The sequence below is a fragment of the Heloderma suspectum genome, chromosome 6, assembly GCF_057233095.1.
Source record: "Heloderma suspectum isolate Gila_16-S chromosome 6, 16-S_ref, whole genome shotgun sequence".
NCBI classification, from domain to species: Eukaryota; Metazoa; Chordata; class Lepidosauria; order Squamata; family Helodermatidae; genus Heloderma; species Heloderma suspectum.
Genome location: NC_139463.1, coordinates 122325439 through 122396212, shown reverse-complemented (window position 1 = coordinate 122396212; position 70774 = coordinate 122325439). Strand labels below are relative to the sequence as shown.

At 46.2% G+C, this 70774-nt stretch overlaps 4 protein-coding genes across 4 annotated transcripts; all 4 read left to right on the top strand.

Moving 5' to 3' along the window:
- Nucleotides 1-4753: 4753 nt before the first annotated feature.
- On the top strand, nucleotides 4754-15088 carry LOC146342962 (vomeronasal type-2 receptor 26-like). Its single transcript, XM_084808673.1, has 4 exons — nucleotides 4754-5044; nucleotides 9141-9362; nucleotides 9905-10031; nucleotides 11933-15088. The coding sequence occupies exons 1-4, from the start codon at nucleotides 4754-4756 to the stop codon at nucleotides 12832-12834; spliced, it is 1542 nt and encodes a 513-aa protein (XP_084664799.1). The 3' UTR covers nucleotides 12835-15088.
- Nucleotides 15089-37701: 22613 nt separating this feature from the next.
- LOC146342960 (vomeronasal type-2 receptor 26-like) lies at nucleotides 37702-43438 on the top strand. Its single transcript, XM_084808099.1, has 4 exons — nucleotides 37702-37992; nucleotides 40604-40825; nucleotides 41123-41249; nucleotides 42528-43438. Exons 1-4 carry the CDS (start codon nucleotides 37702-37704, stop codon nucleotides 43436-43438), a joined length of 1551 nt encoding a protein of 516 aa, XP_084664225.1.
- LOC146342961 (vomeronasal type-2 receptor 116-like) lies at nucleotides 38440-39584 on the top strand. Its single transcript, XM_084807084.1, has 2 exons — nucleotides 38440-39202; nucleotides 39454-39584. Exons 1-2 carry the CDS (start codon nucleotides 38440-38442, stop codon nucleotides 39582-39584), a joined length of 894 nt encoding a protein of 297 aa, XP_084663210.1.
- Nucleotides 43439-52303: 8865 nt separating the features above from the next.
- LOC146342959 (vomeronasal type-2 receptor 26-like) lies at nucleotides 52304-70412 on the top strand. The gene is made up of 4 exons (XM_084808098.1): nucleotides 52304-52594; nucleotides 66772-66993; nucleotides 68073-68199; nucleotides 69508-70412. Exons 1-4 carry the CDS (start codon nucleotides 52304-52306, stop codon nucleotides 70410-70412), a joined length of 1545 nt encoding a protein of 514 aa, XP_084664224.1.
- Nucleotides 70413-70774: the final 362 nt, after the last annotated feature.

Genomic DNA, 70774 nt, shown 5'->3' with positions numbered 1-70774 from the left:
GGTCATACCCAGGGGGTGCTCTAACCTGCTGATCTCACTTGGGGTGAGGATGCTTCAGGATTAGTCCATGTTTCCCACCAAGGCACTGGACAGACCAACTGAAGTTATCCCCATGGATTGTCTGGCTGGGGTCTTGACTCCATTTGCATGTATCCAGACTTCCCATCGGGGCAACTCCTTTAATTTAATCAGTAGAGGACACACGGAAATTAGAGAATACACCTCCTTCCACTGTCCAGGGCTCACTTGTTCAAACATCTTGCAGGGTTTCACAGAAGAAAAATGGATCCTTTAGCCAAGGTGCCAGGATGATGCCAACGAACATATAAAACATAAACTACATGTGCACATAAAGCCATCATGGCTGAACTTCTCCATAACACATGGGGAAGCACTTCTCCTTCATTTTTGTGTTTAGGTCTCTGCCTGACTCTGCCCACCATACTCCTCTAGTACAATAATAAGCAGCCATGTCTGCAGCTATTAGAGGGCTTGGCTGAAGATAATAAAACTTAATTTTGGGGTGGCGGTGGAAGAATTGACTGCAATAATTCCCTAGCTTTGGAGAATTTCAGCATATGCTGTGTTCCCAACGCTCTGGAGCCATGAGGTTATCTCTCCTATCCATTCCAGGGTTTCTGGGAGGGCTTTAGACCCAACTCCAAGTGAAAGCTTTAAAGCTATCCAAAAATTAGACTGCATAGGTCAAGCTTGGGATTTCTCAAGGTTTCACAATTTCAGATCCAGCCCAGAGCAACTGCACTTGAGAGAGGACACCTTTGCAAAGGAGGAAGGAAAATCAGTAAATCAATCAATCAATTGATCAATCACACCAATATCATGTATTTTGGAACAAAATGCTGTTATATATCACAGCCTACTTCACATGATATATGAAGTGTACAGGGACATGGATAGAAACAAGGCATAACTAGGGTTGGAGGAGAATTTCTCCCCGAAACTTCGGGGGGCCGAGCGCCAACGTGTTCGGCCCCCTGAACAAGTTTCGAGGAGAAATTCTCCGCACCCCCCCGCACCCCGCACCCCCCCCGGGACGGGACTTACCTTTGGCGAATGTCCCTCCCGGCGGCGGGTCCGGCCGGTGGTTTGGCGGGTCTTCGTCCGGGGCGGAAGCGGCAGCCGGTCTTTCGACTGGCTGCCGCCGCCGCCATTCCAATAAAAGAAAAAAAAAACGCCCCCGTGATAGGCTACGTGACGATTAACATAGCCTATCACGGCTAGATTTGCAAAGTCAGCTGTGATAGGCTACGTGACGATTTACGTAGCCTATCACGGCTGACTTTGCAGATCTAGCCATGATAGGCTACGTTAATCGTCACGTAGCCTATCACGGGGGCGTTTTTTTTTTTTTACTTTTTAGTTCGCGGCCGGGCGAGGCGAGGCGCCTCCTCCCTGGCCTGAATTTCGGCCGGGCGAGGCGGGAAGCCTCCCCCCCAGCCTGAATTTCGCGGGGGGAGCAGCGAAGCACCTCCCCCCCACCGCGAAAAGCTTGGAGGACTTTCGTGCACCCCTAGGCATAACATTAGAAGTCAATCAAGTTGGTTTCTAGTCACATTGGATTGGGAATCTGTGAATCCTAAGTGCATAGTTAATAGCACAATGTAAGTATCATTGATGGTGGTGAACTCCAAATGCATTTTGGGGCAGAGGGATGGGGAGAGCATTCAGATCAGGACTGTGGCAGTTGGGAAAGAGAGGTTTAATGACACATACACACCCCATGCATAATTCCTGGTTGAAATTCCCACCCCCATGGGGGGAAAACATGGCAGTACAGGAGTACATAAAGTAATTACCAGTTGAAAGAAAGAAAAAAAGAAAGAAAGAAAGAAAGAAAGAAAGAGATTACTGTTATAATTTTAATAACTGAAGAAAAGGAAAAGCAGCTCAAATGGATAATTGAAGTTTTAGGACAAATATGTCTTCCATCTGTCTAGTTTCTATCTAGGGCTTAGTTCTCCTTTGTATGTTTGCCCATAGTTATCCTCTTGAACCCATATTTCACTTGTATCCTCACAAAAGAGCAGAGGAGGGGAAATGTTTACTGTGGTGCCACTTGGAGCTCAAACTCTGCAGAGGTAATTATCTCCCCTGCTGCAATTATTCGAAGGAACTGATCCTTCATAACAATCTATGAGCAAGTATGAAAGGGGTTATAAGCCTTTCATTTAAATAAATGAGAACTGGAATGAGGAGAAAGAGATGGGCAAGACTCAGGTCAGTTTGAATTCTTACAGTGCCCCCCTCCCCTTCATTGTATGCCCCAGGCATCAACTTCTGTATCATTCAAGCCATGTTTTTTTCTCAACTAATCTTATTGATGGATATCAACAATTCATAAAGATAAGGCTTTTCTTTACGGAGTGTATTGGCAGAGCTGGCTGCCATCTATTGCTTCTTGCTTAGATGAGGTCGATGCCAGCAATAAGGCTGCAGCAGGAGGGTACAGCAGTGTCTGCACCCAGAGAGAAGTCCTTGTCTTGGATGGAGATGATGTTGGTGAGGCTCTGGATTCTGCTGCCTCACATGGCGTGCAAAGCAGACACTATGAACTGCCCTAAAAATGATCCCCTCCCTGTGCCACATGGATGGTTTCAGCCAGGGGACCTCCTCGTTGGTGGGATCTCCTCACAGATCCTCTTTGTTTTCTATGATGTTTCCTTCAAGGAACACCCTTCTCAGGAACCAGGCTTTGATCTTCCAATGTAAGGGGATCTTTTTTTTCTCCTGCCCTTCTCATGTCATGAGAGCTTTGATACCTGTCAATTTAAGGCTGTATCCAATGTTAGTTGAGAAGATCAACTGAAATAAATGGGATCTGAGTTAGACTAACTTTGGATACAACCCTATAGCAGGAAATAGAATCCTCAAAGACCATAGGTGTGAACCATATCTCTATTATTGTTGTTGTTGTTGTTGTTGTTGTTATTATTATTATTGCTACTATATTAGTACTACACAAGAGCACTTCTATAGTAAGGTAAAGCTAGTAAAGATGTTAAATTTCACTCCCACAACACTATAATCTCTGAATGTTTAAAATATTAATAAAATGAAGAATGATTAAATAACAGCCCCTGTGCAATGGTCTTAATACAGATTATTCAAGTTGATGTCTGCTGTTCATTAATGGAAGAGAAAGAATTACAGGTGCCTCTGATTAGCATCACATTCAGTTTGACAATAGTGATCTGTTTTGCATGAGTTTTTAGTTCTTTGCAATTGGTTCACTGATGGACCCATAGCAGACCCAGTGTTTAAGAGTTATGCTGGATAATAACAAAGCCCCATCTACTCCTGCATTCTGTTTACACAGTGACCAATCAGCTGCCTGTGGAAACCCACAAGGAGGAGATGAGCACGACAGCCCCCTCCCACCCATGTTCCACAGCAACTGGTGCAACCGGTTTCCCATCTGTAATATGGCTAAATTGTTTTCCAGAGCGATGTCTTCTCAATGGAGTTATTACTATATTATTATCTCCACACTGCAAATTTGTACATGCATGTGCACAACCTGAGTGTGAGAGATAGGTGGTTGAATCATGCCATTAAAAGGAGTGCAGGGCAGAGGCATTTGAAGGCTCACTGTAACAGCTTTCATCCCCCCCCCTCCATTCTTTTCTTAAATGAGTTGTATGGCCACCAGAGTTACAATCTCTGGTGGCCATACATGGACACCATGTTGGGCTCTCAGTATAAAATCATGATGTAAGTTACTGAGAGCAACTGATCTACCTGTCTTCTCTCATTCTGGTTTAGATCACCTTTGTACTTTAATGAGGGAAATGTCGTGTTCTTCTTTTCTTCCTTTTTCCTTTAAAAGGAGAGCCAGTGTGGTGTAGTGGCAAGAGTGTTGGACTAGGAGCTGGGAGATCTGGGTTCTAGTCCTCACTCAGCCATGAAAGTTGACTGGGTGACTTTGGGCCAGTCACAGACTCTCAGCCCAACCCACCTCACAGGGTTGTTGTTGTGAGGATAAAATGGAGAGGAGGAGGATAATATAAGCCGCCTTGGGTTCCTTGCGAGAGGAAGAAAGGCGGGGTATAAATTCAATAAATAAATACATAAATAAAATAAATAAAAAATACACTCCTTGCAGAATTGGGGCAATATATGTTAAAAGCATTAAGAACTTTAAACCACAAAGCAAATGCTAATTACTATAGAATGGGGGTGAAATGAAACAAACCTTCTCATTGCCTCACATCTTGATGGTTCTTATAATAATGAAATTCCTTCTGAAAAAGGAAGGAAGTTCTATGATCAAAATGCGTAGAAGAGTTAGGCCATTTATAAATGTACACATGCACCAAAAAGTACAGAAACGATGTCAAAACTGCTCACCTTCACTTCCAGACCACGTAAGCAGTAAACATGTGTCCTTCTTTCTTTCCTTCCTTCCTTCCTTCCTTCCTTCCTTCCTTCCTGAAATACCTTTAAAAACCAGGAGCCCAAACAGAGATGTACCATGCTGTAATGCTTCAGGTGTGTATAGGACACCAGTTTCTCATTCAGTCCTTAACAAAGATATTCTTTAAATTGTTCACTATCAGGATCTTTTTTTTTCTCCTATAATGAGTGTCCCCCTCTCCCAATTTCAGAAGGTGACACTTCAACATTGTTTTTAGATAGCCTTGAATTTTCCAGATGAAACTTCTAAGCAGTATAATGATTACAGTCATGGTAAAAACTCAGTAATGAAAGCAGTGTATATAACTCTCTTTGCAGCATGGTGACAAAGTTCTACCAGCATACCCTGGCCTTGGCATTTGCAATAAATAAAATCAATGAGAATCCCAAGATTTTGGCCAATGTATCACTTGGTTTCCATATCTATGACAGCTACTATGAGGAGAGAATGACATATCGTACCACACTTGATCTACTTTTCAAATCACACAGATTTGTCCCCAACTATGCATGTGGCACCCAGAAAAATATAATGTCCATTATTGGGGGACTTGCCTCTGATATTTCCTTCCATATGGCAGACATCTTAAGTCTCTACAAGATTCCACAGGTAAGATCTTTGCATGGTGGAGTGGGAATTCACAAATCATACATGTAACTCACTAGTACCTTGATATTCTGGGACTGACTATATGGGTTACTAAGAAGGAGAGAGATGACTGAGTAGAAAACAAGCCAAATGGAAAATGGGCTCAGAGAGCTGGAAGAACAGAAAAATGTAGAATTTTATTGTTTTAAACTGTTCTGTTATTGTACATCGCCCAGAGTGGCTGGGTGACCAGCCAGATGGGCTATTAATAAATGTAATAAATAAATAAATATAATAAATAATTACAGGGTAGATGCAGGGATTTCTAGGAAATAATTGCCCATGAATGTTTCCCAGAAACTGTATCCACATTTCAATCAGAAGAGGTCTTGACATGTAATACCCTAGTTTTTAGGGATGTCAGAGAATTCCGTGATGGATCTCGGTGAGGCCGAATGCAAGTGCATTCGGCCCCCCGAAATCCATCGCGGAACGAAGCCCCCACCTCCCCCAACCCATGAAAGTCGGGTGGCACAAAGCCCCCACCCCACGAAAATAGCGCGTAACGGAGCACTTACCTGCTCCTGTCAGCGCCGCCATTCACTTCCTCTTTCATGCTGTGATAGGCTACGTAAATACATACGTAGCCTATCATGGCTAATGCAGGGATGCCTTTTGCATCCCTGCGGAGGCCGTGATAGGCTACGTAAGTATTTCCGTAGCCTATCACGGCAGGCTAAAAAAACGCATACGCAAATGGCGGCGGCTATGGCCGCCACCATTTGCGTTCCTAATTTTTGGCCATCTTAGTCTATGTAAATATTTATGTAGACTATTACAGCCAAAATAAATTGGAATGCAAATAGCGTAGCGGGCGCTATTTGCGTTCCCCTTTATTTTTGCCATAATGGTCTACGTAAATATTTACATAGACTAAGATGGCCAAAAATAAGGAACGCAAATGGCGGCGGCCATAGCCGCCGCCATTTGCGTATGTGTTTATTTGTTGTTTTTTTACCCAGAGCCCTCCACGGCCAGAAATCCGGCTGCGGACAGCTCTGGCCTGGGCCTGGCCGGCAGCTCCACAGACCCGCCACAGAGCACAGCTGGCCGGTCGAGGATTCCGGGGGGGAGGAACGGAGCACCTCCCTCCCATCGAGGATTCCGGGGGGAGGGACAGAGCACCTCCCCCCCCACTGCGAAGCAGATCCACGAAACTGTAAGTGACTTTCGTACATCCCTACTAGTTTTAACTGAAACTGTAAATTCAAATGGGGAATTGATCTCACACAATATTGAAAAGAAATTCACATAAATATACAGTTTTTTCCTTAATGTATTTCTAAAATATCTATACATTCCCTTTTTAGCTCACATATGGCTCATTTGCCCCAGAAGAGATTGAGGTAACAAAGTTCCCTCCTGTTTATCGCATGGTCACAAATGAAAACCTACAGTATATGGGGATTCTCTCGTTATTTCATTATTTTGAATGGACCTGGGTTGGACTCTTTGTTGTGGATGATGACAGTGGAGATCATTTCTTGCAGGTCATGGAGCCATTGCTTTCCAAGAATGGTATTTGTTCAGCTTTCAGAGAAAGAATCCCAAACCAAGGTCATCTTCATGCCTTTCATGAACTTGGTATCAGGGCCCAACGTATTTATGTACCTTTCATGGATACGAAAGCTAGAACATTTGTTGTCTATGGTGAAACTATGACTCTGATGTGGCTCATCGCTTTAATTGTTGTAGCAGAACCTGAGTATAAGGAAAACACATCTGTTGGAAAGGTGTGGGTTATGACAGCCCAGGTTGATTTTTCAGTAACCGGCATGATACGGGGTTGGGATTTTGAAGTATTTGAAGGCACCATTTTCTTTGCAGTTCACTCCAATGAACCTCCAGACTTCCAGACACATCTTCAGAACTTGAGATTTTACAGTACACAAGGAGATGGTTTTCTCAAGGACTTCTGGGAGCAAGCATTCAACTGTTCAATTCCAAATCCCAATGTGCCAGTGAAAACTGATAAAACATGTACTGGAGAGGAGAGGATAGATACCCTTCCTGCAGCCGTTTTTGAAATGCATATGTCTGGACATAGTTACAGTATCTATAATGCTGTCTATGCTGTGGCACATGCTTTACACAACATGTATTCATCTAGATCCAATCTCCGAACAATTATAGGGCGTGAAAAGCCTGAGCTTCAAGATGTCCAGCCCTGGCAGGTAATGGCTTCATAATGAAATGTTTTTACCTTCATGAACACATTGGTACAAGATGACCCAGTATCCGACTTCCTCTGCTAGGAATAAAAGAATCAAAGCTCAGTCTCAACTAGATGGAAGTACTGTTGATGTGTGTAGGGGAGTTGGGTGGTCTGTCCAGGGATGTGGTGTTCTCGGTATTTTGCCTGGGGCTACACTCCCCCTGAAGGATCAGCTTCACAGTTTGGGAGTGCTCAGTGATGAAGCTCTGTTAATAGAGGTGTAAGCAACATCAGTGATATTATTTATTTATTTATTTATTTATTTATTTATTTATTTATTTCTATACTGCCCAATAGCTGAAGCTCTCTATTGATATGGAGCACTTTTCTCCCTCAAGAATTGGTGCACCAGCTACAACTACAACACTCCTGTGGTTTTGCAAAGTTTTGCACAGAGACCAAAATGATGCTTCCAGGAAGCCCATAAACCTGCTCAGGTTCCCCAGCAACTGGTGTACATAGGCAGAGTACGTCTGATACGAGACATAGCATATAGCCATCGTAACTATTAGCCATTGATAGATGTATCCTCCTTGAGTTAGTCTAATCTCTTTCCAAAACCATCTAAGGGTGCAATCCTAGGTATGTTTAGTCAGGGAAAAAATTCCTAGAACTCCCAGCATTCACTTTTTTTTCTCTGTCTAGATGTGCATAGGATTCTGTGCAGTCACCGCAGTCCTAGGTGCTTCCTCACCCCCCACCTCCCCTCAGCAGGTTCACCTGGATAATGTTTATCCTGCAGGTGAAGAACTTTTTACTCCCACAGGTTTTTAATTCCGTTCATGTGTGTATCTTTGTCTATGTGTGTGTGTGTGTGTGCGCATCTGTGTGTATTTCCGCTGCTGTCATCATTTATAGTACTTTCTTTTCCTGTTCTCTGCTATTGATTGATTATTCTAACTTTAAGAACTGTTGCCTGAGTGTGAAGTTTTCCTTTTTCTGCCTTGGCCCCTTGTCCATTTAGTATCATAGAATCATAGAATAGTAGGGTTGGAAGGGGCCTACAAGGCTATCGAGTCCAACCCCCTGCTCAATGCAGGAATACAACTCAGAGCATCCCTGACAGATGGCTGTCCAGCCTCATCTTGAACACCTCCAGTGTGGGAGAGCCCACCACCTCCCTAGGTAATGGGTTCCATTGTCGTATTGCTCTAACAGTCAGGAAGTTTTTCCTGATGTTCAGTTGGAATCTGGCTTCCTGGCACTTGAACCCATTATTCCATGTCCTGCACTCTGGGATGATCAAGAAGAGATCCTGGCCTTCTTCTCTGTGGCAACCATTCAAGTACTTGAAGAGCGCTATCCTATCTCCCCTATCCTATCTTATCTCTTCTCAAGGCTAAACATGCCCAGTTCTTTCAGTCTCTGTTCATAGGGCTTTGTTTCCAGTCCCTTGATCATCTTTGTTGCCCTCCTCTAAACCCTCTGTCATGTCCAGAGGATATGTTCTGTTTCATTTGTTATGGTTCTTATGTGAGACAGTTGAGTGTGGGATAAAAATGCTTTAAAATTAAATATATGACAGGATGTAAACTGCCTTGGAAATTTTTAATTGAAGGGCATTATGAAAATGGTATAAACATATTAATTGCATAGCAAATATTAAATTAGACAGTGAGCTTTTTATTTTTATTTTGGGGGGAGACTGAGAAAGATGACCATGTATAAATTTTGTATAATCTACTGCTGTGAATCACATGAATTTTCATTCTTGATATTTGCCAGCTGACCCTAGAAAAACATGATAATCCAGGAACACATGTTGTTGTTCATTTGTTTTTAAATTTGGGCATGGAGTGTCAAAAACGTTTTGCTACCACCTTCCTTTTCTCTTGCAATTAGCTCCATCCATTTCTTCAAGGAATTTATTTCAACAATTCAGCTGGAGAAACAGTATCCTTTAATGAAAATAGAGAAGTGGGAGCTGGATTTGATATAACTAACATGGTTATGTTCCCAAACAAATCCTTCCTTAAAGTGAAAATTGGAAGGCTGGATCCTAGTGAACAACAACAATTCATCATTAATGATGATATGATTGTGTGGAACAGGCGTTTTAACCAGGTGTGGATTATAGGCTATACTAATAGAGAATGACTGCATCAACTGCCATTGTCATGGGGGGTTAGGTTCTGCAGTGATTCCAGCACCAGGCTGGTGTCGTGTGCAAGACAAAGGAAGATGAAATCGAATTGCCGAATATCTCTATTATTCACATCATGCAAAAACAATTATATATTTTCTGTACAATGGGAAAATGGTTAATATTTCCTAGGTCTTGTTAAAATTTCCTAAGGCCATGAGGGATCTAGATAAATTGTATCCATGGACCAAAACTGGACTATGGATCTCTGTTGGCCATTCTTTTTTCTATGGAATGAAGCACTAAGCCAAGTAGATCATCAAATGTATCGATCGGATCATCAAATTCTCCTCAGACAAGCAAATGACTACAAAAATGATATCTGGCATGCTCAGGACAATTCTAGCAGAATTCTGAATGCACCATGTCCTCTATCCAGAACGGTCAAAGTACTGCCTTTTCTAAAACTACTGACTCACAAAAAGAAAACATCCTGTCTGAAATCCTTTCCCTGTTTCAATAGGTGTGTCCCCTCTCTCTCTGTAGCGACTCCTGCCAGGCTGGAAAATGGAAAAAAATTAAGGAGGGGGAAAAATTTTGCTGCTATGATTGTGTTACATGCCCAGAAGGGAAGATTTCATACCAAAAAGGTAGGTGATACGATGCATGATATATTCCAGCATACAGCATTAATTCAAATGATCATTTATGAAGTGTACATTTACTCTGATTTGCATGTGACCATTTAGTGAGGCAGTGGTCTGTATCACCCTAATGAGGATCTCAAAGATTTCAAGGAAGGAGATAACTAGAAATATAATAATCTCACATATGGGTTAACCTGATGACTAGGGATGGACGAAAGTCCCTTACCTGATCCCGATGCTTGCTTTGTGGTGGTGGGGAGGCACTCCGTCCCTCCCCCAGAAATTCTGGCCGGGGGGGGAGGCGCCCCGTCCCTCTGGCCGCGAAACCTCTTCTCCTGCCAGGACGCAAATGGCGGCGGCCGTAGCCACCGCCGTTTGCGTCCCTGCAGTCAGCCGTGATAGGCTACGTAAATGTTTACGTAGCCTATCACAGCTGACTTTGGAGGGGGGGAAGCACGCAAATAGCGCTGCCCTTATTTTTGCCGTAGTCTACGTAAATGTTTATGTAGACTACACATGCCCAAATAAGGAACGCAAATGGCGGCGCCCATGGGCACTGCCATTTGCATACATGCTTTTTTTCCCCCCCCCAAAGTCAGCCGTGATAGGCTTTGTAAACATTTACGTAGCCTATCACGGTGTTTTTTTAAAAATCTAGCCGTGATAGGCTACGTAAATCTTTACATAGCCTATCACGTTTGTTGTTGTTTGTTTGTTTTTTACTTAGAAATGGCGGCGGCGGCCGCCACCGCCACGGACATTCACACAAGGTAAGTCCCATCCCGGGGTGGGTGGGGGGGAACGTTTCTCCACCAATTTTGGGGGGCCGAATGCGTTGGCATTCGGCCTCCCAGAGATTCATGGAGAAATTCTCCGACATCCCTACTGATGACAGAATAGGAAATCCAAAATTCCAACAGGTGTCATAATTCCCTCAGCATGGTTCATATGTAATGTTAAGCCATGGTGTGGTTTGTTGAAATTTGACTTGTTGTTTCAGACCCCGTCCCCACAAACAAAGCATGGTTTGTTAAAAAGTAGGGATGTCAGAGAAAACGGCTGCGGACCCCAGTGAGGCTGGATTCAAAGGAATCTGGCCTCCAGAGTCCAAGGCAGAATGGGGCACTCCCTCTGCCTCCCCCCAGAATCCGCTTTGAAGCTGGCTCCTCTCCACGGCTGGGTCTGTATAGCCATTGATGGCTGCATTTAGATTAACCTAAGAGCTTCATAGCCGGTCGGAAATGATGTACTGGACGCCATTTGCATCTGGATTCCTTCCTCCTCAGAGGCCATATCACTGGCTATATGGAGCCAGCCAGTAGCTCCGCAGAATCGCCGTGGAGTGGAGCCAGCCCACAAGAATTCCAAGGGGAGGAATGGATCGCCTCCCCCGCTGCGAACCCCCCCCCAGATGGAAGGTAGGGGTTTTGTACATCACTATAAAAAGGTAGAAACAACCATTAGAACCCATGGCTCTTTTTGCCTTACGGAGACTGGATGGTTTCAACAGTGGATGGTTGTGATGGCTGAACCCAGAATTGTGGCTTATCCCTGGCTTGTTTGAACTTCTGTCTGCCCTGAAACAGAGGCACCTAGCAAGAGCAGGTTGAAAATGCAACTGCTTTGAAGGCTGGCAAACTTGGCAGGGGAGAAACAAAACAAAAGTAGGGAAAACAAGCTACAGTTTGTTTTCTCCTCTGCAAGACAATTCATGCCTAAATCAATCACCCATGTTTAACATAAACCATGATTTATTGTTATGCGCAAACACAGGATCAGTCTGCCAATGAGTAAGAAACATGCCCCCCTTTTTGCCAGCTCAAACCTCAAGGGCAATAACAACAGTGCTCCTAATGAACATGTACATTTCAAGTCAAACGGAACCACTTCCCTTTCCCACCCAGATATGGATGACTGTTTCCAATGTGAAGATCATCAATATCCCAACAAGAACCACGATCAGTGTATTCCAAAGATTATCATTTTTCTGTCCTATCAAGAATCCTTGGGGATCTCTTTAGCCTCTGTTGCCATTTTTTTTAGCCTCATCACAGCCTTGGTGCTGGGAATGTTTATCAAGCACAAAGATACTCCCATAGTCAAAGCCAACAACCGGGACCTCACCTACATTCTCCTCATCGCCCTCCTGCTCTGCTTCCTCTCTGCTTTGCTGTTCCTTGGACAACCTGGGAAAGTGACCTGCCTGCTCCGACAACCAGCTTTCGGCATCATCTTCTCAGTGGCTGTTTCTTCTGTGTTGGCTAAGACCATCACTGTGGTTGTAGCTTTCATGGCCACCAAACCTGGGTCCCGCATGAGGAAGTGGGTGGGGAAAAGAGTGTCTGACTCCATCGTTCTTTCATGCTCCCTTATTCAAACTGGTATTTGTGGTGTGTGGCTGGCAACCTCTTCCCCATTCCCAGATTTGGACATGCACTCAGTGACTGAAGAGACCATAGCACAATGCAATGAAGGATCTGTCGTCATGTTTTATCTTGTTCTGGGTTACATGGGACTTTTGTCCCTAATCAGCATCACTGTGGCTTTTCTAGCCAGGAAGTTGCCAGACAGTTTTAATGAAGCCAAGTTTATCACCTTCAGTATGCTGGTGTTTTGCAGCGTATGGTTGTCTTTTGTTCCAACCTACCTGAGCACCAAAGGAAAATACATGGTAGCTGTCGAGATCTTCTCTATCTTAGCCTCCAGTGCTGGGTTACTGGGTTGTATCTTTCCCCCCAAATGTTACATTATTCTGATGAGGCCTGACTTGAACAACAAGGACCAACTAATGAGGAGAAACAAATAGAGGAGTCTAAAAATCCTATTACATATATTTGTCTTCTGGAATGGGGATGGTAGGCCCATCCTAGGATACAACCTAGGAAATCATACATGCCAATCTCAAAGAAATTTGCATATCTCGAACAAAAACAACTAGCATGCCACAGTTCCATATATCACTGAAGAATAGAGAATAAAGGTGTTTCTAGACAAGCCTTGCTTTGGGCATTCTGGCAGAGGTCAACAAGGAATTGATCTCTAAACTATTGCTATATAATTCCTTAAATACTCAAAATTGGGCTCATTTATGCAATGGCAAAAAGGCAGGAGTTACTGATATAACACAAGGATTACAGTACCCAAAACATACTGAAGTAGGAAAGGAAAAAAGTTGCTACAATTCCTTTCTACACTTTCTACACTTTCTGGGGTCATTTAATGGGTTACTCAATTATATAGGTGTAGGAGAGGGACAGGCTTAGACTGAATCCACCATTGCCTTTCTCTCTCAGGCCAACTGCCTTTTCCCAACTGATAGGCCCCAAACTGACAATTCCCAACTGTCAATCAGGCTGTGCTCTCTCCCCCTCTATGATTCAATCATGGAGAAAGGGCCTCCCTTTTAATCTACAGCTCCTCAGGCCCAGCTGACAAACCTGGCACATCACTTTGGTATGCCTAGTTGTCACTGAATTGCAACACACTTGAGTCCAATGTAATGGGACTGCTGAGTCTTTCAATAATCACTGTTTGCTTGTCCTGTATCTCTGAGCTGGAAAAGGGAGTGGCTTTTCTTCTTCTTTTTTGTCCTGAGAGAGGGCCCAGCAGGAGGGGGAAGACAAAGACAGAGAAACGATTCTACTGTCTGGGTGCAGATCTGAGAGCTACTAAAGCACCAATGGAGACTGGAAAGTAGAAGATCCTTCCTAGATGTTTCAAGGCACAGGTTTGTTTGGACTGTTGCTATGCAAACTGACTTTGTGGGTAAAGTGCTGGAAAAGAAAGGCCTAACATATTGGTTGTGGTTAACTGCAAACTAGGGATGTCATGAGAGTCTGGGAAGGGGGTGGTGTCTGACTGACAATGTTGGGGTTGCCTCTGAGCAGAGAGAGTGGCAGAGCAGTTCAGATTCTGAGGAAGAGCTGCAAAACCTGGGGGAGGAAGTTTCCTAGGCTTCAGAGGCACAGCTGGATGGAGAGGGCCCCTCCTCACACAGCCCTGTGAGAGATAGCGAACAGGGGGAGGTTGGGGGTTGGAGAACCTGAATTCTTAGATGCCAGCACAGACGGAGAACCTAGAGAGAGATGGCAGGGGCAGAGCTTAGGCCGTCTGCCTGATTGGCTTGGCATCAACAGCTGTGCTTAGAGGTGTCATGAGAGAGAGGGAGATCTTCCCCCCACCCCTTAAATTAGGATAGTTCAGCGACCTTTTCTTCAAATGGTGGGCAACTTTTGTAGCTTTCCTTTGAACTCCCTGAATGTGTTTCTTTTGTAGACTGTGAGTCACTGACGGTTTTGCATCTGTGTGACCCACTGAAGTAGTGGAGCAAAAGCCGAGAATTGAAGCCTTTTGTCTGTGTTTTGATTTGGGTTCTGAAGCTTACAGCGGGGGCCAAAGGGAAACCTGACAGACTCCCCCCCCCCACTCACACACCCCAGTCCAGCTCACCAAGCCTCCACACTTACATGAACCTGCTCGCCGAGCAGCACTGCGCCCGACGAGCATTTCCAGCAGCAGCCTGGTCACTTAGTGAGCTGCCATTTTGCATAAAATTGCAGCTGCAGGAGTCTGTGCTTCAGCCTGAGAAGTCCATGTTTCGGGGGGGACAAGTACATTACAAGTACATGTACAGGGGGAATGTGTGCTTGGCAGGCCACTCCTTCCTCCGCCGCCTGTCAAGACTTAACAGGAAGCAGAGCCATCCATCGCCCCCCAGCCCCTGGTTCTCTGCTCATTGCAAGGAGGAGAGAACTAGTGGTTGGTGGGGTGATGACACTTCAGAAATTCAGTATTTTTAATGTTGCACAAAGATCCCCATTATGGCCTCCAATTATGCCACGTTAAACTTATGAACGTTCCAGAGCTGTCTTTCATGTGCACAGTGGTGGCTCACCAGGCCATCTAGAAGCCACGCATGACCATGAACAGGGGTGAGTGGCAGAGGCATCTTGGCAAGCTCCCGACAAAGCCGGGGACATGAGTCCAACCATCCCTGTGGTAAAGCATTTTGGGTACACTGTATATGGAAAAACAATATTAAAATAAAGTGACTGATTGGCTGACATGTGTCATGTCCAGTCCTTCTCCCTTACACAAGGTCATGAAGGGCACGATCCTACCTTGATAGCTGCCAGCTTCTGAAGGCTGAGCCTGCCGAGTATCCAGTGAAAGGCCTCTGTGGTCCACAGAGTGGGGGAATGAGGCCACTCACGTAGGATAGCTAACCAGTGGGATCCGGAGAGTGATGTGAGATGGTAGACTGGGCTAAGTCCGTCCATCTGTACTGTGCAGTAGAGCTGCGCATGGACCCCTCGATCTGCTCTGGATGCTGCAGCACATCCTCTGAAGCAAGCAACCCCTATCCACTTTGGACAGATTTGGACCCCTTCCGCTCTGACTCAGATCCAAATCCAAAGCAAGGTTCGGATAGCTGGATTGCCTGTTTTTGGCATTCTCCCATTGACTCGCATGGGAAAACACAAATGTTCATAACTTTTTTTGGTTGTCATGATACAGACATGAAATTTGGGGACCTCTCTGGCCCCATGGAGGGGAGGCCACCTGCCAAATCTTAGACAGTTTGGCCAAGTGATTGTTGTGCTAGGTGGAGTTAAAGTCTGATGTTTTCCACAGAAACACTCAAGGCAAAGTGCTGAAACTTCTCCCTGTTTCAACACATGTGCATGACACCTTGGCCCCTCCCAGCCCCCTTTGAGAGCATTGAAGCCCCCAACTTCCAGGCAGTTTGGCCCACTGGCTTGTGTGCTAGGTGCAGGTGAAATTTGACTTTTACCCAAAAGTCAAAGCAAACTCAGGGTCACTATACTTAATCTTTGCTGCAGGTTTCTTTGAAGTGCAAAAGAAGTTTATTTAGAAGAATCACCACCTCAGCCTCTCTATGGCTGAATATGCACATTACCTGGCAGTAGGGATGTACGAAAGTCACTTACCTTTTTGACGGGGTGATTCATGGTGGGGGGGAGGCGCTCCGCACCTCCTCCCGAAATCCTGATCCGTCCGGCTCTGCTCCATGGGGATTCCGAAGAGCTGCCGGCTGGGGCCTCCCGCAGCTGGACATCCGGCCGCTGGGCAGCCTTCCAAAAAAAAACCACACACGTATGCCAGTGGCAGCGGCTATGGCGGCTGCCATTTGCGTTCCCTTTTTTTCACAGTTTTAGCCTACATAAATGTTTACGTAAGCTATTATGGCAAAAAAAGGGGAACGCAAATAGCGTAGTGGGCTCCATTTGCGTTCCTTTTTTTCGCCGTTTTAGCCTATGTAAATCTTTACGTAGGCTTTTACGGCGAAAAAAAAAGAAATGCAAATAGCGCCCGCTACGCTATTTGAGGTTTCCTTTTTTTCGCTGTAATAGCTTACGTAAATATTTATGTAGACTGAAACGGCGAAAAAAAGGGAATGCAAATGGCGGCCGCCATAGCAGCTGCCATTTGCGTATGCTGTGTGTGTTTTTTTGCTTGCCATGATAGGCTACGTAAGTATTTACATAGCCTATCACGGCAAAGGCAGCTAAGCAAATGGTGTGGTGGCCGCCATTTGAGTCCGCAGCAGCCAGACAAGAGACCAGCAGCTGCTGCTGCCACCACGGCCACCGGAGCCGCCGCCGGAGCTGCCGCTGCCGGAACATCCACCCCAGGTAAGCTTCGTCCCGGGGGGGATTCTGTGGGGGGGCAGGGGGTGGAAGGCTGTTCCTCCATGGGTTTCGGGGGGTGAAATGCCAGTGCATTTGGCCTCACTGAAATCCATGGCGGAATTCTCCGCCATCCCTACCTGGCAGGCAGGCTGGAAGAGGTTGTTTTCTTCTATCTGCTTTTGTTTAATTCTAACACACACTAAATAAGTATTTTATGATATTTCAGTGTTTGGGGTTTTCTTGGCCAGACCACTCCTGCCAAGACTTGAACAGGTTTTAATGAAAACCTGATTCTAGGGACCTGAAGGAACAGGGAGTGCTGCAAGGGCACATCAATTATCCAGTTTATGCAGTTGGTCATCTCTGCTGACCTCAGGCTCTCAGTGGCCTTCTGACAGAGGCAGGAAGACACAGCAACTGTGCCAGTTAGGACCTGTGGTCTACCGCTCCTACATGCCAATGAGCGCATCTATAGGGAAGAGCTGCCTGGAGAGCAGACAGGGACCATGGGAATAGTTACATTGCTTTTTGAAATCAAGGATCTACGAAATAAATAAGTAAGTAAGTAAGTAAGTAAGTAAATAAATAAATAAATAAATGGAAATGAATGGGCCAAAGAGGAACGTCTTGCCCACTGGGGCATACTGTGTAGGGAAGAGCGGCCTGGGGCCACAAACCAGACAGCACCAGAGCATATTATCTAGGGAAGAGTGGTCTGTGGACAGAAAGGCAGATACAAACCAAGTCACGCCCGCCAAGAGGACATATTCCTTTCTCGGGGATGACCAAGGGGGGGGGTACTGCAGCTTTCCTGACCTGGGGCTAACAGCAAGGGCAAATGAAAGACAGATATAGAAATAAAATTCACAACAGGAGAGGGGGTGGAGTAACAGTGCATCACTCATCAGACCTTGAAACTGGAGATTGTGCCGCAGTCTCATGCTGAGGACATGAGAAGCCTCTGACTTTTCTTCCCCCTCCCTGGAAAGAGAGCTCCAGCCATGCCCAGAGGGTACAGTGATTGCACAAAGTGACAGCTGCCTTGAGGGACTGAGGCAAGGGTGGTAGAACATGGCTGCCATGTAGAGAGACACACCTATGAGGGCAGCGGGGTGTACATACGCAAGAGGCCGGTGGTGTCACAACCACCATGCCCAGCTACTCCATACAGGCATGGGCCAACCTAGTTGATCCTGCAAGCCTTGTCAGACTGTCAGAGACATAAGTCATGCATATTCACCTGGGTGTAACAGTGAAACTGGGAAAGGCTCATTAAAGCCATCACTGTTCAAACACCCATAAACAGACACAGACACGCAAGAGCAAAAGAAAAGCAGAACTACGTAAGCAAATAAAGGTGTTTTTTATGTTTTATATTTAATTTTCATTTAGGGAAGAGAGGTAAAGTTCAAGAAATACTGGAAGATGGTGGAGGTGATAAGATGAGCCAAGAGCAAGCAAAGAAAAAAACTGTTCTTTGATTTCTGTTTTGGGAAGATCAAGACAGAAAAGAAACAGAAGGATCACTTCAGAATTTGGGGGGGGGGCTTCCAAACACTAAACGCGTAGGCTGCTCTAATGTGCCTTTATTTAAGAATTTAGAAAGCAAGGGAAAAAAAACTAAGTGGTTGAATATTACTTCGGGGGTTGGGGGGAGGAGTATGCCCAGATGTCAATGTTTACAGTCAGGGCCAGAAATATTGGAACAAGGATAATTGTTTTGGCAGTTGGCCTCTGTACACAACCACATTGAAGTTGAAAGGAAACAGACCCAGATGGGAGCAAAGTCAGGACTTTCAGCTGTAATTCAAGGGGTGTGACAAAAGTGGGGCACTAACCATTCAGGAAGGACAGCCAGTGGCATACGCACACCCCCATCGTTGGTGGCTCATAAGTAATGGAACAAATGGCTGACAAGAAGCTGCATGGCCAGGTGTGGCCTGTTTCCAGGGTGCCCCATGACCAATCAAGCAGATAAAAGGCCTGGAGGTGGTTCTGAGTGTTACATTTGCATTTGGTAGCTGTTCACCGGAACTCCCAACATGAGGTCCAAAGAGGTGTCCATGTGAGTGAAGGAGGCCATCGTTAAGCTGAGGAAACAAAATAAACCCATCAGAGAGACAGCAAAAACTGTGGGAGTGGCCAGTACACATCCTGAAAAACATCCTGAACATTGGAACATTGGAACATCCTGAAAAAGAAGGAATTAACTGGCAAGCTCAGCAACAGCAAAAGGCCTGGAAGAGCATGGAAGACAACTAAAGTGAATGACCACAGAATTCTGCTCATGGTGAAGAGGAACCATTTCACAACATCTAGCCAGGACAAGAACTAGGGATGTACAAAAGTCACTTTTCTTTTCGAAGGGTGGCATTCGTGGGGGGAGAGGCGCTCCGTCCCTCCCCCCGAAATTTTCTCCGGCCAGCTCTGCTCCATGGAGATTCCGCAGAGCCGTCAGCTGGGGCCGCCCGCAGCTGGACATCTGGCCGCTGGGCAGCCTGCAGGGACGCAAATGGTGGCGGCCGTAGCCACCGCCATTTGCATCCCTGTATTTTGCTGTGATAGGCTTTGTAAATATTTACAAATATTATATTTAGCCTATGACGGCAAAAAAACAACAACAAAATAGCGGACGCAAATGGTGGTGGCTATGGCAGCCGCCATTTGCGTTCCCTTTTTTTTGCCGTTTTAGCCTACGTAAATATTTACGTAGGCTATTACGGCAAAAAAACGGGGGGGAAGCAAATGGCAGCTGCTGTAGCTGCCGCCATTTGCGTTCCCTTAGTTAAGCCGTGATAGGCTATGTAAATAGTTATGTAGCCTATCACGGCTTCCTCAGGGACGCAAATGGCATCCCTGCATTAGCCGTGATAGGCTACATAAGTATTTATGTAGCCTATCACGGCTACTTGGAAGAAGCGAATGGCGGCCGCAGATGCGGCCTCCATTCACAAGTCAGCACGGACAGCAGCAGGTAGGTGTTCCATTCTGGGCCCATTTCGTGGGGTTAGGGGGCAGGGGGGCTTCATTCTGCCATGGATTTTGGGGGGCTGAATGCACTGGCATTTGGCCTCACCGAGATCCATGGCGGAATTCTCTGACATCCCTATCAAGAACGCTCTTGCGGAGGTAGGCATGTCATTGTCAACATCTACAGACAAGAGACAGCTGTATGAATGTAAATACAGTGGCTTCTTAACAAGGTGCAAACCACTGGTAATGCTCAAGAACAGACAGGCCAGAATAGCCTTTGCCAGCAAACACCTAAAAAAGCCTGCCCAGTTCTGGAATCTTTGGACTGATGAAACCAAGATTAACTTGTACCAGAATGATAGGAAGAGAAACATATGGAGAAGGAAAGGAACAGCTCATGATCCAAAGCATCTGTCAAACATGGTGGAGGAGGCAGTATTATGACATGGGCATGTATAGCTGCCAATGGAACCAGGTCACTGGTGTTTATGGATGACCTGACTGCTGATAAAAGCAGCAGGATGAATTCTGAAGTGTATAGGGCTATTCTTTCTGCTCAGATTCAGCCAAATGCTCCCAAACTGATAGGACGCCACTTCATATTGCAGACGGATAATGACCCAAAACATACAGCAAAAGCTACCTAAGAGTAGGGATGCACGAAAGTCACTTACCTGGTCTCACAGCTTGCTTCACGGTGGGGGGGAGGCGCTTCGCTGCTCCCCCCGAAGTTCAGGCCGGGGGGGGAGGCTTCCCTCCTCGCCCGGCCGAAATTCAGGCCGGGGGGGAGGCTTCCTGCCTCGCCCGGCCGAAATTCAGGCCGGGGAGAAGCGCCCCGTCTAAGACATGCCTTAGACTAAGACATGCCAAAATAAGGAACACAAATGGCGGCGGCCATGGCTGCCGCCATTTGTGTACGCGCGTTTTTGTTTTTGTTTTAAGTCAGCCGTGATAGGCTACCTAAACATTTACATAGCCTATCACGGCTGACTGCAGGGATGCAAACGACGGCGTCTCCGGCCGCTGCCATTTGCCTCCCTGCTAGCCAGCGGACGGATGTCTGGCTGCTGGCGGAGCCGGCCGGCGACTCCGCAGAATCGCTGCAGAGCACAGCTGGCCGGCCAGGATTCTGCGAGGGGGGAGGAACGGAGTGCATCCCCCCCTGTCCAGGATTCCGGGGGGAGGGACAGAGTGCCTCCCTCCCCCACCATCAGCATAATCCGCGAGAGGTAAGTGATTTTCGTACATCTCTACGGCCAACTGCCTTCTCCCAACTGATATGCCCCAAACTGACAATTCCCAACTGTCAGCCAGGCTGTGCTCTCTCCCCTTCCCCTCTATGATTCAATCATGGAGGAAGGGCCTCCCTTTTAATCCACGGCTCCTCAGGCCCAGCTGACAAACCTGCCACATCCCTTCATTACACCTAGTCTTTGCTGAATGGCAACACACTGGAGTCCGCTGTAATGGGACTGCTGAGCCTTTCAGCAATCCCTGCTTGACCTGCGTCTCTGAGCTGGAAAAGAGAGGGCTTCTTTTTCCCTGGGAGAGGGGCCAGCAAGAGGGGGAAGACAAAGACAGAGAAAAGGCTCTACAGCCTGGGTGCAGGTCTGAGAGCTATAAAGCACCAACAGAGACTGGAAAGTGTAACATCTGGGTAAAGAAATGCCTAACATATTACTCATGCTGTGCTTGACTTAAACGCTTTGGCAATACTGTATATGGAAAAGCAGTATACAAATAAAGTGACTGATTGACATGTGTCATGTCCAGTCCTTCTAGCTTACATAAGATCTTGCAGGGCACAATCCTATCTTGATAGTCAGCAGTCTCTGAAGTCCGAGGCTGCCAAATATCCAATTCAGGGCAGCCGGAACATGGAGCTGTATGCCCTGGCCATGGGTTGCCCAGATTTAGAGGTGCCGAGAAAGTGATAAGCCAGATCCAGGCTTACTTACAAGGAGACTTTATTGAGTACTTACAGTGCACAGGCGTACTCAACAGTTGGATCAGACTGCTTCTCTGAACAAAATACTGCAGTGCAAGATGGGTTTTATACCATACACATTAGCAGTGAGACGGCATGACAGGAGCAAGAGTTAATTCGCGTTCATCTGCAACTTTCCCAGCATAGCCTGGCAGTGCTTGGTAACTCATTTGGCAGAAGCAAGACTATCAGGATTTCCCCAGCACAGAAACCTGTAGCTTTCAGACAAACAGAGCTTCACTTCTCAGGCACATCCAAGACTCTGGTAAGATAAATGGTACCAGAGCTCGTTAGTATGGAATGTGCTGAGGTGGCCATATCGACCTTGGACTCATCTTACAAGCCGAGGGACCCACCCTGCAAGAGAATTGTGGCTAATAATGAACCAAAGCCGAGAGTATTATGGATCTCTAAGCCTCCCTAAAGTAATATTAGCTTGCTTACAGGCCTGGGGCCTTACAGGATCCAGTCAACACCTCTGTGCTCCAGCCATGTTGTGTTTTCCCTAACCAGGCGATTTCGCCCCTCTAGGTGTGGCTTTGGGGAGGGGGAGGGAAGGAGGCCAGAAAATGCAAAAAGTGTTCTCCCCTCCCCACTAGATATGGCAGAGAATTCTGCCATGGACCCCAATGAGGCTGGATTCTAAAGAATCCCCCCCCCCCGGAGTCCGTGGCAGAACGGAACAATTGCCTCTGCCTCCCTGCAAAATCCTCTTCAGCCAGATCCTCTGGCTCTAGAACACCAGCGATATGGCCACCATGCCGTATCGCTGGCTGAAGGGCATTGACTGTTAGGGATGTACGAAAGTGACTTACCGTTCGCCGATTATGTTGATGGTGGGGGGGAGGCTCTACGTTCCTCCCCCCGGAATCATCGAACGGCCGGCTGTGCTCCGCGGCAGCTCTGCGGAGCAGCCGGCCAGGACCGGCCTGGCCAGACCAGAGCCGTCTGCAGCCGGATTTCCTGCCGTGGAGGGCCCTGGGTAAAAAACAAACAAACAAACAAAAACCAACCGCATACGCAAATGGCGGGGGCTACGGCCGCCGCCATTTGCGTTCCTTCTTTTTGGCGGTCTTAATCTATGTAAATATTTACGTAGACAATGATGGCAAAAACCAAGGGGAACGCAAATAGCGTAGCATGCGCTATTTGCGTCCCTTTTTCATTCACCGTTTTAGCCTACATAAATCTTTACGTAGGCTGAAACGGTGAATCAAAAGGGGACACAAATAGCGCCCACTACACTATTTGCGTTCCCCTTGATTTTCGCCATCATAGTCTACGTAAATATTTATGTAGATTAAGATGGTTAAAAAAAGGAACGCAAATGGTGGCTGCCGTAGCCGCCACCATTTGCGTATGCGTTTTTGTTTTTTTAAAACCCACCCCCAACCATGATAGGCTACGTAAAGATTTACGTAGCCTATCACGTCTTTTTTGTCTTTTTTTTTAAACCTAGCCATGATAGGCTAAGTAAATCTTTACGTAGCCTATCAGGTCTCCCCCCCCCCACAAACCTGGAAATGGCGGCGGCGGCAGGCAGTCGGAAGACTGGCTGCCGCCACTGCCACCGACAGAGCCACCACCGCCTGGAAGATCGGCCCCAGGTAAATCTCATACCGGGGGATCTGCGGGGGGGCAGGGGGGCATACCATTCCACCACAAATTTCGGGTGCATTCGGCCTCACCAGGATCTGTGGCGGAATTCTCTGACATCCCTATTGACTTTGGACACAAATGGCATCCAGGAAGCCATTTGAGGCCGTAAAGGTAAGTTTAAGGTAAATGCAGCCGTAAATGGCTGCATTTACCTTAAACTAAGACCTTTATGGCCACAAATTCCATTCCTTTCCATTTATGGCTGCATTTACCTTAAACTAAGACCTCTACAGCCAATATCCTTCAGCCAGCGATACGGCATGGCGGCCGTATCGCTGGCACTTTGGAGCCGGCTGGTGGCTCTGTGGAATTGCTGCAGAGTGGAGCCGGCGGAAGAGGATTCCATGGGGGAGGAACAGATCACCTCCACCCCAGGGTGGATTTCCAGCTGGACCAGCTGGTAGGTAATCCGCCCATCCCTACTCCCCACCCTAAATGACCACCCCCTTTTTGACATCGCTGCACTGCTTTTGTGAGTGTGGACACTAGGGATGTACAAAAGTGACTTACCTTTCGTGGATTATGTTGATGGGGGGGGGAGGCATTCTGTCCCTCCCCCCAGAATCCTGGCCGGGGGGGGAGGTGCTCTGTTCCTCCCCCCCGGAATCCTCAAACGGACGGCTGTGCTCCGTGGCAGCTCTGTGGAGCAGCTGGCCAGGCTCGGCCCGGCCAGGCCAGAGCTGTCCGCAGCCGGATTTCCGGCCACGGAGGGCTCCGGGTAAAAAACAAAAACAAAAACGCATACGCAAATGGCGGCTACGGCCGCTGCCATTTGCGTTCCTTCTTTTTACTGTCTTAATCCATGTAAATATTTACATAGACTATGATGGCGAAAATCAACAGGAAAGCAAATAGCATAGCGGGCGCCATTTGTGTCCCCTTTTGATTCCCCTTTTTAGCCTACGTAAAGATTTACATAGGCTAAAACGGTGAATGAAAAAGGGATGCAAATAGTGCCCAATATGCTATTTATGTTCCCCTTGATTTTTGCCATCATAGTCTACATAAATATTTATGTAGATTAAGATGGCGAAAAAGAAGCAACGCAAATGGCGGCGGCCGTAGCCGCCATTTGCGTACGCATTTTTTTTAAAACCCACCCCCAACCATGATAGGCTACATAAAGATTTACGTAGCCTATAATGTCTTTTTTACGTAGAGTATCATGTCTTTTTTTTTTTTCCCCCAAGCCTGGAAATGGCGGTGGCGGCAGCCGGTCGGAAGACCGGCTGCCGCCGCTGCCTTCACCGGAGCTGCCGCCGGAGCTGCCGCCAGAGCTGCTGCTGCCCGGAAGATCCGCCCCAGGTAAGTCTCGTCCCAGGGGGGATCCGCGGGGGGGTGGGGGGGTGGCAGGCTGTTCCGCCACAGATTTCAGGGGGCTGAATGCACTGGCATTCAGCCTCACCGAGATCCGTGGCGGAATTCTCTAGGGATGGGGGAGAATTTCTCCCCGAAACTTCGGGGGGCCGAGTGCCAACGTGTTCGGCCCCCCGAAGTAGTTTCGGGGAGAAATTCTTTCTTTCTTTCGGCAGCCGGTCTTTACGTAGCCTACGTAAAGATTTTTTTTAGGCTGACTTTGAAGATCTAGCCGTGATAGGCTACGTTAATCGTCACGTAGCCTATCATGGGGGCGTTTTGTTTGTTTTTAAAACTTTTTATTTCACGGCCGGGCGAGGCGAGGCGCCTCCTCCCCAGCCTGAATTTCAGCCGGGCGAGGCGGGAAGCCTCCCCTTCGGCCTGAATTTCGGCCGGGCAAGACAGAAAGCCTCCCCCCCCGGCCTGAACTTCGGGGGGAGCAGCGAAGCGCCTCCCCCCCACCGCGAAGCAAGCTGCGAGACCAGGTAAGTGGCTTTAGTGCACCCCTAGAATTCTCTGACATCCCTAGTGGAGACACATTTTGTGGGATCGGTTCCAGCTTCTTCCTTCCGATGAAGTGGACAAGGTGCTTTCGTCTGTAAGGCCAACCACCTGCTTACTTGATCGTTGCCCATCTTGGCTCATTATGAGCTGCAGAAAGAGGCTGGGTGAGGGGATCAAGGTGGCGGTGAATGCCTCCCTTGAGGAGGGAGTGATGCTATCAGACCTCAAGGAGGCAGTGATAAGACCGCTTTTAAAAAAGCCGTCCTTGGATCCCCAAGTTCTGAACAAGTTTAGCCCAGTTCCGAACCTGCCATTTTGGGGCAAGGTGATTGAGTGGGTGGTGGCGATGCAGTTGAAGGCACACTTGGAAGAAATCAATTATCTAGATCCATTTCAGTAGGGGTGTCAGAGAATTTCTCGCTGAAACTTCGGGGGGCCGAGTGCCAACGTATTTGGCCACCCGAAGTAGTTTCGGGGAGAAATTCTCCGCACCCCCCGCCCCCTGCAACCCCCCCCGGGATGGGTCTTACCTTTCCCAAATGTCGCTCCCGGTGGCGGGTCGCAGCGGCGGTTCGGCAGGGCTTCGACAGGGGCGGGGGCGGCAGCCGGTCTTTTGACCGGCTGCCGCCGCTGCCATTCCAATAAAAGTAAAAAAAAAAAAATGCCCCCGTGATAGGCTACGTGACGATTAACATAGCCTATCATGGCTAGATTTGCAAAGTCAGCCGTGATAGGCTACGTAAATCGTCACGTAGCCTATCACGGATGACTTAAAAAAAAAAAAGCGCGTACGGCTAATGGCGGCCCCCATAGGGAGCCGCTATTCGCGTTCCTTATTTGGTCGCTGTAGTCTACGTAAAGATTATGTAGACTACGGCGAAAATAAGGGCAACGCTTAAAAAAAACTGCCAAACACGGGCATTTTTTTTTTTTTTTTACTTTTCTGTTGAAGTTCACGGCCGGGGAGACAGGGCGCTTCTCCCCGGCCTGAATTTCTTCTGGGCGAGGTGGGAAGCCTCCCCCCCCTGTCCTGAACTTCGGGGAGAGAAGCAAAGCGCCTCCCCCCCACCGTGAAGCAAGCTGCGAGACCAGGTAAGTGACTTCCGTACATCCCTACATTTCAGTCGGGCTTTAGGCCTGGGCATGGGACAGAAAAGGCCTTGGTCGCCTTGGTGGATGATATGAGGAGGGCTCTGGATCGGGGCGAATGCTCCTTCCTTGTTCTCCTCGACCTCTCAGCGGCTTTTGATACTGTTGACCACAGTATCCTACTGGACCGCCTGGAGGGGTTGGGCATTGGAGACACTGTATTACGGTGGTTCCGGTTCTTCCTCTCCGGCAGGTACCAGAGGGTAGCACTGGCAGAGGAGGTTTTGGACCCATCGCCGCTCACTTGTGGGGTGCCACAGTGTTCCATCCTCTCCAGGGATGGTGGAGAATTCCGCCACAGATCTTAGTGAGGCCGAATTCACTGGCGCTTGGCCCCCTGAAATCCTTGGTGGAACGGCCTGCCACACCCTCCCCGCAGATTCCCCCCGGGATGAGACTTACCTGGGGTAGATGTTCCAGATGGCGGCGGCTCCAGCAGCGGCTTCAGCGGTGGCTTCGGCAGTGACGGCAGCTGGTCTTTTGACTGGCTGCTGTGGCCACCATTTGCATTCTGGTCTTTGCCGTTATAGGCTACGTAAAGTCTTTACATAGCCTATCACGGCAAGCCAATCAAAAACAAAAAACAAAAAACGGTGTACGCAAATGGCGGCGGCTACGGCGGCCACCATTTGCGTTTCTTATTTTCTCTGTTTTAGTCTCTGGGGGGGAGGACCGGATCGCCTCCCCCCCGTCGAGGATTCCAGGGGGAGGGACGGAATGCCCCCTCCACCATGAACAGAATCCGCGAACAGGTAAGTGACTTTCGTACATCCCTAATCCTCTCCCTGATGCTATTTAACATCTATGTGAAGCTGCTGGGGGCTATCATCAGGAGGTTTTGGGTGTTGTGTTATCAGTATGCAGATGACATGCAGCTAGGGATGTCAGAGAATTTCTCCATGAATCTCGGGGAGGCCGAATGCCAGCGCATTCAGCCCCCCGAAATTGGTGAAGAAACGGTCTGCCCCCCCGCCCCCCGGGGACGGGACTTACCTTGTGCGAATATCCCTGGTGGCTGCGGCGGCGTTGCGGCGGCATTGCGGTGGCGGCCGGTCATCTGACCGGCTGCCGCTGCCACCATTTCCAAGTTAACCCCCCCCCAAAACGTGATAGGCTATGTAAAGATTTACGTAGCCTATCACAGCTAGATTTTTAAAAAACACCGTGATAGGTTACATAAATGCTTACGTAGCCTATCACAGCTGAGTGGGGGAAAAAAAAAAGCACATACACAAAGGGCGGCGCCCATGGGCACCGCCTTTTGCGTTCCTTATTTTGGCACGTGTAGTCTATCTAAACATGTACGTAGACTACGGCGAAAATAAGGGGAATGCAAATAGCATTCCCCTTATTTTTGCTGTAGTCTACGTAAATGTTTACGTAGACTACACGTCCCAAAATAAGGAACGCAAATGGCAGCGCCCATGGGTGCCGCCATTTGCGTACACACGGTTTTTTTTTTATTTTTCACTCAGCTGTGATAGGCTACATAAACATTTACGTAGCCTATCACGGCTGACTGCTGGGACGTAAACGGCGGTGGCTACGGCCGCCGCCATTTGCGTCCCAGCAGGACAGGAGGATTCGCGGCCTGAGGGATGGGGCGCCTCCCCCCCGGCCAGAATTTCGGTGGGGAGGGACGGAGCGCCTCCCCCCCACTGTGAATCAAGCTTCGGGTTCAGGTAAGGGACTTCTGTACATCCCTACATGCAGCTCTACCTCTCATTCAAATCTTCACCAAGGTTGGACGTAGAATCCCTGTCCAAATATCTGGAGATGGTGAGTGGCTGGATGGGGAGGAACAAGCTGAAGCTGACCCCTGCCAAGACCGAGGTACTTTTGGTGGGAGACAAGAGGAGGTTGGGGGATGTTGACCTGGTGTTGAATGGGGTATGGCTACCCTTGAAAGACCAGGTCTGCAGCTTGGGGGTCATCTTAGACTCCCAGCTGTCCATGGAGGCTCAGGTGTCAGCTGGTACAGAACGCAGCAGCTTGCCTGCTTAAAGGCAGCCGCGGGCGAGATCACATCACTCCAGAGCTGAAGGAGATGCACTGGCTACCAGTTGTGTTCTGGGCCAAATTCAAGGTGTTGGTTTTGACCTTGAAAACCCTATATGGTTCTGGCCCAGCCTATCTCAATGAACGCCTCCAGCAAAACCAGATAGGCCGCTCAACAAGATTAGCCTCGGATGGCCTTCTCTCTGTCCTATCAGCCAGGACAGCTAGGCTGGTGAGGATGAGGGAGAGGGCCTTCTCTGTGGTGGCCCCCACTCTGTGGCACTCCCTCCCTAGGGAACTCTGCCATGCCCCCTCTTTAATGAGCTTCCGCCATGCATTAAAAAAGTGGTTGTTCAGGCAGGCATTTTGGGGTGGGCTAGGGTAATTTTAGAAATGTGATGTTTTTAATGTTGAATTTTATTGTATGAACTCTTTTTATTGTTGTACATCGCCCAGAGTGGTTGGGTGTCCAGCCAGATGGGCAATTAATAAATTTAATAAATAAATAAATTCTGTGTGGAGAGAACTGCCATGGCTATGAGGGGGCTGGGGAGGAGTAGGGAAGCAGTGTTGCTGGGCTCCAACCTCGGAGCCCTGGTTCGAACCTCAGATCCCAGAAACTGTAATATCCATATCCTATGTCCCTCAGATGCTTTCTAGGGGACAATGGATTGTGCCCTAGGTTAATGGTACTTAGAAATTGTTGCATAGCAACTCCCAAGATGAAGAAATATAAGCAAGTGCTAAATGTTCCTAGGGATGAATGAGACATTCATTTCAGTTCTTTTCTGTTTGCCATTTGCCCTGCTTGCACCTCCCCAAACCAGATGTGAGTTCATTCTGTGGTCAGACCATACATTCCTGAGCTTGCAGGGCTGTTCACAGGGGGGGGGGATGCATTCAAAGAATTTCTATATTGTTAAATATGCATTGAAAATGCAAACTTTTAAAATGCACAAAATGCCCTTGAATCAATAGTAGAAAAGTGTGTTGCCTTGAGTGGGCCCCCAAGTATGCCCCCAGGCACTTTGCGATTTTCACGTGAAAACCAAACTACAAAAGGGTCAGAATTTGATGCAGACTAAGTTTTGAGGTGGAACTTGAAGAACCTGGGTTTGGCTGATTTCAACATTCCTAGATGCCCTGTTAGGTTAGGTAAGCAATCATGTCAGAAGGTATGGTAGATGATTCGTATGCATGGCTCTACCCAGCTCTTCATGAACTTACATATGGATTTGCCAGGGAGAGTAAGAGACGTATCGTTTTGTGAACTGCACAAATAGCAGTGTATAAATTCAATAAATAAATAAATACATTAAATGAATTCATAATCTGCAAATGAGTGACCACAGTCTTAAAAAAAGAAAAGAATGAAATGGTATAGGCCTGCTTAAGTAAAATTAGAGCTGTGCCTTGGGGGGATTCTTCACAGACCAGCTAATTGTCTGAGACACACACACAGATACACACACACACACACACTTCCCCTGTTCATACTGCTATCAGACTGGCTCTGTGTCACTTTGATCCCTGGCAAAGTAATATCTGGGTCTGTCTGCAGCTGTCAGAGAGCTCAGCTGGAGAGAATATTCATTCTTGGAAGCATCAGCAGAGACAGAAGTCCTGGTTTGGAAGGCTGAGCCATAAATTGGTATAATACTGGGTGGAACCACTGCAGCAACCGCTCACGACCTATTCCAGCCACTTCCTTGGTGCCTGGTGGACCCAGCTCTTATAATAGCCAGCGCTGATGGAATAACCAGAGACATGGCCGGTCAGCCAGAAGGATATGCTGGCTTTTGCTGTGTCCTGCACCAGTCAGAAACCAAATTTCAGAGAATTTTCTTTCTGGTAGAAAGAAAACCCAGTTTATTCCATGTTCGGTGAAGTTTGCAAGATTATAAAACAGAAAATTGTACATGGCAGTTTTTTTTTAAAAAAAATGTGTTCCAGTAAACTAATTTACAAAAGGTGACCTTACATATTGATCCTGCCAGGAACTTATTGGATGTTGCAGATAAGAAGAAGAAAAAAGGTGAAATTCTGAACTGGTTTAGTACCTGGAATTGTGAGAATGGGCCCTAAACATCAAAAGAATCAGGCAGGTGGTATTTGGCACCTACACCCCACACTACCCACATGCACCCTTTGCCCGCCACAGTCTTTTCCTAGGGCATTAAGGAAATCCCCATTCTGAACTTAGATTCCAGTTTCCTGGCCTTGTGGAGCTTGAGCCAACATGAGGTAGCCTTAACTCTGGTCTTAAACCAGCTGGGTTTTTTCACCTTTCAATTTCACCAGGTTGAGTCTTTAAAATAGTATGTATTCATGGCAGTGCTCTTGCACAGGTACAGTTCAGTTCAGTGGAGTTTGCAAAGGAAAGCTTCAGAGTGGATTGAGAACATGGTTGACACCTCTATTTTTCCTGGCTCTGCCCCTGTCACTTAACATCAGCTTGCCATACCCAAAAGCAACCAACTAAACAAAGACAAAACAAAAAGCAAAGCAAAACAAAATAAAATAAAACAAAACAAAAGCACAAAAAACAACACAAAAATCCCAGAGCTTTTTCCGTTTCTCCTTTCCATGTGGTCATGGCCACTAGCTTAGATGGCTTTCAAAAAGGATTTTACAAATACATAGAAGAAAGATCCATCTACATTTGTTAGCCAATTAAACCCTCCATATTCAGAGGCAGTATATCTTTGAATGTAAGATGCTGGAGACCAAACAGGGGAGGACTGTTGCCTTGATAGGGTAGATGGACTCTGGGTCTGACTCGGTAGTAGAGATGTTTTCAATTCAAATGTATTTCATTTGAAATGAAAGAATTTCATTTCAAAATCATAAGAAATTTCCCCGGTCTAGTCCCTGAACATGAATGGGAGTGCATTGGTGGGAGGGGGAGTTCTCACATTCCCAAACATGTGATCATGTTTGAAGAATGCTTTTGCTTTAGTCAATGGGGGGAAATGTGGACTATTGAAAAATGCTCACAGAAATATACACTTTTCCCATTGGAAATGCACATTTTTGAAATGAAAAGAAAGATGGGTAACAAATATGGATGTATGACACAGCAAAAGTTGTTTTCTCCGAAGTTCTCTTAATTCCCTCTTGAAGCTCTTTCCAAATCAACTCCGTATCAGATCGCGAGTGTCGTCTTTTCTTGCATGAAAACCCCATGCGTAGTCTCATGCATATATTAATTTCCAAATGTGTGCATCATCAATTGTGTGCATCTTTGAAATGTACACATCCTTCTATTCATTAAAGCATATTTGTTTATATTTTTCAAAAGTACACATTTTCATGGGCATTTTTCAAATTTACACACGCTGTTGAACACTTTTTTTTTTGCCCATTACTTGCATTGCATGCTTGAAAATGTGTGGAGTTGACCACTGATTTTGTCCGAATCTATTTTGGCATGGGAGGTCTGAACTGGCTTAATCCTGAGAAAAAATGAAGAGAAACACATATCTCATACATCCCTAGTCACAAATGAAATTGGGAGCAGGGTGAACTGAGGTTTGAAATAGAGTTTGGGGAAGGTCAGTGAGCTCAAGCAGCCCTGCTTCTCCCTTCCCTATCCTGTAGTATGGTGGATTTCAGCAGCTATAGCTCACTTCACAAATTATACCTTCTGGACAGAAGTAGCCTAGCTACATTTCTCCATGCTCTGATAATGAAGAACATCTTCAGGGGTCCTAGTCTGGCAGCCCTTTCTAAAGAAAGTGTGGTGGGGGGCTACCAGGAAGAGGGCCTTTTCTGCTGTGGCACCCTGGCTGTGGAATGAGCTCCCTAGAGAGGTTTGCCTTGCTCCTACGTTTTGCTCTTTCACTTGCCATGGCTTTGAGTCAAGTATTTTGCACTGGCACAATCCAAGAGTTCTGTACCACAGCAGATTGGTATTAGTGATTAGTCTGCCATCTGCTATTTCTGTCTTCAGGCATCTAGGGATGTACGAAAGTGACTTACCTTTCGCGGATTATGTTCATGGGGGGGAGGCGTTCCATCCCTCCCCCCAGAATCCTGGCCAGGGGGGAGGCGCTCCGTTCCTCCCCCCGGAATCCTCGAACGGCTGGCTGTGCTCCACGGCAGCTCCACAGAGCATCCAGCCAGGCCCGGCCCGGCCAGGCCAGAGCCGTCCACAGCCGGATTTCCGGCCGCGGAGGGCTCTGGGTAAAACAAAAACAAAAACCCGCGTACGCAAATGGCGGCGGCCATTTTTTATTCCTATGAGGACAGACTGACAGAACTGGGCATGTTTAGCTTTGAGAAGAGAAGACTGAGGGGAGATATGATAGCACTCTTCAAGTACTTGGAAGGTTGTCACAGAGAAGAAGACCAGCAACTCATCTTGATCATACCACAGTGCAGGGCACGGAATAATGGGCTCAAGTGACAGGAAGCCCGATTCCAACTGAACATCAGGGGAAACGTCCTGACTGTTAGAGCAATACGATAATGGAACTAATGGCCTAGGGAGGTAGTGGGCTCTCCCACACTGGAGGCATTCCAGATGAGGCTGGAAAGCCATCTGTCAGGGATGCTCTGATCTGGAGTCCTGCATTGAGCAGGGGGTTGGACTCGATGGCCTTGTAGGCCCCTTCCAACCCTACTATTCTATAATTCTATGATTCTATGAACTTGAATGCCTCCAGTGTGGGAGGGGGGGGAGAGTCCACCTAGTTAATTGGTTCCACTGTCCACAGCATCAGCTTGCCATACCAAACTCATGCATGCACAAAACAAAACAAAAACCATTCAGCTTTTTCTATTTCTCATTTCCATGTGGTCATGGCCGCTAGCTTAGATGGCTGTGAAAAAGGACTTCACAAAAACATAGAGGAAAGATTGATCCACATCTACTAGCCAATTATACCCTCCATATTCAGAGGCAGTATACCTCTGAATGTAAGATACTGGAGACCAGACAGGGGAGGACGGTTGTTTCGATAGGGTAGGTGGACTTTGGGTCTGATTCTGTTGTAGACATGTATTCTACTCAAATGTATTTCATTTGAAATGAAAGAATTTCATTTCAAAATCATAAGAAATTTCCCTGGGCTTGTCCCTGAACATGAATGGGAGTGCATTTGGGGGAAAGTTCTCACATTCCCGAGCATGTGATGGTGTTTGAAAAATGCTTTTTCATGCTTTGGGTCAATGGAGGGAAGTGTGGACTATTGGAAAATGCTCACAGAAATATTCACTTTTCCCATTTGAAATGCGCCTTTTTGGAATGAAAACAACGATGGCAACAAATACAGATGTATGACACAGCAAAAGTTGTTTTCTCCAAAGTTCTCCTAATTCCCTTTTGAAACTCACTCCAAATCATCTCCATATCACATTGGGAGCATTGTCTTTTGTTCTTGCATGAAAACCCCATGCGTAGTCTCATGCATATAGTTTCCATATGTATGCAGCAACGGTGTGCATCTTTGAAAAGTACACATTGTTCTCCCATGCATTAAAGCATATTTGTTTACATTTTTCAAAAGCACACATTTTTCATGGGCATTTTATAAATTTACACATGCTGTCGAATGCCATTTTTTTTCCTGTTTGCCCCTTACTTGCATTCCCAGCTTGAAAATGTGCGGACTTTGACCACTGATTGTGTCTGAACCCATGTTTGGTGTAGGGATGTACGGAGCCGCTACCTTTCGATCCGGAGGGGGGGGCCCGGGGGGGGAGGCAATCCGTTCCTCTCCCCCGGAATCCTCTGGAGCGGCTCCACATCAGCTAGATTCCGTGGAGCTGCAGTTCAGTTCCGTACCGCAGCCAATACGGCAATGGCAGCCGCCATCACTGCTTTGCTTGGAGAAAGACAGCCTCAGATGGGGTGGTGGATGTCTCTGCAGCTATGAAGCCCTGAGTTTTACCTAATTCCAGCCATTTACGGCTGTATTTACATAAAACTCAGCTTTATGGCTGCAAGTGGCATCCACTACACCATTTGCAGCTGTCTTTCTCCAAGCGAAATGGTAATGGCGGCCACCATTGCCGTATGGCTGAGGATCAACAGCAAGAGTACCAGTCCGCAGGGGATCCTCGGGAGACGGAGGTGAGTGGTGCCATTCCGCTGCAGATTCTGGAGGCCGGATTCCAAGGAATCTGGCCTTATTTGTGTCGGTGGCAGAATTCTCCGCCATCCCTAGTTTGGTGTGGAAGGTCTGAACTGGCTTAGTCCTGAGAAAAAATTAAGCCAAACACATATCTCATACTTCCCGAGTCACAAATGAAATTGGGAGCGGGGTGAATTGAGGTTCGAAGTAGAGTTTGGGGAAGGTCAGTGAGCTCAAGCAGCCCTGGTTCTCCCTTCCCTATCCTGCAGTAGGGTGGCTAAAAAAGGACAGGTCTCCTGGCCTTTTAACAGTTGCATGGAAGAGGGAATTTCAGCAGCTATAGCTCACTTCACAAATTACACCTGCTGGACAGAAATAGCCTAGCTGCAGTTCTCCAGGCTCTGATAACCTCTCATCTTCATTACTGCAATGTTTGAGATGGGGCTGCCTTTGAAAATGGTCTGGAACTTCAACTGATCCAAAGCAGGGCAGTGTGACTGTGAATGCATACTGGTCAATGTGATCCTAACATGACAGTACTTTCCCAACTTCACTGGATGCCTGTCCTTGTCTGGGCAAGAACCAAGGTGCTGCTATTAACATTCAATGCCCTAAAGAATATGCAGCCAGGTTATCAGAAGGATTGTCTCCTCCCACATGTACATGCCTGGACAATAAGATCATCTTCGGGGGTCCTATGCCAGGAGCCCTTGCCAAAGGAAGTGTGGTGGGGGGCTACCAGGAAGAGGGCCTTTTCCGCTGTAGCACCCTGGCTGCGGAATGAGCTCCCTAGAGAGGTTTGCCTGGCAACTACCTTGTGCTCTTTCATTTGCCAGGTGAAGATATTTTTATTTTCCCAGCTTTTTAGCATCCATTTTTAGCAACAATTTCACTGTTAAAAGTCTTTTAACTTTGCTGTGGCACTGGGGGAGGGAGGGTTTAACCCTCACATGCAGAATTGGTAGCAGAAATCCCCACTCACCCCCTGATTGGACAAAACGTGGTGATGCAAAAGTCCATAAATTATTACCGGCAAAAAGAAGGAAAGAAAGACAGAGGGAAATTATTGTTATCATAATGAACATGATGGATTGAAAGGAGAAGCAGCTCAAATGGAGGACTGCCAGTTTTAGGGCAAATCAGTCTTCCATCGGTCCAGTTTCCGTCTACGGCTTAGCTCTGCTTTTGGTGTTGCCCATGGTTATTCCCTTGATCCCATCCTTGAGTCGTAGCCACACAAGGGAGCAGAGGAGGAAAGAAATGTTTACTGTGGTGCCCCGGGGAGGTCAAGCTTTGCAGAGGGAATTATCTCCCCTGTAATTCCCTGAAAGGAACTGATTCCTCATAACAATCAGCTTGCACTCATAAGTGCCCCCCCTTCATTGTCTACTCCAGGCCTCAAGCTGCGTATCATTCAAGCCATGCCCCACCCCCCGCCCCGAATCCCATGGATGGGTGTCAAGAAGTTATAATATGTTAAAGACAAGGCTTCTCTTTATGTAGAGCATTGGCACAGCTGGCTGCCATCCACTGCTGCTTCCTTAGATGAGGTCGTTGCCAGCAAGAAGGCTGCAGCAGGAGAGCACAGCAGTGTCTGCACCAGGAGAGAAGTCCTTGTCTCGGATGGAGATGATGTTGGGGTGGCTCCTGATTCTGCTGCCTCACGTGGCACGCACAGCAGACACTATGATTTGTCCTAGAAATGATCCCCTCCCTGTGCAACATGAATGGTTTCAGCCAGGGGACCTCCTCGTTGGTGGGATCTCCTCACAGATCCTCTTTCTTTCCTATGATGTTTCCTTCAAGGAACACCCTTCTCAGGAACCAGGCTTTGATCTTCCAATGTAAGGGGATCTTCTTCTTCTTCTTCTTCTTCTTCTTCTTCTTCTTCTTCTTCTTCTTCTTCTTCTTCTTCTTCTTCTTCTTCTTCTTCTTCCCTATTTGTGAATCTGAGTTTTGAAACCCATGAATTTGAAGCTGAATCCAATCTTACTCCTGCTTCAAGAAGATCCACTGAAATGAGTGGATTTCAGTTAGACTAATATTGGAAACAACCCTATAGCAGGAAACAGAATTCTTGAAGAGCATATGTGTGGAACAGATTTCTGTTGTTGTTGTTGTTGCTGTTGTTGTTGCTATTATTATTATTATTATTATTATTATTGCTACTACGACTACAGAAGAGGAATTCTATAGTTAACGTAAAGCTAGTAAATGTTTTAAATTTCATACCAGCATTATAATCCCTCAGTGTTTTAAATATTAACAAGATGGAGTCTTATTAAACAGCCGCTCATGTGCAATGGTCTTAATACAGATCATTGCAGCCAATGTCGGCTGTCCATAAAAAAGAGAGAGAAAAACATAGGCTGTCCTCTGTTTAGCAACACATTCAGTTTGACCATAGTGATCTGTTTTTCGTGGGGTTTTAGTTCTTCGCTATTGGTTCATTAATGGACCCACAGCAGACTCAGTGTTGAAGAGTTATGCGGGATTACGTTGGATCGCAACAAAGTCCCATCTAGTCCTGCATTCTGCTTACACAGTGACCAATCAGTTGCCTCTGGGAAAGCCAGAAGGAGGACATGAGTGCAACAGCACCCTCCCACCCATGTTCCACAGGAAGTGGTGCAACTTCTTTCCCATGTAATAGGGCTCAATGGTTCTCCAGAACAATGTCTTCTCAATGGACTTATTACTATATTATTTTCCCCAATATTGTGAATTGCTTAGGTGTACATGCATGTGCACAAACTGAATGTGAGAGATAGTGGGTTGAAAAGGGCACCTAAGGGAGTGTGCGGAAGAGGCATGTGAAGCCCAGCTCACTGTACCAAACAAACAAAAAACCGAGAAGAGTTAAGGCACTTTTAAATTTACTCATGTCCCCAAAAGCAAAGAAACAGTGTCAGAACTGCTTGCCTTACCTTCCACGTCATGGAAGCAGTACGTCCATGTTCTTCTCCCCTGGAAGGGTGAAATTCCTTTAAAAACCAGGACCCCAGACACAGAAAAGTCCCATGCTGTCCTGCTTCATGTGTATATAGGACAACTGTTTCTAATTCAGTCAGATCTCTCTCTCTCTCTCTCTCTCTCTCTCTCTCTCTCTCTGGATCTCCGTCTCTCTCTCTCTCTGTCTGGATCTTTTTCTCCAATAATGAGGGCTCCCCCTCTCCCAATTTTAGAAAGTTACTCGTCAAGTTGTACTTTAATAGTCCGGAATCTGTATGGTGCCAGATAGAACTTCTAAATGGTATAATAATGCTACACATTGTAACAATTCAAATGTGAAAGCAGTGTATAACTCTCTTTACAGCATGGTGACAAAGTTCTACCAGCATACCCTGGCCTTGGCATTTGCAATAAATAAAATCAATGAGAATCCCAAGATTTTGGCCAATGTAACACTGGGTTTCCACATCTATGACAGTTATTACCAGGAGAGGATGACATATCGTACCACTCTCGATCTGCTTTTCAAATCACACAGATTTGTCCCCAACTATGCCTGTGGCACCCAGAAAAATCTAATGTCCATTATTGGGGGACTTGCCTCCGATATCTCCTTCCATATGGCAGACATCTTAAGTCTCTACAAGATTCCACAGGTAAGACCTTTGCATGGGGGAGTGGGAATTCACAGATCAGACATGTAACTCAAGATTCTCTTGATATTCTGAGAGTGAGTATATGGGTCACTAAGAAGGAGAGAGATGACTGAGTGGAAAACAAGCCACATGGAAAACGGGCTCAGAGAGCTGGAAGAAGAGAAAAAAGGGTAGACTAAGGGATTTGTAAGAAATTATTGCTCATGAATGTTTCCCAGAAACTGCATCCACATTTCAATCTGAAGAGGGCTTGACATTTAATACACTATTTTTAACTGAAACTGGGAATTCAAATGGGGAATTTACCTCATCCAATATTAAAACGGAAGTCAGGTACATATGCAGTCAGATATTTATATATAATATCTGTTCATTTCCTTTTAGCTCACATATGGGTCATTTGCCCTAGAAGAGACTGAGGTAACAAAGTTCCCTTCCTTTTATCGCATGGTCTCAAATGAAAACCTTCAGTACATGGGGATTATTTTGTTACTTCGTCATTTTGGATGGACCTGGGTTGGACTCCTTGTTGTGGATGATGACAGTGGAGATCATTTCTTGCAGGTCATGGAGCCATTGCTTTCCAAGAATGGCATTTGTTCAGCTTTCAGAGAAAGAATCCCAAACCAAGGTCATCTTCATGCCTTTCATGAAATTGGTATCAGGGCCCAGCGCATTTATGTACCTTTCATGGATATGAAAGCTAGAACATTGGTTGTCTATGGTGAAACTATGACTCTGATATGGCTCATTGCTTTAATCATTGTAGCAGATCCTGATTATAAGGAAGACACATCTGTTGGAAAGGTGTGGGTCATGACAGCCCAGGTTGATTTTTCATTAAACAGCCTGTTACAGAGTGGGGATTTTGAGATATTTGAAGGCACCATTTTCTTTGCAGTTCACTCCAATGAACCTCCAGACTTCCAGGCATATCTTCAGAACTTGAGACTTTACAGTACAGAGGGAGATGGCTTTATCAAGGATTTCTGGGAGCAAGCATTCAACTGTTCAATTCCAAATTCCAAGGTGCCAGTGAATGTTGATAAAACATGTACTGGGGAGGAGAAGCTAGATACCCTTCCTGCAGCCGTTTTTGAAATGCGCATGTCTGGCCACAGTTACAGTGTCTATAATGCCGTCTATGCTGTGGCACATGCTTTACACAACTTGTATTCAACTAGATCCAACCACCAAGCAAAGATACAGGGTAACTGGCTTGAACTTCAAGATGTCCAGCCCTGGAAGGTAATGTCTTCATAATAAAATGTGTTTATTTTCACGAATGGTTTTGCACAAGGAGAGAGAGACAGCATCCGACTTCCTCCTCTATGAAAAGGTGAATCAAAGCGCAGTCCCAACAAGATGGAAGAACTGTTGGTGTGTGGGTGGGATGTTGCATGGTCTGTCCAGAGAGGTGGTTTTCAACTTGTTTTCCCTTGGGTTAAATGCCCCCTAAAGGGTCAGCTGCACAGTTGGAGTGTTCAGTGATGCAGCTCTGTACCAGTGGTATACGCATCATCGGTGACATGGAACATTTTTCTCCCTCGAGAATTGGTGCACCTGCTACTACTCCAACCACTCCCGTATAAAGAAAGCCTGACCATAGCTATCATGAAAACTTAAGGAACACCTAGTCCCAACTAGTAGAATCTGAAAAATCAGTTTCACACAGAGGCCAACAAGATGCATCCAGGAAACCCATGGGCAGAGCACTTGTGATAGTAGAGGTAGCGTAAAGCCATCATAACTATTAGTCATTGATAGACGTATCCTCCTTGAGTTCCTCTAATCTCTTTCCAAAGCCATCTAAGGGTGCAATCCTAGGTATGTATAGACAGGGAGAAAATTCTTGCAACTCCCAGCATTGACTTTTTTCTCTCTAGACATGCATAGGATCATGTCCAGATATGGGCAAGCCAAGAAATTTCCTCCCCGTCCACCCCCAGGGAGGTTCACCTGGATAATGCTTATCCTGCAGGTGAAGAGCTTTTTACCCAAGGGTTTTAATTTCGGATGGATGGATACATATACACATACACACACACACATATATATATATATATGCTGTGATCATTTGTAGTGCTTTCTTTTATGGTTCTCTGCTGTTGAATGATTATTCTAATATTTAGATCTCTTGCCCAAGTTTGCAAGTTTTCCTGTTTGCTCCTCATCCCCCTTTCCATTCATGTCATGTCCTTTTGCAAGCCTGAGGAGATGTTCTGTGTCGTTTGTTATTGTTCTTATGTGAGCCTTTGGAGGAGTGTGGGGGACAAAACCTTTAAAAAGAATGACACGACGTAAACTGCCTCGGATATTTTTAACTGAAGGGTGTTATGAAAATGGTATAAACAAACTAAGAGATAAAATTGTGCAGCAAACATTACATTAGACAGTGATCCCTATTGAGAAAAGAACAGAATGTATCAATGTTATATACTCTACTCCTTAAAATTACCTGCATTTGCATGCAGTGTATTGGCCAGCTGAAGCTTGATAAAACTGGATCAGCACTGAGAAATATGTTGTTGTTGCTGTTGCTGTTGTGGTTTAATTTAGGCATGGAGTCTCAAGAATGCTTTGTTACCCCTCCCTTTACTCTCTCAATTAGCTCCACCCATTTCTTCAAGGAGTTTCATTTAACAACTCAGCTGGAGAAACTGTGTCCTTCAATGAAAACAGAGAAATGGGAGCTGGATTAGATATGACTAACATGGTTACGTTCCCAAACAAATCCTTTCATAAAGTGAAAATTGGAAGGTTAGATCGCAGCGAAGAACAGGGATTCATCATTAATGATGATATGATTGTGTGGAACAGGCGTTTTAACCAGGTGTGGATTGTAGGATGTACTAACAAGGAATGACTGCATAAGCGGACTCTGTCAGGGGGGGTTAGGCTCTGAAATAATCCTAGTTGGTGTCATGTTGAAGACATATAGAAGTACAAAATTAAAGTGCCGATTATCTGTATTATCTACATCCATTGAAGACAATTATGTATTTTCTCTAGACCTGGAAAATGGTAAATATTTCCTAGGACTTGTTACTGTTGCTTTGGGCTGTGAGGGAGCCAGATAATTTGTACCTGTGGACCAAAAATGGACTGTGTACATCTTGTTTATGGATAGGTGTGTCCCCTCTCTGTGTGCAGCGACTCCTGCCAGGCTGCAAAATGGAAACAAAGTAAGGAAGGGGAAAAATTCTGCTGCTTTGATTGTGTTACATGCCCAGAAGGGAAGATTTCAGACCAAAAGGGTAGGTGATAAGAGGGGTGATATATTCCAACATACAGCATTAATCCAGATGATCGCTTATGAAGTGGACATTTACTATGATTTGCAAGTGACCATTTAGAGGGGCAGTGGTCTGTATCCCCCTAAGGAAGATTTCAGGGAAAGAAATCACGAGAAATACAGTAATGTCTGTGGGTACAGACACAGGCCTGCTCCACACATATCGCTAAGCTGTGGTGTGGTTTGTTGAAATTTGTCTTGTCGTTGTTTCTGCACCCATCCCCAAAGCATGGTTTAATAACCAGGTATAAATCACAAATAGAAGCTGTGGTTACTGTTGCCTTACGAAGTCTGACCGGTTTCAATAATGGCTGGTTGTGATGCCTGAAGCCAGAACTGTGGCTTTTCCCTGGCTTGTTTGCACTTCTGTCCGCCCTGAAACAGAGGCACCCAGCAAGAGCAGCTCCAAAATGAAACTGCTCTGAAGGTGGGCAAAATTGGCAGGAGAGAAAGAAACCAGAAGCAGGGAAAACAAGCTACAGGTTGTTTGCTCATCCGCAGGACAATTCATGGCTAAAACAACAAACCATGTTCACAACAAACCTAGTTTTATGTGCGAACACAGCCTGTCTGCCAATGAGTAAGAATCACTGCCCCTTTTGTTGTTGTTGTTCAGAAAATGCATTTCCAGTGTACATAAGAAACTGGAATCTCTTCACAACTTCAAATTAGGGCGGATTCTGTTGACATCATCCCATATGGCAGGCACAGATTGCACTGGCATCCAGCTTCGTGCTGTGCATACAGAAGTCCTCATGTGCCGGTTACTCATGCTGACATTTGCCATGGTGCTCCAAGAACTTTGCATGCCATGCTTGGAATGGTGTTCAGTAATCAGCCAAATGCAAAGTTCTCTAAAGGCTGTCACCTTGCACATTTGTTCAGCGATTCACCCCACCTAAAGTTCATTGACTTTTACTACCCATGAAACGTGTTGTAAAGAAAAGAAACATTGCGCATAGTTAGGCTTAATGATCTTAAACAAGTTTAAATGCTTTAAATCAAGTCAAGAAGATAAACACTGAAGCCACCTCATACCGTTGCTGCTATGGCTTCTAATAGGAATGAACAGCAGCATAGTTAGAAAATTCTATAGTCCCTTTACCAAGGTCATGTACACAGAGGGAACTGAGGAGATAACAGTCAACATGAAGCTATTCAAACCTCAGGGGCAATAATAATTGTGCTTCCAATGAACATGTACATTTCAACTGAAATGGACTTCCCTTTTCCCACCCAGATATGGATGACTGTTTCCAATGTGAAGATCATCAATATCCCAACAAGAACCACAATCAGTGTATTCCAAAGATTATCGTTTTTCTGTCCTATGAAGAATCCTTAGGGATCTCTTTAGCCTCCATTGCTGTTTTTTTAACCCTCATCGCAATCTTGGTGCTGGGAATGTTTATTAAGTACAAAGATACTCCCATAGTCAAAGCCAACAACCGGGACCTCACCTACATTCTCCTCAACTCCCTCCTGCTCTGCTTCCTCTCTGCTTTGCTGTTCCTCGGGCAGCCTGGGAAAGTGACCTGCCTGCTCCGACAACCAGCTTTCGGCATCATCTTCTCAGTTGCTGTTTCTTCTGTGCTGGCTAAGACCATCACTGTGGTTGTAGCTTTCATGGGCACCAAACCTGGGTCCCACATGAGGAAGTGGGTGGGGAAAACAATGTCTAACTCCATCGTTCTTTCATGTACACTTATCCAAACCAGTATTTGTGCTGTGTGGCTGGCAACCTCTTCCCCATTCCCAGATGTTGACATGCACTCAGTGACTGAAGAGACCATAGCACAATGCAATGACGGGTCTGCTGTCATGTTTTACCTTGTTCTAGAGTACATGGGACTTTTGTCCCTAATCAGCATCACTGTGGCTTTTCCAGCCAGGAAGTTGCCAGACAGTTTTAATGAAGCCACGTTTATCACCTTCAGTATGCTGGTATTCTGCAGTGTTTGGTTGTCTTTTGTTCCAACCTACCTGAGCACCAAGGGAAAATATATGGTAGCTGTCGAGATCTTCTCTATCTTAGCCTCCAGTGCTGGGTTACTGGGTTGCATCTTTCCCCCCAAATGTTACATTATTCTGATGAGGCCAGACTTGAACAACAAGGACCAGCTAATAAGGAGAAAAAATAGAGGAATCTAAAAACCCCGATGTGTATTTTTGTCTTCTGGCATGGAGATGGTAGGCCCACTCTAGGATCCAGCTAGGACACCATACATGCCAATCTCAATTCCATATCACTGGAGAATGGAGAATATGGGTGCTTCTAGACAAGGCTTGTATTATGCACTTCGAGAGAGGTAAAGAAGGAACTGATCTCTAAACTATTTCCACAGAACTTATTAAACGCTCACAGTGGGGCGCATTTATGCAATGGCCAAAAGGCAGGGGTTACAGACGGAAAACAAGGATGACCATACCCAAAAGATACTGAAGTGCAAAAGGAACAAAGTTGCTACAGTCCCTTTCTATACTAACTCTGGGATCATTTAAAGTGTCACATAATTCCATCACCATGGGAGAGGGACAGACTGAGATTGAATCCACCATTGCCTTTTCTCTGTCAGGCCAACTGCCTTCTCCCAACTGATATGCCCCAAACTGACAATTCCCAACTGTCAGTCAGGCTGTGCTCTCTGCCCCTCCCCTCTATGAATCAATCATGGCTGTGATCTTCCTAATCCACAGCCTAATCCACAGCCTAATTCACAGCTCCTCAGGCCCAGCTGACAAACCTGCCACATCACTTTGGTAAACCCAGTTGTCGCTGAATGGCAACACACTTGAGTCCATTGTAATGGGACTGCTGAGTCTTTCAATAGTCCCTGCTTGCCTGTGTCTCTAAGCTGGCAAACAGAGAGCTTCTTTTCCCCTGAGAGAGGGGCTAGCAGGAGGGGGAAGACAAAGACAGATTAGATTTTACAGTCTGGGTCCTCAACTCTGTGGTCCAGCCACCTGGCGTTTCACCCCTCTCGGGGTGGCTTTGGGGAGGGCAAGTGAAGGAGGCTAGGACATGCGGAAAGCAACTTCCATGGTGTCCTCCCCTGCCCGCCCCCAACAACCACCCCATGTTGACATCTCTGCACTGCTTTTACGAGCACGGAGACGCATTCTGTGTGGAGAGAACTGCCATGGCTACAAGGGAGCTGGGGAGGATGGGGGAAGCACTGTTGCTGGGCTCCAAGCTTGGAGCCCTAGTTCCAATGTTGGTTCCCAGAAACCAAAATATCATATATACCCAAATGTTTCCTAGGGGACATTGCATTGTGGCCTATTTTAATCATACCAGAAAAATGATGCATATCAAATGACAACTGCAGGAGATGTGTGATAAGTCCCAAGATAAAGAAATATGAGGAAGTGCTAAATGTTCTTAGGGATGCATGAGGAATTCATTTCAGCTCATTTCTGTTCAGCATTTGCCCTGCTTGCACCTCCCAAAACCAAATGTGAGCACAACCTGTGGTCAGAGCTCATACATTCCTGAGCTTACAAGGCTGTTCACAGGGGTTGGTGGGGTTGGGATGCATTCAAAGAATGTCTATTATATTACAAGATGCATTGAAAATGCATACCTTTAAAATGGCCCAAATGCCTCCCCCCCACGGATGGATTCCCCACGGACCGGAAGGTAGGGAATCCGCCCAACCCTAGTTAGGCCTCATCTGCAGCACTTTGTCTAGTTCTGGGTACCACACTTGAAGCAGGCTGCAGACAAACTGGAAAAAGTTTCAGAGGAGGGCAACAAAGATGATCAGGGAATTGGAAACAAAGCCCTATGAGGACAGACTGACAGAACTGCGCATGTTTAGCCTTGAGAAGAGAAGACTGAGGGGAGATATGATAGCGCTCTTCAAGTACTTGGAAGGTTGTCACAGAGAAGAAGACCAGAAACTCCTCTTGATCATACCCGAGTATAGGGCACGGAATAATGGGCTCAAGTGACAGGAAGCCCGATTCCAACTGAACATCAGGGAAAACTTCCTGAATGTTAGAGCAATACGATAATGGAACTAATGACCTAGGGAGGTAGTAGGGTCTCCCACACTGGAGGCCTTCAAGATGAGGCTGGACAGCCATCTGTCAGGGATGCTCTGACCTAGAGTCCTGCATTGAGCAGGGGGTTGGACTCGATGGCCTTGTAGGCCCCTTCCAACCCTACTATTCTATAATTCTATGATTCTATTAACTTGAATGCCTCCAGTGTGTGGGGGGGGAGAGAGTCCACCTAGTTAATTGGTTCCACTGTCCACAGCATCAGCTTGCCATACCAAACGCACGACCTTCAAAAAAGAAGAAGTCTAAACATAGTTCCAACTAGGGAGGTATGGATTTTTTAAAACCCATTGCATCTACAACTGTAGCCTGCTCTAACTGTTTCAATATCTGCTTTTTCGGTACGTGCAGCGAATTCTGAGGTCGAGGCTTTGAGTCATGTATTTTGCACTGGAACAATCCAAGAGTTCTGTACCACAGCAGATTGGTATTAGTGATTAGTCTGCCATCTGCTATTTCTGTCTTCAGGCATCTAGGATGTCCGAAAGTGACTTACCTTTCGCGGATTATGTTGATGGGGGGGGGGAGGCGTTCCATCCCTCCCCCTGGAATCCTGGCCGGGGGGGAGGCGCTCCGTTCCGCCCCCCGGAATCCTTGAACAGCCGGCTGTGCTCCGCGGCAGCTCCGCGGAGCAGCCGGCCAGGCCCGGCCCGGCCAGTCCAGAGCTGTCCACAGCTGGATTTCCGGCTGCGGAGGGCTCTGGGTAAAACAAAAACAAAAACCCGCATACGCAAATGGCGGCGGCTACAGCCACCACCATTTGCGTTCCTTCCTTATGGCCGTCTTAATCTATGTAAATATCTACGTAGACTATGATGGCAAAAATCAAGGGGAATGCAAATAGTGTAGCGGACACTATTTGTGTTCCTTTTTTATTCCTTATTTTAGCCTACATAAATCTTTATGTAGGCTAAAACGGTGAATCAAAAGGGGATGCAAATAGCGCCCGCTATGCTATTTGCGTTCACCTTGATTTTCACTGTCATAGTCTATGTAAATATTTACGTAGATTAAGACGGTAAAAAGAAGGAATGCAAATGGCAGCGGCCGTAGCCGCCGCCATTGGCGTACACGGGTTTTGTTTTGTTTTTTTACCCACCCAGCCATGATAGGCTACGTAAAGATTTACATAGCCTATCACGTCCTTTTTTTTTTTTTTTTAACCTAGCCATGATAGGCTATGCAAATCTTTACGTAGCCTATCACGTCTTTTTTTTTTTTTTACACAAGGCAAGCCTTGAAATGGTGGCCGCAGCATCCGGTCACAAGACCGGCCACTGCCGCCGCAGCCGCCGCCGCAGCCGCCGCCGCAGCCGCCGGGAAGATCTGCCCCAGGTGAGTCTCATCCCGGGGGGGATCCACGGAGGGGCGGGGGGGGGGGGTGGCAGGCTGTTCCGCCACAGATTTCGGGGGAGATCCATGGCAGAATTCTCTGACATCCCTAGTCACGTCCCCTTCAGCCAAAAATACAGCCTGGCAGCCGTATCGCTGACGCTTCAGAGCTGGCCGGTGGCTCCATGGAATCGCTGCAGAGCAGAGACGGCCCAAGAGGATTCTTGGGGGAGGAACGGATTGCCTCCCCCCACGGATGGATTCCCCACGGACCGGAAGGTAGGGAATCTGCCCAACCCTAGTTAGGCCTCATCTGCAGTACTTTATCTAGTTCTGGGCACCACACTTGAAGCAGGCTGCAGACAAACTGGAAAAAGTTTCAGAGGAGGGCAACAAAGATGAACAGGGAACTGGAAAAAAAAGCCCTATGAGGACAGACTGACAGAACTGGGCATGTTTAGCCTTGAGAAGAGAAGACTGAGGGGAGATATGATAGCGCTCTTCAAGTACTTGGAAGGTTGTCACAGAGAAGAAGACCAGCAACTCATCTTGATCATACCACAGTGCAGGGCACGGAATAATGGGCTCAAGTGACAGGAAGCCCGATTCCAACTGAACATCAGGGGAAACGTCCTGAATGTTAGAGCAATACAATACTGGAACTAATGACCTAGGGAGGTAGTAGGGTCTCCCACACTGGAGGCCTTCAAGACGAGGCTGGACAGCCATCTGTCAGGGATGCTCTGACCTAGAGTCCTGCATTGAGCAGGGGGTTGGACTTGATGGCCTTGTAGGCCCCTTCCAACCCCACTATTGGGAGGGGGGGAGAGTCCACCTAGTAAATTGGTTCCACTGTCCACAGCATCAGCTTGCCATACCAAAAGCATGCATGCACGCACGCGCGCGCACACACAAAACAAAACAAAAACCATTCAGCTTTTTCTATTTCTCATTTCCATGTGGTCATGGCCACTAGCTTAGATGGCTGTGAAAAAGGACTTCACAAAAACATAGAGGAAAGATTGATCCACATCTACTAGCCAATTAAACCCTCCATATTCAGAGGCAGTATACCTCTGAATGTAAGATACTGGAGACCAGACAGGGGAGGACGGTTGTTTCGATAGGGTAGGTGGACTTTGGGTCTGATTCTGTTGTAGTCATGTATTCTACTCAAATGTATTTCATTTGAAATGAAAAATTTCATTTCAAAATCATAAGAAATTTCCCTGGGCTTGTCCCTGAACATGAATGGGAGTGCATTTGGGGGAAAGTTCTCACATTCCCGAGCATGTGATGGTGTTTGAAAAATGCTTTTTCATGCTTTGGGTCAATGGAGGGAAGTGTGGACTATTGGAAAATGCTCACAGAAATGTTCACTTTTCCCATTTGAAATGTGCCTTTTTGGAATGAAAACAACGATGGTAACAAATTCAGATGTATGACACAGCAAAAGTTGTTTTCTCCAAAGTTCTCCTAATTCCCTGTTGAAACTCACTCCAAATCATCTCCATATCACATTGGGAGCATTGTCTTTTGTTCTTGCATGAAAACCCCATGCGTAGTCTCATGCATATAGTTTCCATATGTATGCAGCAACGGTGTGCATCTTTGAAAAGTACACATTCTTCTCCCATGCATTAAAGCATATTTGTTTACATTTTTCAAAAGCACACATTTTTCATGGGCATTTTATAAATTTACACATGCTGTAGAACACCATTTTTTTTTCCTGTTTGCCCCTTACTTGCATTCCCAGCTTGAAAATGTGCGGACTTTGACCACTGATCGTGTCTGAACCCATGTTTGGTGTAGGGATGTACGGAGCCGCTACCTTTCGTTCCAGAGGGGGGTGTCTGGGGGGGGAGGCGATCCATTCCTCTCCCCCAGAATACTCTGGAGTGGCTCCACGTCAGCTAGATTCCGCGGAGCTGCAGTTCAGTTCCGTACCGCAGCCAATACGGCAATGGCAGCCGCCATCACTGCTTTGCATGGAGAAAGACAGCCTCAGATGGGGTGGTGGATGTCTCTGCAGCTATGAAGCCCTGAGTTTTACCTAATTCCAGCCATTTACGGCTGTATTTACATAAAACTCAGCTTTATGGCTGCAAGTGGCATCCACTACACCATTTGCAGCTGTCTTTCTCCAAGCGAAATGGTAATGGCGGCCACCATTGCCGTATGGCTGAGGATCAACAGCAAGAGTACCAGTCCGCAGGGGATCCTCAGGAGGCAGAGGTGAGTGGTGCCATTCCGCTGCAGATTCTGGAGGCCGGATTCCAAGGAATCTGGCCTTATTTGTGTCTGTGGCAGAATTCTCCGCCATCCCTAGTTTGGTGTGGAAGGTCTGAACTGGCTTAGTCCTGAGAAAAAATTAAGCCAAACACATATCTCATACTTCCCGAGTCACAAATGAAATTGGGAGCGGGGTGAACTGAGGTTCGAAGTAGAGTTTGGGGAAGGTCAGTGAGCTCAAGCAGCCCTGGTTCTCCCTTCCCTATCCTGCAGTAGGGTGGCTAAAAAAGGACAGGTCTCCTGGCCTTTTAACAGTTGCATGGAAGAGGGAATTTCAGCAGCTATAGCTCACTTCACAAATTACACCTGCTGGACAGAAATAGCCTAGCTGCAGTTCTCCAGGCTCTGATAACCTCTCGTCTTCATTACGGCAATGTATGATAGATGGGGCTGCCTTTGAAAATGGTTTGGAACTTCAGCTGATCCAAAGCAGGGCAGTGTGACTGTGAATGCATACTGGTCAATGTGATCCTAACATGACAGTACTTTCCCAACTTCACTGGATGCCTGTCCATGTCTGGGGCAAAACCAAGGTGCTGCTATTAACATTCAATGCCCTAAAGAATATGCAGCCAGGTTATCAGAAGGATTGTCTCCTCCCACATGTACATGCCTGGACACTAAGATCATCTTCGGGGGTCCTATGCCAGGAGCCCTTGCCAAAGGAAGTGTGGTGGGGGGCTACCAGGAAGAGGGCCTTTTCCGCTGTAGCACCCTGGCTGCGGAATGAGCTCCCTAGAGAGGTTTGCCTGGCAACTACCTTGTGCTCTTTCATTTGCCAGGTGAAGATATTTTTATTTTCCCAGCTTTTTAGCATCCATTTTTAGCAACAATTTTGCTGTTAAAATTCTTTTAACATTGCTGTGGCACTGGGGGAGGGAGGGTTTAACCTCCCATGCAGAATTGGTGGCAGAAATCCCCACTCACCCCCTGATTGGACAAAACGTGGTGATGCAGAAGTCCATAAATTATTACCGGCAAAAAGAAGGAAAGAAAGACAGAGGGAAATTATTGTTATCATAATGAACATGATGGATTGAAAGGAGAAGCAGCTCAAATGGAGGACTGCCAGTTTTAGGGCAAATCAGTCTTCCATCGGTCCAGTTTCTGTCTAGGGCTTAGCTCTGCTTTTGGTGTTGCCCATGGTTATTCCCTTGATCCCATCCTTGAGTTGTAGCCACACAAGGGAGCAGAGGAGGAAATAAATGTTTACTGTGGTGCCCCGTGGAGGTCAAGCTTTGCAGAGGGAATTATCTCCCCTGTCATTACCTGAAAGGAACTGATTCCTCATAACAATCTAAAAGCAAGTCGAAAGAGGTACAGTCCTCCCACTTGTGTCCCTGAGAGCCACAGTGAGGAGCAAGAGGTGGGCAGGACTCCGTCAGCTTGCATTCATAAGTGCCCCCCCTTCATTGTCTACTCCAGGCCTCAAGCTGTGTATCATTCAAGCCATGCCCCACCCCCCGCCCCAATCTTATGGATGGGTGTCAAGAAGTTATAATATGTTAAAGACAAGGCTTCTCTTTACGTAGAGCATTGGCACAGCTGGCTGCCATCCACTGCTGCTTCCTTAGATGAGGTCGTTGCCAGCAAGAAGGCTGCAGCAGGAGAGCACAGCAGTGTCTGCACCCAGAGAGAAGTCCTTGTCTCGGATGGAGATGATGTTGGTGAGGCTCTGGATTCTGCTGCCTCACATGGCACACAACGCAGACACTATGAACTGCCCTAAAAGTGATCCCCTCCCTGTGCCACATAGATGGTTTCAGCCAGGGGACCTCCTCGTTGGTGGGATCTCCTCACAGATCCTCTTTCTTTTCTATGATGTTTCCTTCAAGGAACACCCTTCTCAGGAACCAGGCTTTGATCTTCCAATGTAAGGGGATCTTCTTCTTCTTCTTCTTCTTCTTCTTCTTCTTCTTCTTCTTCTTCTTCTTCTTCTTCTTCTTCCCTATTTGTGAATCTGAGTTTTGAAACCCATGAATTTGAAGCTCAATCCAATCTTACTCCTACTTCAAGAAGATCCACTGAAATGAGTGGATTTCAGTTAGACTAATATTGGACACAACCCTATAGCAGGAAACAGAATTCTCGAAGATTGAATGTGTGGAACAGATCTCTGTTGTTGTTGCTATTATTATTATTATTATTATTATTATTATTATTATTATTATTGCTGCTACTACTACTATAGAAGAGGAATTCTCTAGTTAACGTAAAGCTAGTAAATGTTTTAAATTTCTTACCAGCATTATAATCCCTCAATGTTTTAAATATTAACAAGATGGAGTCTTATTAAACAGCCGCTCGTGTGCAATGGTCTTAATACAGATCATTGCAGCCAATGTCGGCTGTCCATAAAAAAGAGAGAGAAAAATATAGGCTGTCCTCTGTTTAGCAACACATTCAGTTTGACCATAGTGATCTGTTTTTCGTGGGGTTTTAGTTCTTCGCTATTGGTTCATTAATGGACCCACAGCAGACTCAGTGTTGAAGAGTTATGCGGGATTACGTTGGATCGCAACAAAGTCCCATCTAGTCCTGCATTCTGCTTACACAGTGACCAATCAGCTGCCTCTGGGAAAGCCAGAAGGAGGACATGAGTGCAACAGCACCCTCCCACCCATGTTCCACAGGAAGTGGTGCAACTTCTTTCCCATGTAATAGGGCTCAATCGTTCTCCAGAACAATGTCTTCTCAATGGACTTATTACTATATTATTATTCCCAATATTGCGAATTGCTTAGGTGTACATGCATGTGCACAAACTGAATGTGAGAGATAGTGGGTTGAAAAGGGCACCTAAGGGAGTGTGCGGAAGAGGCATGTGAAGCCCAGCTCTCTATAACCAACAAACAAAAAACCGAGAAGAGTTAAGGCACTTTTAAATTTACTCATGCCCCCCAAAGCATAGAAACAGTGTCAGAACTGCTTGCCTTACCTTCCACGTCATGGAAGCAGTACGTCCATGTTCTTCTTCCCTGCAAGGGTGAAATTCCTTTAAAAACCAGGACCCCAGAGACAGAAAACACCCATGCTGTACTGCTTCATGTGTATATAGGACAACTGTTTTTAATTCAGTCAGATCTCTCTCTCTCTCTCTCTGGATCTCCGTCTCTCTGGATCTCCGTCTCTCTCTCTCTCTGCCTGGATCTTTTTCTCCAATAATGAGGGCTCCCCCGGTCCCAATTTTAGAAGGTTACTCTTCAAGTTGTACTTTAATAGTCCGGAATCTGTATGGTGCCAGATAGAACTTCTAAATGGTATAATAACCCTACACATTGTAACAATTCAAATGTGAAAGCAGTGTATAACTCTCTTTGCAGCATGACAACGAAGTTCTACCAGCATACCCTGGCCTTGGCATTTGCAGTAAATAAAATCAATGAGAATCCCAAGATTTTGGCCAATGTAACACTGGGTTTCCACATCTATGACAGCTACTACCAGGAGAGGATGACATATCGTACCACTCTCGATCTGCTTTTCAAATCACACAGATTTGTCCCCAACTATGCCTGTGGCACCCAGAAAAATCTAATGTCCATTATTGGGGGACTTGCCTCCGATATCTCCTTCCATATGGCAGACATCTTAAGTCTCTACAAGATTGCACAGGTAAGACCTTTGCATGGGGGAGTGGGAATTCACAGATCAGACATGTAACTCAAGATTCTCTTGATATTCTGGGAGTGAGTGTAGCAGCCATATCGGGGGTCAGACTAAGTAGCCTCATGCAGTCTCATGCTTCATGTTCTTGCTGAGCTCTTTCTCCCTTGAATATATGGTTGTAAGCTGACGAGACACAGGAATTCCTTATCTTGTGAAAGGTCATAGAATTGTATATCTTGTTCTCTGCTGTTCTCTTCTGTTCTCTCCTTATCATGGCTACCCTATAACCCAGTTCTTGTATTATAAACAATGGTGCTAGGAGAAGAAATGTTGAGGACTGCAACCCCACACGGGAGTGGCAGGAGGAGCCGTTTCATATGTGTCACAATGTCTATAAAACCAATGTGCTGATGTATTTTGGGGCTTCTGGCTCTTTGGAAATGATTCCAGCCTTAAGCCCGCACGTTAAATAAAGAATCTCTTTTTCCTTCACTCCGTGGTCTCTCTGACTATGAGTTCTGCAACATAAATGGTGCCGTGACTCGGATGTGGCAGGCTCTGAGCCAGACAGGTGGCATTTGCCTGCTCTTGATCGCCGCACCGGGAAGACGAGCTCGGCGCATGCCTCCCTTTCTTGGCGCCACTGACCTTTTTGTCGAGTGAATGGGAGAAAGCCTGCACCGGGATCACCCAAATGGCAGCGAGTGGCAAGAGAACCTTGGGAAGCGGAGCAAGGAACTTGAGCCCTGCCTGTAACGCAGCTGCAATTGAGTTGAAACCCACATTGGAAGCCTTCAGGAGAAAGGCAAGTATATGGGAAAAAGAGGGCCCTGCCTTTAGGGAGAAAGGCCACTGGGCAGAAAAAAAGGGGGCCCCGCCTTATGAAGAAGGTCAGTGTTGGTGGTATACATATACAAAAAGAACCTACTCCTTGTGGGTAGAAGAGGGGCCTGATCACACCCCCGAGTGGGCGCCAGTACCCAGCACGCCAGTACTCAGTAGGAAGCTGAGGAAGCTGGGGAAGCCGCTTTCCGCTCTGGTAAAAAGTGGGAAAAGTGGGTGGCAGGGACATATGGATGCAGTGGAGAGATTGATGATTGTGTGAGTGGCTACTGCAGTTTCTGACGCATACCGTTGACCGTCCGGGTGCCCAGGCCAGTAGCAAAGTGCGTGGTGTGAAAAATCCTCTTGTGTCGGCCAGTGAGACCCCTTACTCACTGACCAATTCCCATTCCCTAATTGTGTCTGTCTTCAATTTAGGAGGGAGGCTATGGGTGGTGGGGGAAGCAAACCTTGCACCCCCTTGGGATGTATGCTAGCAACTTTTAAGAAAGGTTTTAGTGGAGATTATGGGGACCCCCCCATGAATCCTCAATGGTTGCAGACTTTGTATGAAATAGAGTGGCCGTCTTTTGGTGTAGGATGGCCTACTAAAGGCTCTTTAGAGCCCAGCAAAATCAGCCATGTATATGCCATTGTGGTTGGGAGACCTGGGCACCCCGACCAATTTCCCTACATAAACTCATGAGATTCCATAGTCCGTGCTTCTCCTCCATGGCTAAAGAAATGCCTAGAATCCCAGGCAAAAGTTTTGGTGCTCAGAAAAGAAAAACTGGCCAAGAAATTACAACCAGTGTTAGAAGCCTCGTGTAAAGATCTGGCAGAGCGAACGGCGTTTCCACCTGCTTATGCCCTGCTTCCACCACGGGCCCATGTTACTGTAAGACCACCCCGTCGAGATCCAGATCCTGTGGCTCCTGAGCCCCTGCCATCCCCCCTACAGAGGCATTGCCCCTCGCTTTGACTTAGAACTGTCACTATCAGTTTCAAGCCCCACCGGCAGTAATTTGCCGATTTCAGCTACGGTCCTCAACTCCCAGATATTGTCTGCCAAGACTTTCATCTCTACGGGATCGGGAGGTTCCCCTCTTACACCTCAATCAGCATTAATAAAAGAAACTGAAGAATTGAAGTGTTGGGCAGAAGATTTAATAAAATCGGCAGTGACCCTTAAAAAGATGTGTTCTCACAAAAAAGGGGAGGCGAGCTCGTCTACTGCTCAAGACTTGCACCCCCTTGAGATGTATGTCAAACAAAGAAGGAAAAGGTTTTTTTAAAAAAAGATTCAGAATAGAGAGAGAAAACAGCAAAAAGCTCAAGGTCGAGCTGAGAGGAAAAAAAAAAAAGATCTGAGGCCGTTAATTAGAGAAATGTTGCAGGACAGTCTGGCTTTTAACAAAGCGTGGGAGCGTGAGAGTGTAAGGCCGAAGAAATAGCTGTTAGCCTAGCGCGCCGAGAGAGGGGGGGCAGGAAAATTGCCCACAACGTTCTGAGTTGTGCAACATCATCACCTCGCCTAATTGAGATGAAATCCCTAAAAAATGGAAACTGAAAATGAAGACCCAGAAGATGAAGGCAAAATAGAAAATAAAGGTGAAGAATCAGCCCCCAGAGCACAGGCTAGACCCCTCTTCAAGTGAAAAGTGTGCCATAAGACTGTCCCAAAGCAGAATGAAGTGGAAAGACCATGATGAAGATCTCTGTCAAGGTAGCCGTGTTTAGCATTGAACTGTGTTAAAATTGCATAGAGCCTGTAGCTACTGACCATCGGCTATATGATTTCTGAAGAGCATAACCATTAAGCTTTTGCCGTGGGATTCCCTGCAATGAAGAAATCTCACTGATTTGAGTGTCCAGTGTTACACTGCCTAAGTGTGTGTGCTGAAGAGACCGAGAAACCAGACAGCATGTTCCTGGCCAAGCCAAAATCACGCTACTACCGTGCTCCTAAAAGCTGCAATAAACTGTGTAAGCTGGGAGACCCAACCTGATTGAGAAGAAAAGAAGATATTGGAGCAACTGTCTTAAAAAACAATGAGATCTGTGTAGCTGGCTGGCTGACGCTGTCAGTGATGTTACAACTTTAAATTAAGACTGTTTTCCTGTTTGAGACCCCAGCGAAGAAAGCTGACCGAGTTATTTGTTGCCCGTGCCAAAGCAAGAATTTGGCTGCCCTGTACCTCATCATGTCCTGTTTTGAGCTTGGGATTTACAAATACAAACTGAGAAGCTTGCCTTTGAAGTCCTGCAAATCACCCCACCGCCTCCCCGAAGATTAATGGCTGCCTGAAAAATGCAAGTATAAGGCGATGCCCATCACCCCCCAGCGTCCTGAGTTTCGGCACTCAGTGTTTCAGTGCTTTCGTGTACCAGGTTAGAAGAGAAAAAAAAAAGAGTAAGTTTTTAAAATGTCTGTGAGAACCTGACAAAAGTAGAATAAAATTTACAGAGGAGTTGCCCAGATTAAAGCGTCACGGCTAGAGAGCTGAGCTGTGCCGCTCTGTTTAGACAGAGGCCTTGCTAAAAAAAGGCCCTTGTCTGTCAGAAGGGGTGTAGGGCACACTTTCCCTTTTTAAACTGATGCAAAAGTGGAGAGCCTTTGCTGGAAACATCTCATCTTCATTGCCCAGAGCCTTCTCTGTTTGACTCCATCATCATCTGGGCTTTTTAGAGACACTCTGCACATGAACTAAAATTTTAAATTGTCAAAGACTTGCCATAGACAGTGCTGTGAAGCTTTTGATAAACTTGAACTCTCATCGCTGTGGACCGTGTGTCTGTGTTTGTAGTCAGCTCAGTGTACAGCAGGCTGAGTTTGATCTATGACTTTTAAATTTCCTTCTGCTAGAACTCATGCAGCATAGAGTTGCCGATGCAAAAATGGTGACCTAGAACTCTTTGTGTGTGTGGGTATGCCCGTCCCTTGATTTTGATGAGCCCTGAGCTTTCAGCCAGAAGAGCAGTATGATTGCTGGATCTGCTCCATCATGCCTTACTGTGCTAAAAGTGCTTTCCATTCATTGTGTTAAATTGCAGAAAAAGTTTGTTGTGTATATTTTATGATTTCTTAGATATCATAAAATATATGTGATATTTGCAGATTAGTGTTAGTTGCAACTCCAAATAATACTAAGTGTGGTTCCCAATGGATGACAAAGAGAAAAGACAAAGTCAAGTAGAGAAAGACAGAAGCAAGTAGAAAAGAAGGAATAGAGAAAGTAGAAGACAGATAGAGAAGGGGAAAAAAAAGAAAAAAGAAGAGGCAAGAGGAAAAAAGAAAAAAAAAACATTTGTAGAAAAGAAGCGTGGCCATAGTTGCCCCCAGGGTAAATTAAAAGCAGCTGATTGTGCTTGGAGCTTATTACCTGGGATAAAGTAGCCACAATAATGTAATAGTTCTTTAAAATGAAGAAAATGCAACTAGAAAGAGAAGAAGAGCCTATCCCAAATGTGTGTCACTGAGACTAGTGTAAGGCAAAAAGGTTTAAGTAAGTGAGTTTAACTTAAAAAAGACAAATAAAGAGACAAGGCTGGTGCATGGAGCAGAAAGTTTTATGTAAAAAGTTTAAAACATGATCTGCAATACAGGCAGATCAGCAAAGAAAAAGAAAGCAAAAGAAAGAGAAAAAATTTGTCTTCCCATACTAATGAATAAAAGTGTTATCAAGCACTTTGGGAAGCGAAGTTGTTTACAGGAAGCTGTGCCTGAGAACCAAACACTTCTAGCCTATGCTAAAAATGCTTGCTGGTGTTGTGCTGCCTCATGGGTAACATGTATGGTATAAAACCCATTTAGCCCAATAGCTCGTGGTTCAGAGAAGCTGTCTGATCCAACCATTAAGTACGCCTGTGTGCTGTAAGTTACCCAATAAAGTCTCCTTGTAAGTAAACCCCCCCTGCTGAAATCCCAAAACACAAGTGGGGCTAGAGCGCCTCACCCAGTATCAAACCCTGCTGTTAAAAGCCATGAAAGCAGGTATGAAAAAGTCAATTAATATGACCAAAGCGTCTAAAGTGCTGCAAGGTGCGTCTTTCAAATGCCTATGGCCAGTATACCCCCCTCCCTCAACCCAGAGGCCCAAGAAGACGTGGACGAAAGAAGAAAAGAAGAAGACCCGGCAGAGGCAGAAGATTCTTAAAAAAGAACCAGTGTGCCCAGTGTGGACAAAATGGACATTAGTGGCATGAATGCCCAAATAAAATAAATCAAATACACAAAGGAGAAAACCAAAGGGGCCAGAATAGGCGAAGAGGGAAACAGCTGGAGAGGGGCCGTGACATTGACTGTGAGGGGCCGTGACATTGTCTTCATAATTGACACTAGAGCGGCATCAAAAGCAAGCAAACGTTAGCCTTAAACAAGAAGTCCAAACACTGAGTGAAGTTCTTCAAGCCCAGCGTCGCTTTGTCTTAAAAAATACGCCATTCCCATCACAAAAGTTCATCCTTTCCAACCAAGAGTTAAAGTATGAGTTAAAGAGAAAAAAATAACCCTTTAACTCCCAGATGGAGAGGACTGAAAACTGTCATACTTTCCACCCCCGCAGCTATGAAAGCAGCTGGAGTTAAACCCTGGATACATTGGACACGAGTCAAGAGAGCGAGAGAAGGAGAGTAGACTGTAAACAGAAATCCTGAAAATCCTTTAAAAATCATTCTGAAAAAGCAGTAAGAAGACTCAGGCTAGACCTTACTGTGGACACACCGGGAGACTGTCCCCCTGCATACGGTCAGACCTGCAACTGGAGAACTGAAGAAGGGGACTAGACCCTACTGCAGCTTGCCAGGTGAATAGCTGCCCGGCGTACGGTCAGATCCCAAAGAAGATCAAACATGCGTGTTGTAGTGTTAGTAGTGTTGCATTGTGTTTCCTTAATAAGGTGCAAAAAGGGGGGTCTGCCCTTGGAAGGAGAAGTTTGTCCCAGTGATTTGCTGATAATTACTGGCTTCACCTGGCTAACATCACGAGAGTAAAACATTTTTGTTTGCCAAGAGATATACCTGTAAACAGGCTTATTAGCTCTTGCCTAATACCTGTCTGTAGACATCCTGGGAAAATTCAAAAAGATACCATGTTAAGAGTTTATGGTGTAAGTTTAACTTATTCCCAAAATGCTAATTGGGGCGTGGTTGCAAAGATCCTACCCCCTACAGAGTTCACTCTACGCACCCCCATCGTTGCTGAAACAAATACTACATGTGCACAAATGCTTAATTGTCAAAAATTTTCCAGAAAATATACAGCTATCCCTGGCCCCCTTCCACTGTAATAAAATTCAAAACATATATTTTAATGATGCCTACATGCTTTTGCCTCATGGATGGTTTTAGACATGTAGTTCCCGCACTTAGTCATTCATTCCTGCCAACTTGTCTAATAACCACCCATGTTGCCTCAGCCGCCAATTGAACTGGTGCCAATTCTTCCCCTGTGGCCCGAGAAAATCCGTCGACGGCAGCCTCGAGCACTCCAACTAACTAAAAATTGTAATAGTCACGTGCAGTTATATTCTGACTCAGAAAAATTGGCCTTAGCAATGTCACTGGTTGGCTTGGCTAATAGTCTGGAGATCAACCGGTTAGCTTGCAGCTTAGCCAAAAGCATAAATGCCACCTCACGAGCATTGTCATTGTTAAATAAAGAGTTGCGTGATCTAAGAGGTGCAGTTCTAGAAAATAGAGCTGGTATAGATTACCTCTTCCTTCTTCATCATTTAAGTTGTGAGACACACCCAAAGCTCTGTCGTTTTAACTTAACTGATAATGGCAATGCTGTAGATAAACAGATCAACAAGCTGCACAATATAGTAGCTAACAAAACAATAAGACAAAACAATTAGCTCAATTAGTTAACCCCTTGGCTTCCAGATCTTAGCTGGCTTGAAGCATTGTTCATCCTAATTCTACCAGTGTTGTTCATAAAAGTTCTGTTATGTCTCTGCGTTCCTTGTCTTATGCGCTGTTTAACAAATCTGTTTTATGTCTCAGCTAGTAAAACTGCTGCCCTCTACGCTCTAATAGCCCAACAAGAGGCTAAGTAATATGTATGTCACAAAAAGCTTTGTATGGTTATCAGAAATGCTATAATTGTAATGAAATTATGCATTTAAGGGGGGAATGTAGCAGCCATATCGGGGGTCAGACTAAGTAGCCTCATGCAGTCTCATGCTTCATATTCTTGCTGAGCTCTTTCTCTCTTGAATATATTGTTGTAAGCTGACGAGACACAGGAATTCCTTATCTTGTCAAAGGTCATACAATTGTATATCTTGTTCTCTGCTGTTCTCTTCTGTTCTCTCCTTATCATGGCTACCCTATAACCCAGTTCTTGTATTATAAACAATGGTGCTAGGAGAAGAAATGTTGAGGACTGCAACCCCACGCGGGAGGGGGAGGAGGAGCCGTTTCATATGTGTCACAATGTCTATAAAAACAATGTGCTGATGTATTTTGGGGCTTCTGGCTCTTTGGAAATGATTCCAGCCTTAAGCCCACGCGTTAAATAAAGAATCTCTTTTTCCTTCACTCCGGGGTCTCTCTGACTCTGGGTTCTGCAACATGAGTATATAGGTCACTGAGAAGGAGAGAGATGACTGCGTGGAAAACAAGCCACATGGAAAACGGGCTCAGAGATGGAAGAAGAGAAAACAGGGTAGACTAAGGGATTTGTAAGAAATTATTGCCCAGGAATGTTTCCCAGAAACTGCATCCACATTTCAATCAGAAGTAGGGATGGAGGAGAATTTCTCCCCGAAACTTCGGGGGGCTGAGCGCCAACGTGTTCAGCCCCCCGAACAAGTTTCGGGGAGAAATCCTCCGCCCCCCCGCCCCCCCGCCCCCCCCCAGGATGGGACTTACCTTCACCGAATGTCCCTCCCGGTGGCTGGTCCGGCCGGCGGTTAGGCGGGTGTTCGAGCGAGGCGGGAGCGGCAGCCGGTCTTTTGACCGGCTGCCGCCACCACCATTGCAATGAAAGAAAAAAAAAATGCCCCCTGATAGGCTACGTGACGATTCACATAGCCTATCACGGCTAGATTTGCAAAGTCAGCTGTGATAGGCTACGTGAATCGTCACGTAGCCTATCACGGGTGACTTTAAAAAAAAAAGAAAGAAGCGTGTACGGATAATGGCGGCCCCCATAGGGAGCCGCCATTCCCCTTCCTTATTTGGTCGCTGTAGTCTACGTAAACATTTAGGTAGACTACAGCAACTAAATAAGGAACGCGAATGGCGGCTCCCTATGGGGGCCGCCATTAGCGTACGCGCTTTTTTTTTTTTTTAAAGTTACCCGTGATAGGCTACATGATGATTCACATAGCCTATCACGGCTGACTTTGCAGATCTAGCCGTGATAGGCTACGTGAATCGTCACGTAGCCTATCAGGGGGCGTTTTTTTTTTTTTTTAAACTTTCACGTTCGCGGCCGGGTGAGGCGGGAAGCCTCCCCCCGGCCTGAATTTCGGCCGGGGCGAGGCGGGAAGCCTCCCCCCCCAGCCTGAACTTCGCGGGGGGACCAGCGAAGCGCCTCCCCCCCACCGCGAACGTCCTTCGAGGACAGGTAAGTGACTTTCGTCCACCCCTAATCAGAAGAGGGCTTGGCATTTAATACACTATTTTTAACTGAAACTGGGAATTCAAATGGGGAATTTACCTCATCCAATATTAAAAAAGGAACATGCAGGTACATATGTAGTCAGACATTTATATATAATATCTGTTCATTTCCTTTTAGCTCACATATGGGTCATTTGCCCCAGAAGCGACTGAGGTAACAAAGTTCCCTTCCTTTTATCGCATGGCCTCAAATGAAAACCTTCAGTACATGGGGATTATTTCGTTACTTCGTCATTTTGGATGGACCTGGGTTGGACTCCTTATTGTAGATGATGACAGTGGAGATCATTTCTTGCAGGTCATGGAGCCATTGCTTTCCAAGAATGGCATTTGTTCAGCTTTCAGAGAAAGAATCCCAAACCAAGGTCATCTTCATGCCATTCATGAAATTGGTATCAGGGCCCAAAGCATTTATGTACCTTTCATGGATACGAAAGCTAGAACATTGGTTGTCTATGGTGAAACTATGACTCTGATATGGCTCATTGCTTTAATCATTGTAGGAGATCCTGATTATAAGGAAAACACATATGTTGGAAAGGTGTGGGTCATGACAGCCCAGGTTGATTTTTCAGTAAACAGCCTGTTACAGAGTGGGGATTATGGGATATTTGAAGGCACCATTTTCTTTGCAGTTCACTCCAATGAACCTCCAGACTTCCAGGCATATCTTCAGAACTTGAGACTTTACAGTACAGAGGGAGATGGCTTTATCAAGGATTTCTGGGAGCAAGCATTCAACTGTTCAATTCCAAATTCCAAGGTGCCAGTGAATGTTGATAAAACATGTACTGGGGAGGAGAAGCTAGATACCCTTCCTGCAGCCGTTTTTGAAATGCGCATGTCTGGCCACAGTTACAGTGTCTATAATGCCGTCTATGCTGTGGCACATGCTTTACACAACTTGTATTCAACTAGATCCAGCCACCAAGCAAAGATATGGGGTAACTGGCTTGAACTTGAAGATGTCCAGCCCTGGAAGGTAATGTCTTCATAATAAAATGTGTTTATTTTCACGAATGTTTTTGCACAAGGAGAGACAGCATCCGACTTCCTCCTCTATGAAAAGGTGAATCAAAGCGCAGTCCCAACAAGATGGAAGAACTGTTGGTGTGTGGGTAGGTTGTTGCATGGTCTGTCCAGAGAGGTGGTTTTCAACTTGTTTTCCCTTGGGTTAAATGCCCTCTAAAGGGTCAGCTGCACAGTTCGGGTGTTCAGTGATGCAGCTCTGTACTAGTGGTATATGCATCATCGGTGACATGGAACATTTTTCTCCCTTGAGAATTGGTGCACCTGCAACCACTCCAACCGCTCCCATATAAAGAAAGCCTGACCATAGCTATCATGAAAACTTAAGGGACACCTAGTCCCAACTAGTAGAATCTGAAAAATCAGTTTCACACAGAGACCAGCAAGATGCATCCAGGAAACCCATGGGCAGAGCATTTGTGATAGTAGAGGTAGTGTAAAGCCATTACAACTATTAGTCATTGATAGACGTATCCTCCTTGAGGTTGTCTAATCTGTTTCCAAAGCCATCTAAGGGTGCAATCCTAGGTATGTATAGACAGGGAGAAAATTCTTGGAACTCCCAGCATTGACTTTTTTCTCTCTGGGGTGTGTTAGGGTATTTTAGAAAATGATTTTATTGTAGAATTTTATTGTTTTAAACTGTTTTATTGTATGTTGTACATCGCCCAGAGTGGCTGGGTGACCAGCCAGATGGGTAATTAATAAATTTAATAATAAATAAATAAATAAATAGACACTTCCTCCCTGTCCACCCCCAAGGAGGTTCACCTGGATAATGCTTATCCTGCAGGTGAAGAGCTTTTTACCCCAAGTGTTTTAATTTCGGATGGATATATATACATAGACATAGACATAGACATAGTCATATATATATATATATATATATAGAGAGAGAGAGAGAGAGAGAGAGAGAGAGAGAGAGAGATGCTGTGATCATTTGTAGTGCTTTCTTTTATGGTTCTCTACTGTTGAATGATTATTCTAACTTTTAGATCTGTTGCCCAAGTTTGCAAGTTTTCCTGTTTGCTCCTCATCCCCCTTTCCACTCATGTTATGTCCTTTTGCAAGCCTGAGGAGATGTTCTGTTTCGTTTGTTATTGTTCTTATGTTAGCTGCAGGCAATTTTAAGTAGTAGAGTATATAAAATTGATACATTCTGCTCTTTTCTCAGTAGGGATCACTGTCTAATGTAATGTTTGCTGCACAATTTTATCTGTTAGTTTGTTTATACCATTTTCATAACACCCTTCAGTTAAAAATATCCGAGGCAGTTTACATCGTCTCATTCTTTTTAAAGGTTTTGTCCCTCACACTCCTCCAAAAGCTCTTGGGATGTACGAAAGGGACTTACCTTGTCCCACAGCTTTTTTCGCGGTGGGGGGGAGGCGCTTTGCTTCTCCCCCCGAAGTTCAGGCGAGGGAGGGGAGGCGTCCCACTTCGCCCAGCCAAAATTCAGGCCGGGTGGGGAGGCGCCCCGCCCTACCTCGCCCGGCCGAAATTCAGGCCGGGGAGAAGCGCCCCTTCTCACCGGCCGCGAAAGAAAAAGTAAAAAAAAAAACAACCTGTGATAGGCTACGTAACAATTAACGTAGCCTATCACGGCTAGATTTCCAAAGTCAGACGTGATAGGCTACGTTAAAAGTCATGTAGCCTGTCACAGGTGACTTTGGAAAAAAACAAAACAAAAGCGTGTATGCAAATGGCGGCGGCCCATGGGTGCCGCCATTTGCGTTCCTTATTTTGGCACGTCTAGTCTATGTAAAGATTTACGTAGACTACAGCAAAAATAAGGGCAACGCAAATAGCGTTCCCTTATTTTCGCCATAGTCTACGTAAATCTTTATGTAGACTAGAAGTGCCAAAATAAGGAACGCAAATGGCGGTGCCCATGGGCTGCCGCCATTTGCGTATGTGCTTTTTTTTCCCCCCAAAGTCACGCGTGATAGGCTACGTGACGATTAACGTAGCCTATCATGGCTGACTCTGGAAATCTAGCCGTGATAGGCTACGTTAATCGTTACGTAGCCTATCAAGGATTTTTTTTTTTTACTTTATTTTGTAATGGCGGCGGCGACAGCCGGTCGGAAGACTGGCCGCTGCCCCCACCCCTGTCGAACTGCCGCCGAACCGCTGCCGGGACCCGCCGCCGAGAGGGACATTTGCAGGAGGTAAGTCCCATCCTGGGGGGGGGGGCGGAGAATTTCACTGCCAATTTTGGGGGGCCGAATGCGTTGGCATTCGGCTGCACCGAGATTCGTGGAGAAATTATCAGAAATTCTCCGCCATCCCTAATTAGGGATGTACGAAAGTCACTTACCTGAACCCGAAAGTTGACTCGTGGTGAGGGGGAGGCGCGCTGTCTCTCCCACCTGAATTTCTGGCTGGGGGGAGGCACCCCGTCCCTCCCCCCCAAAATTCTGGCAAGGGGGGAGGCGCCCTGTCCCTCCCGCCGCAAATCCTGTCCTGCCAGGATGCAAATGGCGGTGGCCGTAGCTGCCACCATTTGCGTCCCTTCAGTCAGCCGTGATAGGCTACGTAAATCTTTATGTAGCCTATCACGGCTGAGTGGAAAAAAAAAACCCGCGCGTACGCAAATCGCGGCGCCCATGGGCACCGCCATTTGCATCCCTTATTTTGGCACATGTAGTCCACGTAAACATTTACGTAGACTACTGCGAAAATAAGGGGAACACAAATAGTTCCCCTTATTTTCACCGTAGTCTACGTATATGGTTACGTAGACTACACGTGCCAAAATAAGGAATGCAAATGGCGGCGCCCATGGGCGCCACCATTTGCGTACGCACGCTTTTTTGTGTTTTTTTTCACTCAGCCGTGATAGGCTACATAAACATTTACGTAGCCTATCACGGTATTTTTTAAAAAATCTAGCTGTGATAGGCTACGTAAATGTTTACGTAGCCTATCACTTTTTTTTTTTTTAACTGGAAATGGCGGCGGCGGCAGCCGGTCGGAAGACCGGCCGCCACCGCCGCTGCCAAACCGCTGCCGGAGCTGCCATCGCCAGGGACATTCGCACAAGGTAAGTCCCGTCCCGGGGGGGGGCAGGGGGGCAGACCGTTTCGCCACCAATTTTGGGGGGCTGAATGCACTGGCATTCGGCCTCCCTGAGATTCATGGCGAAATTCTCTGACATCCCTACCCGTCTGACATCTCTCTGGATAGGGGTGAATGCTCCTTCCTTGTTCTCCTCGACTTCTCAGAGTGTATTCTCTGACATCACTCTGGATAGGGGTGAATGCTCCTTCCTTGTTCTCCTCGACCTCTCAGCGGCTTTTGATACCGTTGACCACGGTATCCTCCTGGACCACCTGGAGGGGTTGGGCATTGGAGACACTGTATTGCGGTGGTTCCGGTCCTTCCTCTCTGGCAGGGACCAGAGGGTAGCACTGGGAGAAGAGGTTTCGGACCCGTGGCCACTCACTTGTGGGGTGCCACAGGGTTCCATCCTCTCCCCGATGCTATTTAACATCTATGTGAAGCCACTGGGGGCTATCATCAGGAGGTTTGGGGTGCAGTGTCATCAATATGCGGATGACACGCAGCTCTACCTCTCATTCAAATCTTCACCAAGGTTGGCCGTAGAATCCCTGTCCAAATGTCTGGAGACGGTGAGTGGCTGGATGGGGAGGAATAAGCTGAAGCTGAACCCTGACAAGACCGAGGTACTTTTGGTGGGAGACAAGAGGAGGCTGGGGGATGTTGACCTGGTGTTGAATGGGGTACGGCTACCCTTGAAAGACCAGGTCCGCAGCCTGGGGGTCATTTTGGACTCCCAGCTGTCCATGGAGGCTCATGTGTCAGCTGTGAGCCAGACAGCGCTGTATCAACTCCATCTGATATGGCGGCTGCGCCCCTTCCTTCCCGACCATCTGCTCCCATCGGTAGTACATGCCCTGGTCTCCTCTCGTTTAGACTACTGTAATGCGCTCTACGTGGGGTTACCCTTGAAGACGGTTCGGAAACTGCAGCTGGTACAGAACGCGGCGGCTCGCCTGATTAAAGGCAGCCGCCAGCAAGATCACATCACTCCAGTGCTGAAGGAGTTGCACTGGTTACCAGTTGTTTTCCGGGCCAAATTCAAGGTGTTGGTTTTGACCTTTAAAACCCTATATGGTTCCAGCCCAGCCTATCTTAAGGAGCGCCTCCAGCAACACCAGACAGGCCGCTTAACAAGATCATCCTCAGATGGCCTTCTCTCTGTCCCATCAGCCAGGACAGCTAGACTGGTGGGGACGAGGGAGAGGGCCTTCTCTGTGGTGGCCCCCACTCTGTGGAACTCCCTCCCTAGGGAACTCCGTCATGCCCCCTCTTTAATGAGCTTCCGTCGTGCATTAAAAACGTGGTTGTTCAGGCAGGCATTTGGGGTGGGTTAGGGTATTTAAAAAAAAATGGTAAAATTTTATTGTTTTAAATTGTTTTATGGTGGGTTGTACATCGCCCAGAGTGGCTGGGTGACCAGTCAGATGGGCGATTAATAAATTTAATAAATAAATAAATAAATAAATAAATAAATAAATAAATACCTGTATTTGCATGCAGTGTATTGGCCAGCTGAAGCTTGATAAAACTGTATCAGCACTGAGAAATATATTGTCGTTGTTGCTGTTGTGGTTCAATTTAGTCATGGAGTCTCAAGAATGCCTTGTTACCCCTCCCTTTTCTCTTTCAATTAGCTTCACCCATTTCTTCAAGGAGTTTCATTTAACAACTCAGCTGGAGAAACTGTGTCCTTCAATGAAAACAGAGAAATGGGAGCTGGATTAGATATAACTAATATGGTTATGTTCCCAAACAAATCCTTTCATAAAGTGAAAATTGGAAGATTAGATCCCAATGAAGAACAGGGATTCATCATTAATGATGATATGATTGTGTGGAACAGGCGTTTTAACCAGGTGTGGATTGTAGGATGTACTAACTAGGGACGTACAAAAGTCACTTACCTTTTCGCAGGGGTCCTTCGCGGTGGGGGGGAGGCACTTCGCTTCTCCCCCCGAAGTTCAGGCGAGGGGGGGAGGCGTCCCGCTTCGCCCGGCCAAAATTCAGGCCGGGGGGGGAGGCTTCCCGCATCGCCCAGCCGAAATTCAGGCCGGGGAGAAGAGCCCCGTCTCCCTGGCCGCGAAACAAAGTGTAAAACAAAAACAAACAAACAAAAAACCCTGTGATAGGCTACGTAACGATTAACATAGCCTATCACGGCTAGATTTCCAAAGTCAGCCGTGATAGGCTACGTAAATCGTTACGTAGCCTATCACAGGTGACTTTGGGGGAAAAAAAAGCGCGTACGCAAATGGTGGCGCCCTATGGCGCCATTTGCGTACGCGCTTTTTTTTCCCCAAAGTCATCCGTGATAGGCTACGTAACGATTTACGTAGCCTATCATGGCTGACGTTGGAGATCTAGTCGTGATAGGCTACGTTAATCGTTACATAGCCTATCACGGTTTTGTTTTGTTTTTTTACACTTTGTAATGGCGGCGGCGGCAGCCGGTCAGAAGACCGGCTGCTGCCCCCGCCCCCAATGAAAGGGCGATGAACCGCCGCCGGGACCTGCCGCCAGGAGGGACATTCGCCAAAGGTAAGTACCATCCCGGTGGGGGCAGGTGGGCGCAGAATTTCACCGCCGATTTTAGGGGGCCGAATGCGTTAGCTCGGCCCCCCGAAGATTCGGGGAGAAATTCTCCGCCATCCCTAGTACTTACAAGGAATGACTGCATAAGCAGACTCTGTCAGTGGGGGGTTAGGCTCTGAAATAATTCAACTTGGTGTCATGTTGAAGACATAGAAGTACAAAATTAAAGTGCCGATTATCTGTATTATCTACATCAGTTGAAGACAATTATGTATTTTCTCTAGACCTGGAAAATGGTAAATATTTCCTAGGACTTGTTACTATTTCTTTGGGCTGTGAGGGAGCCAGATAATTTGTACCTGTGGACCAAAAAATTGACTGTGAACGTCTTGTTTATGGATAGGTGGGTCCCCTCTCTGTGTGCAGCGACTCCTGCCAGGCTGGAAAATGGAAAAAAAGTAAGGAAGGGGAAAAATTCTGCTGCTTTGATTGTGTTACATGCCCAGAAGGGAAGATTTCAGACCAAAAGGGTAGGTGATAAGATGTGTGATATTTTCCAACATACAGCATTAATTCAGATGATCGCTTCTGAAGTGGACATTTACTATGATTTGCAAGTGACCATTTAGAGGGGCAGTGGTCTGTATCCCCCTAAGGAGGATTTCAGGGAAAGAGATCACGAGAAATACAGTAATGTCTGTGGGTACAGGCACAGGCCTACTCCACACATAAGGCTAAGCTGTGGTGTGGTTTGTTGAAATTTGTCTTGTCGTTGTTTCTGCACCCATCGCCATAAACAAAGCATGGTTTAATAACCAGCTATAAATGACAAATAGAAGCTGTGGTTACTGTTGCCTTACAAAGTCTGACTGGTTTCAATAATGGCTGGTTGTGATGCCTGAAGCCAGGCCCAGAAATGGGGCTTTTCCCTGGCTTGTCTGCACTTCTGCCTGCCTGCCCTAAAACAGAGGCACCCAGCAAGAGCAGCTCCAAAATGAAACTGCTCTGAAGGTGGGCAAAATTGGCAGGAGAGAAAGAAACCAGAAGCAGGGAAAACAAGCTACAGGTTGTTTGCTCATCCGCAGGACAATTCATGGCTAAAACAACAAACCATGTTTAACACAAACCATGACCTAGTTTTATGTGCAAACACAGCCTGTCTGCCAATGAGTAAGAATCACTGCCCCTTTTGTTGTTGTTGTTGTTGTTGAAGAAGAAGAAGAAATGCATTTCCAGTGTACATAAGAAACTGGAATCTCTTCACAACTTCAAATTAGGGCGGATTCTGTTGACTTCATCCCATATGGCAGGCACAGGTGGCGCTGACATCCAGCTTCGTGTACAGAAGTCCTTGTATGCAGCCCCCTCATGCTGACATTTGCCATGGTGCTCCAAGTACTTTGCATGCCATGCTTGGAATGGTGTTCAGTAATCAGCCAAATGCAAAGTTCTCTAAAGACTGTCACCTTGCACATTTGTTCAGCGCTTCACCCCACCTAAAGTTCATTGACTTTTACTACCCATGAAATGTGTTGTAAAGAAAAGAAACATTGCGCATAGTTAGGCTTAATGATCTTAAACAAGTTTAAATGCTTTAAATCAAGTCAAGAAGATAAACACTGAAGCCACCTAATACCGTTGCTGCTATGGCTTCTAATAGGAATGAACAGCAGCATAGTTAGAAAATTCTATAGTCCCTTTACCAAGGTCATGTACACAGAGGGAACTGAGGAGATAACAGTCAACATGAAGCTATTCAAACCTCAGGGGCAATAATAATTGTGCTTCCAATGAACATGTACATTTCAACTGAAATGGACTTCCCTTTTCCCACCCAGATATGGATGACTGTTTCCAATGCGAAGATCATCAATATCCCAACAAGAACCACAATCAGTGTATTCCAAAGATTATCGTTTTTCTGTCCTATGAAGAATCCTTAGGGATCTCTTTAGCCTCCATTGCTGTTTTTTTTACCCTCATCGCAACCTTGGTGCTGGGAATGTTTATTAAGTACAAAGATACTCCCATAGTCAAAGCCAACAACCGGGACCTCACCTACATTCTCCTCATCGCCCTCCTGCTCTGCTTCCTCTCTTCATTGCTATTCCTCGGACAACCTGGGAAAGTGACCTGCCTGCTCCGACAACCAGCTTTCGGCATCATCTTCTCAGTGGCTGTTTCTTCAGTGTTGGCTAAGACCATCACTGTGGTTGTAGCTTTCATGGCCACCAAACCTGGGTCCCGCATGAGGAAGTGGGTGGGGAAAAGAGTGTCTGACTCCATCGTTCTTTCATGCTCCCTTATCCAAACCGGTATTTGTGCTGTGTGGCTGGCAACCTCTTCCCCATTCCCAGATTTGGACATGCACTCAGTGACTGAAGAGACCATAGCACAATGCAATGAGGGGTCTGTCGTCATGTTTTATCTTGTTCTGGGTTACATGGGACTTTTGTCCCTAATCAGCATCACTGTGGCTTTTCCAGCCAGGAAGTTGCCAGACAGTTTTAATGAAGCCAAGTTTATCACCTTCAGTATGCTGGTGTTTTGCAGCGTATGGTTGTCTTTTGTTCCAACCTACCTGAGCACCAAAGGAAAATTCATGGTAGCTGTCGAGATCTTCTCTATCTTAGCCTCCAGTGCTGGGTTACTGGGTTGTATCTTTCCCCCCAAATGTTACATTATTCTGATGCGGCCGGACTTGAACAACAAGGACCAGCTGATAAGGAGAATAAAAAGATGAATCTAAAAATCCAATGCATATATTTGTCTCCTGGAATGGAGATGGTAGGCCCTAAGATCCAGCCTAGGAAACCATAGTTGCCAATCTCAAAGAAACTTACATTTCTCAAGCAAAAACAACAAAAGTTCCATATCACTAAAGAATAGAGAATACGGGTGCTTCTAGACAAGGCTTGTACTGTGCATTTTGCGAGTTGTCAATAAGGAATTAATTTCTAAACTATTAGCACAAGACTCACTAAACACTCATAATGGGGCTCATTTAAGCAGAGAGCTTTGGCTATTGGGCAATATAGAAATGAAATAAATAAATGAAATGAAATGGCTAAAAGTCAGGAGTTACAGATGGAAAACAAGGATTAA

Coding starts and splice junctions, on each gene's coding strand:
- LOC146342961 (XM_084807084.1), top strand. CDS start 38,440: ATGGTCTCAAATGAAAACCTTCAGTACATGGGGATTATTTTGTTACTT. Junction 39,203..39,453: donor CCACCAAGCAAAGATACAGG/GTAACTGGCTTG, acceptor TGCCCCCTAAAG/GGTCAGCTGCACAGTTGGAG.
- LOC146342962 (XM_084808673.1), top strand. CDS start 4,754: ATGGTGACAAAGTTCTACCAGCATACCCTGGCCTTGGCATTTGCAATA. Junction 5,045..9,140: donor GTCTCTACAAGATTCCACAG/GTAAGATCTTTG, acceptor TCTTGCAATTAG/CTCCATCCATTTCTTCAAGG. Junction 10,032..11,932: donor GAAGATTTCATACCAAAAAG/GTAGGTGATACG, acceptor TTTCCCACCCAG/ATATGGATGACTGTTTCCAA.
- LOC146342959 (XM_084808098.1), top strand. CDS start 52,304: ATGACAACGAAGTTCTACCAGCATACCCTGGCCTTGGCATTTGCAGTA. Junction 66,994..68,072: donor GGAACAGGCGTTTTAACCAG/GTGTGGATTGTA, acceptor GTTTATGGATAG/GTGGGTCCCCTCTCTGTGTG. Junction 68,200..69,507: donor GAAGATTTCAGACCAAAAGG/GTAGGTGATAAG, acceptor TTTCCCACCCAG/ATATGGATGACTGTTTCCAA.
- LOC146342960 (XM_084808099.1), top strand. CDS start 37,702: ATGGTGACAAAGTTCTACCAGCATACCCTGGCCTTGGCATTTGCAATA. Junction 37,993..40,603: donor GTCTCTACAAGATTCCACAG/GTAAGACCTTTG, acceptor TCTCTCAATTAG/CTCCACCCATTTCTTCAAGG. Junction 40,826..41,122: donor GGAACAGGCGTTTTAACCAG/GTGTGGATTGTA, acceptor GTTTATGGATAG/GTGTGTCCCCTCTCTGTGTG.